We start from the raw sequence: 72,089 nt of genomic DNA, 5'->3' as shown, positions 1-72,089 counted from the left end.
ACTGAACTTCTGTAAAAATATTAGATAGACTTTTCAGCAACAATATAAAAGGAATGCTAGAAATAATATGTTCGGAGGAATGGTCAACAATGACTATGTGTGGTTTGGTAATGATTTCAAAATATTCCAGAATTTACCACAGAGAAATAACTGTTCTAGAACAGCAGATATCTTAAAAATTATATGATCAGTTCTTACAGTCATTCAGTGCTGAAAATTTTCACTTCATTCTTCCTGGTATAAAGTAAGTAATGAAATATTGTACTACTTGCTTTTGGTTCAGGAAACCCCTGATGTACTGAATATTGGGCAGGTATTCAAAGTGTAGCTATATGCTTTCCCTCTTCCTGATCAGATATCTCTGATTTGCTTATTACATCTTGAATGCTATTTGCCGTTTTATTTCCTGAATATAGTGTAACTGAGAAGGTTCAGACAGGGGCAAGAAGGATGAACAAGTATGGAATATGTGCTTTACATTAAGCAAGGAGTCTTCACTCCAGGATAAAAATCTGGGGGAAGGGAGTGGTATAGAGGGACATTTTAGAAGTCTATAATATCATGACATTCTTACAGCAGATAAATTGGGATCCATTCCTCAGTGGGTGTGGCTACATTAGTGTTTTTGATTGAAATAGGAGGGTGCTTGTTTGAAGTTAAGATTGTGTTCCCTTAAAGCTTTGTTTTCAACCACAGCACATGCGAACTGCATTTCTGTCAGGTGAAAGTAAACTGAAGGATGTGCTACAGGAGCCTATCTATGTGCTTCAGTTTCTAACGAATGTTCATTCTGTGGAACCAGACTAGAGGTGGCCTGAATTAAAACCTCAGGTTACATATATAATTTGAATGTCGTATTCAGCACCCACTATATTTATTGCTCCAGAGTCCCAATACTTGCTAATGAGAAATAGTCATTGACCCTTTCTATGGAGTGGGAACCAGGTTTAACAAGTATAGCTAAATCCCCTGGGAATATATAGATAAGCTTTGAAATTCGTCACCATAGGATGTTACAGATACTAAAGTTTACAGTGAGTCCAAAGGAAGGCTGGGTAAATTAATGAAAGAGCAAGCCATTGACTGCTCTAAATATAAACCACATTCAGTTTATGAAATCTTGGGCTCCCTCAGAGCTGGAGCACCTGTGCTTGCACTAATACACGCTTCCCTTGACAACTGCTGTTGTCACTAGCCTTGGTGGACTTTCAACAGTCATTCTAATCTGTAATAGGTATTTTTCCTTGACAAATGTTAACTTTAAAAAATAAATAAATAATTAAGTAGCACTGACAGCTGGAGGCGTGCTGTCAGAACCCTGACGGCAGCAGCAGTTTTAAATTACTCTGGCCAGCCTCACCTGGGACATGCACCCACAACCTCTAATCATGGCCCAGGAACCCCATCTCAACTCAGACTCATGTACCCAGTCTTGCTCTGAGCTGTTGCAGGTAGCTTGTGTTCAGCATTGCTCCTTGTTTGCCCTGTCCTCTTTTCTGGCTTTTCTGGATTGTCCTTGTGCCTGATGTGAAGCCTTCCATTTGTCTGATGATCAAGACAGTTGACGAAGTCTGTTGCTGCTATGGGACCTGCTCTGCCCACCCTACTCAGGTGCTGTGGGACTGCACCTGGGTAAGGAGGAATTGCCCTGTCTGTGCTAGGGTCATCCGGGGCTCCCAGGTTGTCTTTGCTCATGGAGCAGCCCTGCTGTTGCTGCTCTCTGGGACACATACCCTTTCTAGCTCTGACTGGCAATTGCTAGTTTTAGAAACCCTCTTCTCCCTGCTGTTCAAAGGGTGTGAGGGTTTTGATTTATTTTATTTTTAGGATCTTTAGATATCTATTGAATCTTCACAGCAAGGGAAGCATTGGAAATAAGTACAACTTACAATTTTTTCAGGCACAACCAGCCAGAGATGAAAATTGAGAAAAATAACTTATCTTTTATTTCCATTCTTTCTTCTCTTGCCCTTTTCTAAATTAATCATTGGGTTTTGAGAAGATTACCATTGTGGTGAATAACCCACAGGTGGCAACCAGAATGAAACGGGAATGATTTTGCTTTTGATGCTGATGCTGAAAAGTAAGTAATATGTAAAACCTAAATAGTTTGTTGTTGACACTAGAGAGGGCATGGACTTTTCTTACTCTGGGAAACTATGGTAGATGTTATGTCAAAAAATGAGTTCATTTTGTGTTCATTTTAATTTTATTTAAGGAAAAAAAAAAAAAATGTGAAAATAGACCATAGCATCATTGGATTTAGGCCTGTATGGAGCAAAGAGTTTGTATATGAAAACCTGTGGAAATTAATAGTCTACACATTAATGTTACTGACAGTGAGGGTCCAGCTGGGGATCATTTGCAGAACCAAGTAGTATAAGGTACTGAGCTCAAGTGAAGTATTAAGTCCTACTTTAAGATGACAATGTAGATATTTTCCCAGGACAGGGTAAATGCATAAGAGGAGCCTAGTAACTGTGATACTAGAGCAGAAGCATCAGCAAGTGCAGAGAAAGGTGACAAATATTATCACCTCCTTATTGATCTCTTTGTAGATATATACTAATTCAGCTGACATCCCAGTACAGTCTTTCCAAGTTATTTCAGTCCCAATCAGCCTGCCTGTCATACAGTGTAATGGCTGATCTTTGGGAAAAGATATTGAGGAACGCAGTAAAATATTCAATGGCCTGTGAAGAGATAATTCTGCCTTCTACGACTGGAAGAACTAGCTCTGCATTACAAATATCAAACTGGAACTAAATAAAACTCAGTTATTATAAGCAAATTTTGGGCATGTTATTCTATGTTCAAGGAGCCCTACAGAATGCCATATCTAAAATTAAGATAAAATCTATCTTAACATTTGCACTGATAACAGAATTATATTCATAACTGCAAGTTAAAATGACAGAGGTGATTAATAATTTTGTAGATAAATTCTATTAATTCTTTTCTTGTTATATTAAAAAAATCTATCAAGAGTGTTTATTTTTGGTCATTTTATAGCTTGGATTTGACTGAAGACTGGTCTTTTATACTTTATTCATTTATTTATGTTACAGCTAAGATTTCTGTGTTTTATTTTGGTTCCACTGGGAACTAACTACTTTATTATTATTTTTAGGTACCTTATTTAGAGACATCTACTGTACTCTTCTAAATATTTTGAAAAAGTACTGTGTTTTTTTAATGGGTTATTCCTTTATATGGATTTAATTCACTTTGTTGCTTCTAAGTCTCTGTCACTGTGTGATTCATTTCTACCCTCCTGTTAACTCTGACATTGTGCAATCTGCTGTTCTTTTGTTTTCAATGTGTCATAATTGGAAATGTGGTGAATAAGAGGTGCATAATTCTCTATGGGAGCTCTTACGCAAAGTAGGAATCTGAGGAACATCTAAAAAGAGGAAAAGTTGACTTGAAAATTTTTAAGAGTGTGTTTCCAGTAACTAATGGTATTGATTTTTGGTTTTATGTTGTATTTGTGCATATTTCAATCATAGCTGCCTCAGATTTTGCTTCTTCAATAATTTAGGTCCTCTTCTGGTGACTGGAAAAAGGACAAAGAACTAACGTCTTCTAATTGCGAGAAGTAACCCAAAATCAAATTTTCAGGAGCTAATTGAATGACAATATAAAACTTAGAACACCAGAACAAACTTTTGTGTCTTTCAGCTCATTTTTAACTAAACAAACAATAGTAACATCAAGTAATATATGTCTTTGTGTCTGAAAATTTTAGGTTGATTGTGATTATAGAATTTGTGTTGAGGACCATTTCTTTATGGGAAAATTCTTTTGCACCAATTCATTCCAATATGTGCTATGAAAAGAATGTTTATAGATCTATTTGGCACTTATATGATGAATAAATGTACTCAGAGCTGTCATGGTAAAATTTCACTGTGAGGGACTGTGGTGGGTTGACCCTGGTTGGATGCCAGGTGCCCACCAAAGCCGCTCTATCACTCCCCCTCCTCAGCTGGGGGGGAAGAAAATATAACAGAAGGCTCGTGGGTCAAGATAAGGACAGTTTAATACAGTGATAGCAAAGGTCGCGCGTGCGAAAGCAAAGAAAAAAAAACAGATGATGTTATTCTCTACTTCCCATCAGCAGGCGATGTCTAGCCACTTCTCGGGAAGCAGGGCTTCAGTACGGGTAGTGGTTGCTCCGGAAGACAAAATGCCCCCCCTCTGTCTCCCTTTACTTAGCTTTTATATCTGAGCTGACGTCATATGGTATGGAATATCTGTTTGGTTAGTTTAGGTCAGCTGTCCTGATTGTGTCCCCTCCCAAGATCTTGCCCTGCCCCAGCCTGCCATTGAGGGGAGGGCAAAAATGTTGGGGAGACAGCCTTGATGCTGTGCCAGCACTGCTCAGCAGTAGCCAAAACACTGGTGTGCTATCAACACCTTTCTAGCTACTGATGCAGGGCACAGTGCTATGAGGGCTGCTGTGGGGAGTATTAACTCCATCTCAGCCAGACCCAATACAATCTCCACCCCTTATTCCATACCATTTGCGTCCTGCTCAGGTCCCACATAATTTAATACAGATATCTTCTAACCATATTATTGTATTTAATTCTCATTACTGAAATCCTTTCTTACCAACACTTACAGCTGAAACTACGTACTGAAACCACTTTTATACCCAATGTACAGATTTATACATTCTTATTAATTACTATCCCTTGTCCTTTAAAAGATAGATATTCCATGGGCTTCTTCCACTCCTCCAGATGTTCACACTCAGGTTATGACTTAGGCCCCATCCATCAAGATGAGTGGTCAGGACAGGAAAAGCAGTATGTTCGAATGCTGGGCACCAACACCCGCTTGGTTTGGGTCACCGATGCACTTGTCTGGTTCCTTGCGAAGTTCACTCCTCTGCAGTTCAGGTCATTCCTGCTACATTACTTCCTACAACATACAACTCACATCACAGATTATTTTTCCCCCAAGGTTAAATGTCCTTGAGGCACACACTGGGTCTCCCCATCCTTCCGCATTACCCACCAAGTACACCCAGGTCCCTGAGCAAAGACAATCCCACGAATGGGTTTGCCTTTTCCCGTGGGAGGTGCAATCCACACTGCCTTCCCCAGCCACTTCCCCATGTGCACTACGGGGACCTTATCTCCTCCCACAGTATGTAGGGGTTTTGTTTGGGCAGGACCAGGACGGTTAGCAGATCCTCTGGTGTTAACTAGCCAAGTGGCTTCTGCTAAATTTGTATCCCAATGTTTCCATGTCCCATTGCCTAGCGCTCTCAACATAGTCTTCAACAGTCCATTATATCTCTCAATTTTTCCAGATGCTTGCGGGTGATAGGGTATGTGGTACACCCACTCAATGCCATGTTTCTTTGCCCAGGAGCTTATGAGGTTATTTCGGAAATGAGTCCCATTGTCTGATTCAATCCTTTCTGGGGTACCGTGTCGCCATAAAATTTGCCTTTCGAGGCCTAAGATGGTGTTTCGGGCAGTGGCATGGTTTACAGGATATGTTTCTAGCCAACCAGTAGTTGCTTCCACCATGGTGAGTATGTAGCGCTTGCCTTGGCATGTTCGTGGCAGTGGTCCGATGTAGTCAATTTGCCAGGCCTCGCCATATCGAAAGCCCAGCCACCGCCCTCTGTTCCAGGGAGACTTTACTCTGGTCGCTCGTTTGATTGCAGCACATGTTTCACATTCATGAGTGACCTGTGTGATGGCCTCCATGGTCAGGTCCACCCCTCGATCACGAGCCCACCTATATGTTGCATCTCTCCCTAGATGTCCTGATGTCTCATGGGCCCATCGAGCTACAAATAGCTCACCCTTACGCTCCCAGTCCAGGTCCACCTGAGCTATTTCTATTTTGGCAGCCTTGTCTACCTGTTCATTATTTCGATGTTCTTCAGTGGCACGGCTTTTGGGCACGTGAGCATCTACATGACGTACCTTTAGAGTCACGTGTTCTACACGGGCAGCAATGTCCTGCCACAATGCTGCTGCCCAGATGGGTTTACCCCTGCGTTGCCAGTTGGTCTTCTTCCACTGCTGTAGCCACCCCCATAGGGCATTAGCCACCATCCAGGAGTCAGTATAGAGGTAGAGTACCGGCCACTTTTCTCGTTCAGCAATGTCTAGGGCTAGTTGGATGGCTTTCACTTCTGCAAACTGACTTGACTCGCCTTCTCCTTCAGTGGCCTCAACGACTTGTCGTGTGGGACTCCACACAGCAGCTTTCCACTTCCGATGGTTCCCTACCACACGACAGGATCCATCAGTAAACAAAGCGTAACACCTTTCGTCTTCTGATAGCTCATTATATGGTGGTGCCTCTTGGGCACGAGCCACCTCCTCAGGTGATGCTCCAAAATCTCTGCCTTCTGGCCAGTCCATGATCTCTTCCAGAATTCCTGGGCGGTTAGATTTCCCCAGTTGAGCTCGTTGTGTGATCAATGCTATCCACTTACTCCATGTAGCGCTGGTTGCATGATGTGTAGAGGGGATGTTTCCTTTGAACATCCAGTGTAGCACGGGCAATCGTGGTGCCAAGAGGAGATATGCTTCTGTACCAACAACTTCTGAAGCGGCTCGAACCCCCTCATATGCTGCTAGTATTTCTTTTTCAGTCGGGGTGTAGTGGGCTTCTGATCCTTGGTACCCCCGACTCCAAAACCCTAATGGTCGACCTCGGGTTTCTCCTGGTGTTTTCTGCCACAGGCTCCAGGTGAGACCATGCTCCCCAGCTGCAGTGTAGAGTACATTTTGTACATCTGGTCCTGTCCGGACAGGCCCAAGAGCTACTGCACGAGCTATTTCCTGTCTGATATGCTCAAAAGCTTGTTGTTGTTCAGGGCCCCATTCAAAATAGTTCTTTTTCCGCGTTACTCGATAGAGAGGGCTCACAAGCTGACTATAACCTGGAATATGCATTCTCCAGAACCCCACAAGGCCTAGGAAAGCTTGTGTTTCTTTCTTGTTGGCTGGTGGAGACATAGATGCTATCTTGTTAACCACATCCATTGGGACATGACGGCGTCCATCCTGCCATTTTATTCCCAAGAATTGAATCTCCTGTGCAGGTCCCTTGACCTTACTTTTCTTTATGGCGAAACCAGCTTTCAGAAGAATCTGAATTATTTTTTTTCCCTTCTCAAACACTTCTTCTGCCTCGTTGCCCCACACGATGATGTCATCTATGTATTGTAAATGTTCAGGGGCATCGCCTTGTTCCAGTGCCATTTGGATTAATCCGTGACAAATGGTAGGGCTGTGCTTCCACCCCTGGGGCAGTCGATTCCAGGTGTATTGGACACCTCTCCATGTGAAAGCAAACTGTGGCCTGCATTCTGCTGCCAAAGGAATGGAGAAAAATGCATTGGCAATATCAATTGTAGCATACCATGTGGCTGCCTTTGATGCCAGTTCATATTGGAGCTCTAACATGTCCGGTACAGCAGCACTCAGTGGCGGTGTCACTTCATTCAGGCCGCGAAAATCTACTGTTAACCTCCATCCTCCATCAGACTTTTGCACTGGCCATATAGGACTATTAAAAGGTGAATGAGTCTTACTGATGACTCCTTGGCTCTCTAGGTGATGAATCAGCTCATGGATGGGAGCCAGGGAGTCTCGGTTTGTCCGATATTGCCGACGGTGCACTGTCCTGGTAGCGATTGGCACCTGCTGTTCTTCAACTTGCAGCAATCCCACAGTGAAGGGATCTTCTGAGAGGCCAGGCAGGGTAGATAGCTGTTTGATCTTCTCTGCATTTACAGTGGCTACACCAAAAACCCATCGGTACCCCTTTGGGTCCTTGAAGTACCCTCTCTTGAGGTAGTCTATGCCAAGGATACAAGGGGCCTCTGGGCCGGTCACAATGGGGTGCTTTTCCCACTTGTCCCCTGTCAAGCTCACTTCAGCCTCCAGTATAGTCAATTCTTGGCATCCCCCTGTCACTCCCGAGATCCAGATGGGTTCTGTGCCCCTGTATCCTGATGGCATCAGTGTACACTGTGCACCAGTGTCTACCAAAGCTTTATACTTCTGTGGGTCTGATGTGCCAGGCCATCGAATCCACACAGTCCAGTATATCCGGTCATCCCTTTCCTCCTCCTGGCCGAAGGCAGGGACCCTCTATTGCTGTTCCTCATCAGAATATTCACTGTCCGATCCTTGTGGTACCAGACCAGAAGTCCCCTCACCAGAATCAAGGGAGGTGGTTTCAGTTCTTCTGCGCTTGGAGGATCGCTGAGTGCTTTCTTGGGCCTCTACAGCAACTACGCTGACAGCCTTCTTCTTGGGTGACCCCTTCTTAACAGCTGTCTTCCCTCTCAGTTCACATACGCGGGCTTCCAGCTTAAAGGTAGGTTCACCATCCCACTTCCTCATGTCCTCCCCTTGGTCACACAGGAAGAACCAGAGTGTACCACGTGGCATACGCCTTGGGCTCCCTTTCCCTCTGACTTGGGCAGGAGAGGACTGATTTCTTGGAGCATCTCTAACAGCCAAGGCACTGTCCTGTAGGGATGAGGAGGCACAGAGACTTTCCTCAAAGTTTTGGAGCCAAGACGACACTTTCTCCACAGTTGGTGTTTCCATATCTGGACAATACATTGCTGCCAAGCTGTTAGAATACGATGCTGGGGCACCTTGAATCACCTTTCGCCACATGGCCCGTGTGCACAGGACATCCTCTGGATCTTTGGATACTTCCTCATCATCTAGATCACTGTAGATGACTTCCACCACTGCTAACTCTCTCAGATACTGGATGCCTTCATCTGCAGTAGTCCACTTTTCTGAGGAATTCACAAGATCTTCCTTGAATGGGTATCTTGCCCTCACACTTGAGAGGAGCCGGCTCCAGAGACTGCAAACTGCTGCCTCTTTTCCAATTCCTCTTTCAATTCCCCGGTTTCTAGAGAGGGATCCCAGTTGTTGGGCTTCCTTGCCTTCCAGTTGCTGACTATCAGCCCCGTTATCCCAGCATCGGAGCAGCCAGGCAGCAATCCGCTCACCTGGCTGGCGGCTGTAATCTTTCCGCAAGTCCCGAAGTTCTGAGGACGTCAGGGACCGGGTAGTTTCCGCTTCTTGTTTAAGCTCCCTCACTCCTTCCTCCAATTTCTTTGTTGAAGGACCAGCTTCTAGATCAAACCCTTCCTCTTCTTCTTCTTCCCTCACTAATCGATGGTATGGACCCGTTGATCTCCTTGTCCACTGCTTCCTTTTCACTACTGGGGCAATTACTGTAGTTGTTGTTGTTTGGGTCCCTATCTCGAGCATGGTGTCCTCAGATACAGTCTGGGTCCCTGCCTCAACCATGGTCCTCTGACAGTGTTGAACTATGGCTCGGTAGGCATAGGCCAGGCCCCAGTACAGTGCAAGAAGCTGCTGGTTTTCATTGGGATAAGCAAGGCACCCTTCTATCAGGTGGCGTGTCAGTTTGCCAGGGTTACTTGCCTGTTCAGATGTAAAGTCCCAGGTTATGGGAGGTGATAACCGTCCTAGGAATCTGCCCAAATCCTTCCATATACCCTGCCACCCAGGGACCGGTCGCTTGAGGGCACATTTCAGTATTGCCTCACCTAAAACTTGCCTTCTCTTATACCAGGATGAGACCAGATTCCACAATACCCATAATATGCCACCAGTATTAATTATTAGTATTAAACAGCTCACATAAGGGTGAACAAGGACCTCGGGAGCCTGCATAATAAAACCATTCACATCAATGCCTGGTAGGGAGAGGGAGATGTGTTCTCTCATCTCCTCCACAAGATAGCTCCCACAACACAGCAAAGCCATCAGCGCCAGGACAAAACACATAGACATTATTTGTATTAGCACGTTCCCGCGTTCCTTCGTTCTCCCCACAAGATAGCTCCCACAGCACAACAGAGCCATCAGTGCCAGGACAAAGCACGCAGCCATTATTTGCATTAACATGTTCCCAAACTCAGCAAGCTAGAGATAAGCAAGCAGCTAACAAGCTCGGTGACCTGCACAGGAGCTTGCCACTTAATAACTAGCTATAGAACGCTTAATGCAAAACTGCCGTTGTCGAGCCCCATGTTGGGCGCCAAAAAGGACTGTGGTGGGTTGACCCTGGTTGGATGCCAGGTGCCCACCAAAGCCGCTCTATCACTCCCCCTCCTCAGCTGGGGGGGAAGAAAATATAACAGAAGGCTCGTGGGTCAAGATAAGGACAGTTTAATACAGTGATAGCAAAGGTCGCGCGTGCGAAAGCAAAGAAAAAAAAACAGATGATGTTATTCTCTACTTCCCATCAGCAGGCGATGTCTAGCCACTTCTCGGGAAGCAGGGCTTCAGTACGCGTAGTGGTTGCTCCGGAAGACAAAATGCCCCCCCTCTGTCTCCCTTTACTTAGCTTTTATATCTGAGCTGACGTCATATGGTATGGAATATCTGTTTGGTTAGTTTAGGTCAGCTGTCCTGATTGTGTCCCCTCCCAAGATCTTGCCCTGCCCCAGCCTGCCATTGAGGGGAGGGCAAAAATGTTGGGGAGACAGCCTTGATGCTGTGCCAGCACTGCTCAGCAGTAGCCAAAACACTGGTGTGCTATCAACACCTTTCTAGCTACTGATGCAGGGCACAGTGCTATGAGGGCTGCTGTGGGGAGTATTAACTCCATCTCAGCCAGACCCAATACAGAAACCTATGGATGCATACTGTAGCAGTGATTCTGCTTGTATACCTTTGACTTTACTGGGACAAAATACCCAACTATTTTAAAGTATCTTTATGAAATAAAACAGTTGAGTTCACAGTCCACATATCAACACAAACTGTAGCAAAACTCTTATTTTATATGATTCCTGGTGTTCTGTTTGTTCATTTACATATTCAAGTCTTCTTCCAATCTAATCCCCTTGACCTGAAAAATCATCTTTTCCAATTTTATTATTTTATTGAGAGCAATTTTTTTCCTTTTTCCTTGTATATTAAACAGTATATTCTTCTCTGGTTTCTTTTTTTTTTATACTTACTTTTTCTTACCATTTTCCAAAAATCATCATAAATTTGATATGAACTGATTTTTCCTTGAAGTAACAGTTTCTCATTGTTCTTTTTTTTTTCCTAAACTTCACCTCAAACTAGACTGTTTCATATCATTTTTCTTTCACAGACCTGGTCTTTCAGGGGTTTTTTTTAGAAGATAAAAGTTTCAGTCTTAAATCTAATTCCATCAATGCAGTGGACTATCCTACAGGTTTTTTTATTATCTATAATGACAAGTGCTTGTACACTGAAATAATTTTAATTCCCTTTTTAAAAAAATTTTGCAGAAATAATTGTATTGGACATGTTTCAAAGGTTATAGATTAAATGCAAAGTAAACAGAATAATTAATAATTTTTAATCAATTCAATTAAGAATCACACTATTATATTATGAAAGGTCCTTGCTAATAAATTATGGATACACAAAAAAATCCTAAACAAAACATGGAACAAAAAACAATTATGTGTCCTTTCCAGTCAGTCTCAGGCTGTCATGGCACAAGAATGGTACCAATCCATTCCTTCATGAAAACAACAACAGAAACATTTATCCTATTTGGGTAGGGGAGGAAGGTGTTTGTTTCCTTCTACCCAGAGCTCATCAAGTCTTAAATGTTGACATGCACCCAGAAATCTGTTTTTTCTATACCTACATGCAAGATGAAATAAGCCTCGGACATCCTGTCTTGTCTAAACACAAAAAACGGGGGGGTGGGTGAGAGAAAGAACTCAAACGCCTTGTTCCACTGTTTAAATAAGTATAAAAAGATGTAAGGTTTATATGAGTAGTAAGCATTTACTTTATTTAGTAAATGTTTCTTCCTTAACATAATCTTGCTTCTTTAAGAAGTTGTGCAGCTATAGAATTTTATCAAAGTCTTCTATACCACAGTACATTGACTTAAAGAGTGTGAATATAGCCTAGAGAGATTAAGGTATTAGGTTATGCCAAAGTGTCAACAAAAGGACAAAGAAAACCTTTCCTTTATCCCTTTGTGTCTGTACATGTACAGGAGTTCATGTGCATAATTAAGATTTTTTATTATTATTATTTTTTAGCTGTAAGTACTTTATGCAGCTTTCATTTAAAGTGGCCTTTGACATTTATAGTTTGAGGCTTTAATTTCATATCAAGACCTTCCAGGGTGTCCTTAGTATTGCCAACTATTTTCATAAAGGTGTTGTGCTTGTAATCAGGTTTGCTGGTGTGGTTGAAGTTGTAACTGCACTGAACCATAAACTCATCTTGTTCTTACGTCTGATGAGGACTGAGAGCATAATGAAAAGGCTCCAGTTAGATTAGCTATGCTCAACAGAAACCTAAAGGTTGAGTGATATCTGCTAGGGCAATGTACTCAGCCTGAAAACCTCTTGCAGCTTTCTTCCTTTTCCAAGGCCTTTGAGGAATAAATGGCAGGTCAGATAAACTGTTCTGATGTTTACAATATTCTCACATCCGCTGCCTGCCTTCAGGGCCTGGTAACCCTCCCTGGTCACCCCATGGTAATAACCTTAGTAACATCACTGAACATCCCATATGCAGTAACTCTTCTGCTTCTTTCAGGTGTCTGAGATAATGCTTATAGTTAATATAATTGACATTTGCATGCAAAGTAATTCTAGTGCTTCAAAACTGTGGGAAAACATACATGAGCATAGGACATGAGACTTGGGTCCCAAATTCTTTTTATGTCATTGACAGAAAGTTGAAAACATTTGTGTTCTTAATTTAGCCTATGAATAAAAGGATCCTTTGAATAAGCTGCTGTATCCTACCCTCCCCTCCATCAGAAGAGTTGTCTTCTGAAGGCCATATTTCTGGATGTTGATTACTCCTTTAGTTTAAGGAACAATGTACAATACTTATTGTTGACACTATTTTAAAAACTGTAATATTTCATACCTTTAAACTTAGCTAGTACCATTAAATTTCCATTTTAAAAGTACACTGCTTTTTTAATACAACTACTATATGATAATTTCTACTCTTCTATAAAGCTCCTAAAATGTACTCAGTGGAAAAATTCTCTGGAACCAAAGTTAATAGTTGCACAGTTAAATCTAGAGGGGAAAAAGAAAAAAATACAATGCATCTAGGTACCTAAATCCCATAGGTCTTTGTGAAACAGTAGCTACTTTAGCCTCATAAACATTTTTCTAACTCTAGGGAGGTACCTCTACTTTTCTTCAGATATATAAAATGTTATCTTAAATCTATCACTGATTGACTTAGGGTATGTTTAACACTGTTTTAAAACTTAAGAAAAAATATGAAATGGAAAATTTAGCGTATTATGACATTTGGGACCTCTCCCCACCAACAGTAAAAGGCTATAAAAATACTGTTTGAATTACAGAAGACATATCATACCTTCCATTGAATTATTTACAGATTCATAACATTCCTACAAATCAAGTGCATGATTTCTTACAAATACATCATTAAAATGTTTCCCATTGCTTACAGGTAAGTGTTCTGGAAGCAAAAACATACATGCATATAGTATTAAATAGAAGACTGGTCATTCATGTGGGGCAATTATCAAAGCTCTAACTTCTTATTGAAACAGTGAGACATGGAATAAATATCCTGAGTCTGAGAGAACACCTGTTGGAACTATTGAGCTAGTAAAAGTTCCCTGAAAACCATCAGGAAGAGAAATAAAGGGTTTCAAATGCAACTGAGTTGAAATGATTAAAGTATGTATTCCGTTGAGAAAATCATAAAAATAGGAAAAATAGATTGCTTTTCAAAAGAAAGATCAGCTATTAAGAAAGAAAATATACTTTCCAGAAAATTTCTCTACTTTAGTGTAAGATGAGTTACATACAAACTGGGAAAACCTGTTGTAGTAAAAAAATAAAATATTGCAGAAAGCTTATAATGAGAGGAAAGATTGTGTGTTTTGTTGTGGTTTTTTGTCTTAAAAAAATACAAACAAGTCAAGAAGATGAAAGAATGTGATTTTTATTAGATACTGTTACAGTAGTGTTTTCTGCAACATCAGAAGCTGCCTTTAATCGTTTGATATCTTGGAGGCCATGTATCTTTCTTAGTTTCACCATTTAAAAGTTATTTTAATTCAGATTTGTATAGCTTGTTTTCATACAAATATTTACAATTATATTGTTATTTTTCATCAACTAACAAGGAGTTTCAGTCTTCTGCCTATATATTTACTCCTAATGTTTTGATTCTTTTGCATTTTGGTAGCGCTCTCAGCTGCTGTGTAAGTGAACTTGAGAATATACTTATGTCTGACTGTGGTTAAAATGCCTCAGTTTACCTCAAACTTTATCCCTGTAACGATCAAACTAACATTTGCTTTCACATGGTTACTTTGGGCCAAAATATGAACAGGACTTCTCTGCTATGTTCTGGTTCCCTAAGATTTAAAATAATCCACTGAAGGCTTCTCTCTTGCACAGACTCTTTGATTTTGCATCATGCTCAGCAAAGACATGGTTCTGTGGCAATAGGTTGCATGGGTTCCATAAATCCATATTTCCATGAGAAAGCAGTGAAAAGCATAATGTCACAATGCCTTTGTTTATCCTTAAGAACATTTTTTTTTTTTATTTCCTCCTTGTGCAAAATATCTTGTATGAGTCAAATCTGCTACCCTGCTAAGCATGCAAAGGAAAGTCTTTATGAGGACTGTTCCAAAGACCTCTGAAACCAATGAGAAGGTGGAATTCTGTATACTGGCTTTATATCATCTCCTGCAGGTGCTATAGGTCTGAAGTTTTTGAACTCCTCTGTGGAGAGTTACACCTATACTCTGTATAAATACATCATTAATGATGCATGTCTAAATTTTATTGATTTGTTATTGTTATTGTTGTTATTATTATTCATATACATTTAATATGATTACCAGACCAACTGTTTAAGCACTTTGTTTAATTTTAACTTTTACAATTTTAATAAAAATTACATTGTTATGCCTTTTTTAAAGATGAGCACTGAGTATAACTGAAATTTGCACATTCTTCTCCCTGGCAGATGTCAGAATACTATTCCAGTCTTTTTTCAAGTTGTATGTAAGTCCTGATGTGCATCTTCTTCACCCTCAAAAATTAAGTATTGAATATCTTGTCTTCAGTTTACCAAATTTATACAGATAACATCTATTCCTTTAATGAACAATTGCATGCTTCTTTGTAAGGAAGTACATGATACTGTGTGCCATAACTTTTCATCATATATTTGAATATGTTTGTCGTGGTTTCAGCCCAGCCGGTAACAAAGAACCACGCGGCCGCTCGCTCACTCCTCCCGCCCCCCTCCGGTGGGATGGGGGGAAGACGGAGGAGAGAAAAGAAAAAAAAACCTGGAACCTCGAGGGTTGAGATAAAGGCAGTTCACTGGGACAACACAAAGGAATTACAACAACAACAACGGTACTAATGAACGAGTATACAAAAAGAGTGATGCACAGTGCAACTGCTCACCACCCGGGACCCGACGCTCCGCCACTTCCCCCACCGAAAGAAGGATCCCCCCCCCGGCCCGCTCCCTATATATATACTGAGCATGATGTCACATGGTATGGAATAGCTCCTTGGCTAGTTCAGGTCAGCTGCCCCGGCTATGCCCCTCACCTCCCAGGTTCCTGTAAAAATTAACTCTATCCCAGCTGAACCCAGGACAATGTTGTACATGCTGTACTCCATGAATACAAAAATCTCTTCCAAGCAAATCCCATGTATTTCCCCTACTACTCATCAGACTGCTTGTAACATTCTTAGGAAGAAGCAAGATTGCAAACACAGGCAATCAGAAGATAAGATTTACTATCTTTCTTCACTTCTTGTGTAGACTTTTGACCTTAAAATCAGTTAGAGCATCTGTTTGTCCTACCTTACTCATGAGGTAGTCAGGATGATCCTGTAGCAGAAAAAAAGTACTTCAACATGTATTCACAAAGATAATTTTTTCAATGAGCCTTCAAAAGACTTTGCCTGCCCTTCCCTTTCATAAAGGAAATTTTCAAGCTGAGGAGTTAGCTTAGGTGTGAGGAAGCTCCCTTAGCAAATCTGTTAGTACTTGTCCTAATGAAAAAATCAGGCCTTTCGAAGTAAGAAGGCTTTAAAAGTTCATGTGAATTGGTGTCTGTTTGGACCAGTGTTGTAAAAAAGGTGGAATTGGCATGGGAGAGGAGGGCATTAAAGAGTTTAACTTACCATCATTGGCTGGCACCTCATTTCTTTCCAGCTTCAGTATTATCAGCTCTTCATCCTCATGTTCCTTAAGTAGCTCTACCTGTATTTTCATTTTTCCTCATTGTCCTGTCACACGTGACAGTGCCTGAAAAACAGCACTTACTGCAACTCAGCTGCCAAGGTTATCACTCATTTTATGAATCTATCAGAACAAGCCAAAAAATTATTTTGCCTATTCTTCCAATTCGCTGAATACTCAGATATCAATTTTTTACCAAAAAGTAACTGTTGCTCATTCTATTGAATAGATGTGACTTAGAGGAGATCAAAAAAGAGAAAAGCAGGCTGTAATCAATTTATAGGAAATCAGAGTTCAATACAGAGAGGCAAAATTGTTTAGGTGAGTTTGAGTAATGGAGAACAGGTTTTAATGTTTCATTAATTCATAAAAATTAATGAAATCCCACTGTAACATTTCATTAATTCATAAAAATTATTTTTATACATGTATAAATGCACACATGTTCAGTTATTTGCATCATTCCTGATTAACCATTGAATTGATCACTCTTCTTCCTGCTTACCCCTCAAGTACCCATCTAACTGGTATATATCACAGTATATCTTTGATAAAATAAATTTGAGGTAGTAATGTACAATTTTTTTCTGATGATCATTAAGCAACAAAAGTGTTTCTTAAATCAGCAGAAGCCCTTGAAACATAGTTACAGCATCCTCACACAAATGAAGCTATCAAGTTAGAAAACTACAAGTGATCTTAAAAATCAAAGATAATAGTATGTCTGACTTATACTGGTCTGGATATTTCTTTAATCATTTACATCCTTAAAATCATCGAGGTCTTTTTGAGTTTTAAAACAGACTGCTATTCGCAATGAACGAGAGGGAAATAATGATGACATGTACAGGAATCTGACATACACTCGTAAGAATTATTATTAATATGAGTAAGAAGTAAAATAAATTACCCTCCCCTCCAAGTAACTTACAATTCTTCCTTTGATTTTGGATAATTTTCAAGTTAGTGTATTGCTACTGAAGACTACAGAAATTGGATGAGGCTCTCTGGTCCTCAAGAAAGGTACAGAGTATAAGTTACAGTGAATCTCTCTGTTCAGACCAATGCCCAAAGTGTTGCAAGTAGCTTTCCCTGCTCTTTTAAACAAAAAAACCCCATGGCATAATGTATGGAATTTATGTTATAAATGTGAAGTTCAGGTTTGTCTTATATTTATAATTGTGGCGTAGTTGGGTACACAAGATGTGTCTGTGCCTGTGTTCATGACCATTCCACTTAAGTCATCCACCCCCTGAGAGGTCAAGGCACTCCCCAGCTAGTCTCTCAGATGAGACAATGGGCTGATTTGAGACAATAGATAAACTTCAAGTAAGGTGATTCACAGGGCTGGCACCTGACTAGTTCTGACAGGAGTTCTCCAGGCAAAAATTTGGGACATTCCAGGAGATTCCCGCCCCCCCCCCCCCCCCCCCCCCCCCCCCCCCCCCCGTTGACTACTGCTGTGCCTAGAGCACCTGGTAGGCACTATCTGTACCTGTTGATTGAATAATTGATGGTTGATTAACTTTCTGGGTGAAGAATCTAGCCACGCAGGGGACTCACTGAGGTACGTACTGCGGTAGATTAAGAAACTGGTCAAACATAAGTAATTTTAAATAGTCTGTGGAAACTGTTCCCACAAATGCAGAAATGGTTGTGGAGGATAGTCTTTTGCACATAGATAGCTGAAAGGGGTTTTGTGCATAATCAATAGCAATGACCATTCATGTGCTGAAGTGATCCTGTGGGACCATACAGAAGCTGGACTATAAAAATATAGCAGAACAGTTTGGGTATTCTCACCTCATGTGGCCATTTGTATGCAGTTACAAAGACTATTTCAACAGAGACTCATGTCAGCATCTGGACAGCAGCTGACCATCCTGTTTGAGAGATTCAATTCCCCATGTGAGTATGACCTTTTGCAAAAGATACCACAATTTCTTTTTTAAGTGCTATAACCACAAACATCTATGCGACACCCCCTATGTTAAAACCACCAACGTAAAGACAATAATAATACTTGTTCCTGTGAAATCCTGGTGACTGTTCAGAGTCATGTTACTTTCTTGCCTCTGCTGTTCAGAGCCCCAGTTTTTACTGGTGATTTATTAATACTACAAAAGATCTTTCATCTTGTTAAAAGTCAGAGCATGCTACGTAGAACAGAGATTTAATTCAAATCACCTTGGAGACAGCATCTTTTCCTATGTTCTCTTACAAAAATTTCCCTGGGATATATTTGCTAACTCCTTAAATCTTAAGACTGGGTTACAGAAGACTCAAAAGACAATTAATTTTTCTTTTGCTGTTGTTCTGAAAGGTGAATCAAAATTTTGTCTTTTTGGAAGCTTGAATCTACAGATTCCCCTTTTTCAATTCTTTTTTTTTTTTTCCTAAGATCTCTTCATCACCTAATTGATTAGTCATTCATTTATAAGGCTTAGATAGCACTGGGTGCCCGGATGTTATAGGGAACACAGGAACACAGTCTGTCCAATGAGACACATAAGATGCTTGTGAAGTTACCAAACAATGACTTCCACATAGAATGAACCTCTTTATCTGCATGATATGATTTTTTTTGTGACATATTTTACAGATTTGTCAAAATATTTTTTTAAACTTTCAGAGGATTACACTAACAAAGCAAATATTGTCATATTTGGATTTGATAATACATAAGAAATATGGTTTATAGTACTACAACTAGACTAGTTGCAACTAGTACTTGTTTTTAAATAGCTTTTTGGTTTATCCCTTAGCAAGCAATTTCCTCAGAGAATGAAAAGACAGTGGCACAGAAACTCTGCCGAACAACAGTGTATGTAGGTGTTCCCCTGTATTGATATCTAGTTATTTGAAAGAATTGATTGAAAACACCTGTTACTATATTTTGCTCAATTTTTTTTGTAAAGAGTAATAATAGAAGCCAAATACAGTGAGTAGAGCTGATACTTTGTTTTAGTAACAGTATTCACAGTCATCTTAGTCTCTGCCATGTCTCATTTCTTAAACTAACCTGAGTTTGGGGGGAAAAAAAAAAAAAAAAAGAAAGAAGAAGAAACAAATAGAAGTATAGGGTGAAAAAGTTTTGGACAATCCTGAACAGCACTGAAATTTTATACAAATTCATTTTCTAATATGGAAAGTTTTATGAATATTAGCAAGTTTGGTATCTTAGCTGACACAACAGATGCGTAGTATTTAAGTCAATAATGCAATTCATTACCAGCATATGCATTATATTAAAAAATTATGTGACCTTTGACTTGGCAGGATTATAAAAAATTTCTTTTGTGATCTCAGATTTTGGTAGCCCCCCCAGAAAGAGTGAGACAGATATACCAATGTAACCAATTGCTTGCAGTCCTGGGTTTTGTTTGGTGGTGTTTTAAGTTACTGTCTATTTTCATTCTGAAGTCATCTGCAAAAAAAAAAAAAAAAAAAGAGAAGTTAAGTCTTACTTCTGAGACACTTACTCTGACCTGTATATTTATCCTATTTTTTAACAAAAAGCTAAGTCAGGGAAAATATTCATCACTCTTGCCTCAATTAGACTTCCGTGAGAAAGAATATAATCTTCTCAAGCAGAATCTGTCAATAATGGGAACTAAAAAGCAGAGTATATGCAAAAGGGTGACATTCACAGATGTAGAAATTCAAATTTATACCTGTCTATATTTGTACAACAGATCCACTCATTGTAGCTCAAAAGGCTACTGGCATTTGTAACATCTTTTCCCATGAAAACTGAATTTTACAGAAAACCAAGATAACTTTTTCCTGCTGTATGAGTAAAACTGATGCAGTTACAGCACTCTGTATGTGTAAGTGTGTGTTCAGCATTCTATTATTTCTCTTGTAAGCCATTGTTCTGTTAAGAATTTTGTATAACTACAGTACTAATACAAACATGTTCAAAATAGTTTTGATTTCTATAGTACTTGACTAAAAATGGTTGTTGAAATCTCCTGATGGAGAGAACTGGTCAAATAGATTTGGGCTCAGGCCAGAAGACATTTAACAGTTGTCAGCATTCCAGTTCCCAAAACAGTGAATGAAAACATTCTTCAGTATTCAGTATCCCAAGCACAGTTAGTTGTGTCAGCATTTCTGATAAGAACATGGCTCTGTAGAAGGTTTCTTTCTTTTTTCTTTTTTTTTTTTTTGGGGGGGGGGGCAGGGAGGGGAAGCAGGGAATAATTCCTAACAAAGTCTTACTGACTCAGGAGAAAATAATTTTATAGAACTAAAGATAAAAATCAGTCTTGTTTTATTTAACTTACATGAAATATTTTCTTTTTTGTGTGTAATTTGAGAATATTCTACATCTAAAATAAACATTAAAAAGCAGTTAAGGCTTTTAGATGTAAAAGCAGATGCCACATATAAGTATGGATACTTTCCAGGAGAAAGTTTTCCTGAGCATGAACACAGAGGTAATTCAAAGAATGTTTTGATTCTTAATGAGAGGCAGCCAAAGAAAACTTTTGTTTGCTTTTACATTTTATATAAATTGATTATAGTCTTTAGTGGAATTTCAGATTAAGGTTTTCAGAAAAGAACTGAGGATAAAATCTTCTGCTGGGAAAAAAGAAGTCAGACTCCTCTGAGAAAATAGTGACTCCTATGGTCCCCTATCCATTGCCACTTCTGATGCCTAGAGAATTTAGGACAGACTTGTGCTCTCCCAGGTAAAGACAAGTAGAATTTATTCTAATTTGTTGCTATTTCATGCTGTGAATTCCTAGTGAGCTCAGCTGCTCACATGCTAGGCCAGTAGTTGCTTCTGCTGCTCTGTGAATTTTGCAATTAGCCTTCTGTCTTCAGGTACATTAGGGGCTTTCTCAGCTCATACCTCCTAACGTGCCACACAGCAGCAAGCCAAATTCAAAGACAAAGAGCAGCATTGAATTCCCCTGCTAGCACCAACCCTCATAACAAAATGCCACCACTTTTTGCTACTGCCTTTACCGCTCTTCAACATCACCTCTTAACAGATCTGAAGATGTAAATTCCACATATTTTCCAGCTAGATCTGTCTATCAGTGAGATATTCATATGTGCCTAAAGGCTTTAGCAAAGTTATATATTAAATCCTGGGTTTTTCTGAATATTCTATATAGGTCAATTGCATCTTTTGTGTTTTATAAAATCATGAATTGTAATAGAGTTTATAGCATCAGATAAGGTACAACATAGTTACAGTAAAACATACAAATGACTTATAAACAAGCCCTATTTTACACAGGGCAAGATGATAATGTTTTGCTACTTTAAATGTCCATGAAACTAAAACTAAACAAAAGAGCACCTCATGTAGCTTTGACTCCAGAATAAATTCAGCTTGGTAACACAACTAATTTAAACCATGTAACAGTTGATAGTGTGCCTTTTTGGATTTAACTTTTCATGAAACACATTTTGATAATTTTTCTTTGAAAACTCCATCCCTGAACAATTTTCAGTACTTAGTTTTGCTGTTAATAATCTCACTAAGGATGTCCCTTTAACTAGGTTTTTGGAAGATCTTAACAACACATACACATGGCAAAGTCACTTTTTGGCTGTACTAACATTTTTATATGAAAAAACCCATATTCATTTGGAATGAGATTTAACCTGAATAATTGGTATTTGACAGGGCTGGTGATGTTTTTGAATACAAACAAAGTTCCCTAATAATAAATAGTTCTGGTGCATATTCAGATTCTTGGATTTTCTGAATTTGTTAATTGCCCTTTAGGGGGAAAATTTTTCTGGAAAGCCAAGTATTAACATCTATATTTATGAGATAGTCTGCTTGGACATCTTCAACCCATTTTGTTAGTATATGAATTACATCTGTAACAGCACATTTATAATTGTATGTTCTATTATCAGGAAAATACAAGTCCACCTGCCTAGTATATGCTAAGCTCAAAGCTTTTTTTAGACGCACATGATAAGTAAGTCATAGAAGCATCTTGTAGCAAACAACGACACAATTGCAAAGTAACCATCCAACAGTGTTCAGCTATAACATACAGATTACTGCTATTTTGCAGAACTAAAAAAAATAAGATTTAAAGGATTTGCATGCACACAGACAGATGCACAATGCATACACGCAGGGTTTGCAGGTTCTGCATCAATCCTGTACTATGTCAGCTGTCTGCTACAGAACTGACTTCCCCACAGAAAATTGAAAAACTTGATTTTTTTTGTTTATTTTTTGTTAATGACACATACATGGTCTACTTTTAATACTGCAGTAGCATATGGAGTAAAGAAACATTGCAGTACATTCTTGCAGAAGGTCTTAGATAAGCTAATAACTGAACCATGAGGAAAAAGGTCAGTGGGTTAGTAGAAATCTGTCATGAATGGAAATATAAGGAATGTATGTTTTATATAACATAGCTTGCTATTCAGGATACAAAAAAAAAGCTTATATTGTCTTTTATAGGACAGTACCATGCCATTTCATCCATTTTTCAGGTTAGGCTTTTAGTACATACCTATGAAATCTGACACGATACAAATACAAGTAATTATGATATTAGAATTATTATTTTATGCCCTTTGAAAATTCACAGAGAACAACTAGCTGTAATAGACTATTAGTTATGTACCATCTTATTTTACCAAAGTTACTTGTTACTATTAGTTACTATTATTGTTACTGTAGAATTTACAGATATCAATCAGGGTAGGCTTTGCTGAATAGGTGTTGATGAAATAAAAATAAATTATGTGGGAAGAAATATATATATGATGAGAATTTCTTGGCTGGGCAAAGGCATATGAGCAATCCAGCAGGTATTTGGGAGCGAAGCATAAGTTTACAAAGTGCTGAAGCGGACAAGGACGCTGTGTCCTTGTACGCTGCGAAAAAGGAAGATAAGAAGAGCCTGACTAACAACACCTGGATGCTGAAGCATGAGATCAGTAACTGCTGGACACCTCGTGAAGAAGTTTGCACAGCCAATAGAGGATAAGATATCGTCGCGTGAAATGTGGTATTATACCAATTAGAGTAATGCTCAAGGCGCGTGGACATAGAAGCTTAGCCAATAATAACACTGTAGTTAGCGCGTGTTATCACCTTTTTCTATATAAACCCTGTAAAAACCTGTAATAAGGGAGAACGACTATACTCATATTGAGATTTCATCGTTACTCCGGTACCGACCCCCACTCCGACATCTGGTAGCAGAGGATGGTTGCACCTGAGTCAATTCTCCGAGACTGCGGTAAGCAGCGAGAGGAGGGGACTGGGGGACTAATCGGCTGGGAGAAGTGCTGCTTGGGTGCATAGTCAGAGCAGACAACGGCGCGAGTTGGCCCCTCGCCTCCCAGAGGGTAAAGCACAGTAAGGGAAATAGAAGCTGTAGCAGGATAAACCGCAGCAATGGAAGTGGAAGCTGCGGCAATGTTGCTCGCAAGTATCCTCTCTAAGAGAGGGATCGAGACAACGGTAAAACAAGTCATCAAGTTGATGAAATTAGGACAGCGATGGGGTTGCTTTAAAGACACCCACATGTTGTTCTCCGCCACAGAGTGGCGTGAACTGGGAGATAAGTTATGGGACGAGACGATTGAGGGGAGTCGTACCGCAAAAGCTTTCGGACAGACTCGGTGAGAAGTAATGAATCACCTTCTACAAATGATAGCAGAAAAAAAAATGGCCAAGGCTGTCTCCTCAATGTTGGGCACTGAGACTACTACTCCTGAGTCCACACGTATTTTCGACTCGGAAACCACGAAAACCGTTAGAGGGGTTGTTGCCCCTATGAAAGCGTCAGCTACTGAGCTTTTAAATAATTCACCTGGCCACCCAGAAACAGGACGGTGCGGTCCTAAAAAAGGGGGTGCCGATTGCCGCCCGAGGGAATCTCAGCCCCGCTCAGTATCGGCAATAGACACTGAGCCTTCCTCCTCTGAGGACGAGGGAAGCCTGGGAAACGATCAAGAACCGCCGGTTCCCCCCCCCCGCACCGCCCCCCCCCGCCGCCTCGCAGCGGCCCTTGTCCGCCGGCCACGGAGCGGCCGCCGCCAGGCGCGGTCGCGACCGGCCCCCGGGCAGAACCATCCGCGCCCGTTCATCCATCCCGCCTCTCGGAAACGGAGATGGTGAAACTGACTGCGCCCGCGATAGGCGCGGAGCTGCCTGCAGTAGCCGCTGCGGAAGACAGGCAGAGACATTGGAGGGGAATAGTAAGAGATGCCATCATAGAAGGGACTATGCTCCAAGCATTCCCAGTTATTGCATCAAATGGACAGAAAAAATGGGAAGCGTTTGACTGGAAGGTCGTTGAGAAATTAAAGAATGCTGTGAGTCAGTACGGAATCAAACCTGCGTTAGCTCACCAAATACTGCGATTCATTTTTTCTGCTGATACCTCAAGATATTAAACAGATAGCACGGTTAGTTTTAGAGCCCTCCGAAATGCTACTGTTCTTCCGACAGTGGGAGACGCTCTGTGATCAGGAGCAAGCAACGCCACGATGACAAACAGATCCCTTATGGGGAGTAACCACACAGATGCTGACAGGTACTAGACCCTTCGCATCAGAGAACGCTCAGTTACACTGTATCACGGAGGCTCACCACCTATCACAGATCTTGGCGTATCAAGCTTTTCTTTCCATACCAGACAATATTCGAAACCATACTTTTACTCAGGTGAAACAGGAGCATAATGAACCTTTTGCACAGTTTATTAAGAGACTGCATAAGACAATCTATGACCACCCTGACATGAACGAGGGCATGAAAGAAAACATGCAGCTCCACAAGGAGCTACAAAGAAGCACAAGGCCAGTAAGACACCCTTGGTCAAGTGTTTTAACTGTGGCAAACGTGGACACATGAAAAGCAAATGTACAGCTTCTGCTGGGAAAGATGACAATACCACCAAGACTACAGAAAGAAGGGAAACTTTACACCGAGCATGAAGGCCCCTCGCACGACGACAGAAACGCAAGGAGCTTGGGCTGCCAGCCCTCAGGCAGCCTCACGACCACCAGATCCGCCACTGCAGGGAGCTTCGGAGTGGACGTGGAAACCGCAGCAGACATTACGTTGGTGGATGCAGGAGTCCGCTTGGTGGATGCTAATATAAAGGGACCACTGGGGCTCGGGCTTAGTGCATTTCTAATGGGACGACCTTCTACAGCTCTAAAAGGACTTTTGGTACTCCCAGGGCTTATTGATGCAGATTTTTGTGGGACTGTGAACATTATGATTCTTGTTTTAATCCCTCCTGTTTCTGTTCCTAAAGGTACCAGAATAGCACAATTAGTTCCATTCAGGTCGTGTGTTCCAAACCCAGGTGAAGTACAACATGGGGATGGTGGACTCGGCTCCACAGGGAAACCACAGGTATACCTTGCCATGGACATAACAAAAGGTAAACCAGACAAGGTAATGCAATTGGAAGGGCCTGACGGAGTTATCGTCAAGACACTGATGACAATCGATACAGGAGCTGATGTTACGATTATTTCACGATATATTTGGCCTCCATCATGGCCATTGATCAATCCAAATTTTGGCATTGCAGGGATAGGGGGCACACAAGCCACCTTAGTAGTCAGCTACCGATTACATTTGTGTTCCCCGACGGTGAACATGTTACGACACGTCCGTATGTCATGACTACCCCAACTGAATTGTTTGGCCTCATAGGCCGTGATTTATTGAGCCAAATGAAGGCAATGTTAGTGACCCATCCTTTTTAGGAGCAGTCACTGACGGGCAGCCAATCCTGAAAATTAGCTGGAAAACGGATGAGCCTGTTTGATCAGTAGCCGCTAAATTCTGAAAAGCTGCTACAAATACAGGAGTTAGTTGAGGACCAATTGAGAGCGGGACATGTTGTTCCTTCTACTAGTCCATGGAATACACCAATATTTATAACTCATAAAAAAAACCCAACCAAAAAAAACAAAAAAACAAAAAAACCAAAAAAAAAAACCTGGGAAATGGAGACTGTTACATGATCTCAGAGCTGTGAATGCAGTGATGCACAGTATGGGAGCCCTGCAGCCAGGTTTGCCATTTCCAGTTATGCTTCCAGAAGAATGGGATTTGTTAATTATAGATCTAAAGGATTGTCTTTTCACCATTCCCTTGCACCCAGGTGATGCTGAACGGTTTGCCATTTCGATACCATCGATTAACAAAGCAGAGCTCTCTAAGAGATACCATTGGGTCGTGTTACCGCAATGAATTCGCAGTTGCCCCACGATGTGTCAGGTGTATGTGGCCTGGGCATTAGAGCCTGTAAGAAAGCAGTTTCCTCAGTTAATCATTTATCATTATATGGATGACATTTTGATAGCGAGAAGGAACTTGCCACAGGATGAAATTTTAACTCAATTACAGGACACCTTAAGCCATCACGGATTAATAATCGCCCCTGAAAAGGTGCAAATGCCAGCACCTTGGAAGTATTTGGGGTGGCACGTAGATACTAGCAATGTTAAACCTCAGAAGGTTCAAATAACATCAGAAATTTTAACAGTGCATGATGTCCAGAAGCTTGTGGGAGATATCCAGTGGGTGCAGAATCTTTACAGTATCACTAATGACGATATGGCCCCTCTGGTAGAACTCTTGGGTTCGAGCGCACGTGCAGATGAGAAACAGGAAATGACAGGAGAACAACAAAAAGCCTTAGAATATATATCAAAGAAAATTGCATCTAGCTTTGCATCCAGATGCAATGAGGATTTACCGATCATGTTGATGATCATTAATACAGGGGACTCTCAGAGGCAACACCCTTATGCGGTAATTTGTCAGTGGGACACAAAGCGCTCAGATCCCTTGAAAATTCTGGAATGGGTCTTCTTGGCCATACGGCCAGACCAATCTATTGTAACCCGATTGGAATTATTTGCACAACTGATCATTAGAGGAAGAACGAGGATTGTAGAGATTGCAGGAACAGAACCAGAAATGTTGCTGATACCTCTGGTAAAATGGTATTTGGAATGGGGAATTCGGCATTCTGTAGTGTTACAAGTGGCATTAGCGGGGTTTGGAAGTACAGTAAGTAATCAATATCCAAAGCATAAGTTGTGGTCACTATTGGAACAGCAAACCTTTGAGCAAAAACCATGGAGGTCGGAAACACCTGTACATGGGGTAACAGTGTTTACTGATGCTAGGAAAAAGACAGGTACGGCCGCCTGTACGTAGAAAGATACTAACGATCAGTGGTGTGAGCATGTTAAAAAAGGAGAACCTGGAGATTCCTTACAGATGCTAGAATTAAAAGCCTTGATTTGGGCACTACAGCACTGGGCTAAGGAGCCGCTGAATATCGTATCCGATTCTCTTTATGTAGTTGGGGTGGTACAAAAGATGGAAAGAGCAATGGTAAAGGAGGTCACAAACAAAAGATTGGGCATGTTGTTTTTGTCATTACTACGCTGCTTGAACTCTCGGAGTGTAGAGTATTTTATAACACATATAAGAAGTCACCAAAAGCTACCAGGTTTGTCAGAGGGAAATGACAGAGCTGACCAATTGGTTGCAGTGGCATGGGAGCCTCCTCCAAGGAATTGTTTTCAACAAGCACGGCAATCACATGCGTTCTTGCACCAACCCGCTAAGATGTTAGCAAAGCAATTTGACTTACCACTCACTGATGCTGGACCCGGAATTGTCCCAGCAGCAACTGGCACGGCACCGGCGGGTGCTGGAGCCATTGATCCAACAGATTCTGACTAATAGAGTATTACACTTTAGAGGACTAGCAGACATCGAGTCCTTCAGAGAGGTTTTTAGAACAGCGTGCCTTACTGTATGTAGAACTTGCTTTAGGTAAAAAGTGTGTTAAGCATAATTTGGTGATTACAGGAAGACAGTGTGGGGTAAACGTAAAAGTTAGTTAAAGCCAAAATTAGAGGTAAGGTCTATTTCCATTAATAACCTGGGAACGAGGTTGATTGTGTTTCCACAGATACAGGCCCACGACGGACTCCTGTTCGATTTGTACGACCATCATCATCTGGAGCATCATAGATGGTGCGGCAATATGAATACTACCTCAGTCAAAAACTAATGTATAGGTCACCTTGGCTAACATAACAGGTCGAGATTCTCTGTGCATTGCAACCGCATCACAAAGCCCACGAACAAATAGACAAAATGGCTATGACTTGTGCAGCGTGCCTGGCCAGCAAGCGCATGAGTCATAGATTGCAACCGAGGCGGACTTTTGTCACCCGCTGGCCACGTGTGCCAAAACCCGTTCCTCTGCAAATGTACAAATACTGGGATTTTCCGAAGAGCATCGGGCTGGTGTACGGTGAGGCCATCGTCGCATCCGTGGGGACGCCCACATAAAGCTGGCACCTACCGATTGCTGAGCTGAGTTCGCGGAGCAAGATGACACAAGAATGTATGGATAGTTCATCTTCCTCATAGTCCTCATGGTTCGAGTCATTGGGGGTAACAAGTTAACTTAAAGATTTATGGGCATTGTTGTGGTTATTGTGATTTTAGCTATTGTAATAATTTTACCTTGTTCAGCTTGTTGAGAAAAAAATGGCATCCCAAGTTATAAGCAAGCCTGCATTGCTCAAAAACAAAAAGGGGGAATTGTTGAGGATTTCTTGGCTGGGCAAAGGCATATGAGCAATCCAGCAGTTATTTGGGAGCGAAGCATAAGTTTACAAAGTGCTGAAACAGACAAGGATGCTGTGTCCTTGTACGCTGCAAAAAAGGAAGATAAGAAAAGCCTGACTAACAACACCTGGATGCTGAAGGATGAGATCAGTAACTGCTGGACACCTCATGAAGAAGTTTGCACAGCCAATAGAGGATAAGATATCGTCGCGTGAAATGTGGTATTATACCAATTAGAGTAATGCTCAAGGCGCGTGGGCATAGAAGCTTAGCCAATAATAACACTGTAGTTAGCGCGTGTTATCACCTTTTTCTATATAAACCCTGTAAAAACCTGTAATAAGGGAGAACGACTATACTCATATTGAGATTTCATTGTTACTCCGGTACCGACCCCCACTCCGACATATATATATATATTTAAAGATGGCATAGTTGAGTATTGGAAAATCTTGTAGAGGATCTGCAAACCAGACCTATGAGCATCAGTTTATGTGTTATAAATTTTCAATGGAGATCTTATTTGGCGGGAAGGAGATTTTATAGGTTTTACCCATTGTGCCCTGAGTGCTGTGGGCTCATTGACTATTCGTAGATGATTGTATCAATAATGTTATTAGTTTCCCTGAATCATTTGATGTATTTTCTGGGGAATCATTGTATACAACAGGTAAATAATTCTCATTCCTAATCCTCTTTTTCAGATTTTATCCCTGAGGAAGTAGAATTGACTTTTATTTGTTTGGAGAACGTGGTAAAGTAAACGCCTTGCCTATCACAGTATGGCAAAGCCCCTTAAATGCTATAGAAGAATTTCCGATAAGGAACATGCTTGCATCCATTTGTATCCTATTCTCAGAGGCTGGAAAACAGAGGAGGGAGGTGAAGGAAAGTGAAGGAAGCTGAAGTTCTTCTACCAGCTTTCACGACTATTTCCACTTTATCCTCTCATCTCACCCTATATTTTCCCATTGCTCCTTCCATTCTTTGATTATGCTTGGACATATATAAATATGCATAATCGGTTTGAGAGAGGTTTTCCCCTAGAATATTTTTGCCATTCATTAGTATTGTAATTTATGAAGACAGACACTAGTTAACTATGTTATTAACTCTGATAATTTTATAAGTATTATGCCCTGTTAATATTATATTTTATTATAGCTCTGTTATTATGTCCTTTTAGAAAGGGCTGAACTTTATTCAGCAGAGATGGTTTTGCTGAACGCCAAAGGGTCTGAAACCCCCCAAAATGGTGCTGATGAAGACCTATTAAGTTTCCATCCCAAAGAGAATGCCTGTTAGAGATTCAAGTGTGGTGCCATAAGAGAAAACATGACACGACTGAGCTACCAAGCACTCTACCAGAAGTAACTAGGCACCTTTCTTCCTAAGCAGACTGAATATTGACCAGGAGCTGCTGACTGTTTCATTCATTCCATTTAGTATCTGATTGCTTTGGTGACAGATATTGCTCTGTGAACATTTTGTTCATATTCTAACTACCCAGGAAACCAGCAGGTTTCCTTTTCCCCACCAAAACATCTATATTCTCTCTTCTTCCCAAGGAACTCTGCCAAATTAGACTATGTACAGATATTTCAACTTAGCAAACACATACCTCAAACTTTTTATATCACATTGTGACAAAGGCATACTGGAGATTTTTGGTACTGTTTTCTCATTCTAATATATACTTCTAACATAAATGAGAGAAAGCTGGACTGTTTTGTGTGGTCCTAGGATTTACTGTGACCATTTACAAAATCTAAATAAAAAATGTTTTCTTCCCCAACTGGGGTACCATAGAAAACTGCTTGTGATTGTGTAAGACATGCTTATACCTTGTACAGATATGGAAGAAAAATAGCTGTATTTTATTTAAAGCTGAGTCTGCTAAATGTAAATGTTAAAGATGAAGTATGTGTATGTATGTGTATATATGTATGTATGTATATATATGAATATATATTCAGTCAAGACTTTGTTAGTGTAATACGGCAATAGTCTAATCAAATAAGAAGTTTTATATCCAGTTACGATAATAGCAACACTTAAATTCCAGATCTATACAGACAGATGTCAATGATAATATCCTCAAATTTTTTATACAATAAAACTTATGAATGTCTGTCCTCTTTTTTTCTGGTGCTACACTCACCCTTCTGAAGCCTCTCTGGGTCCAATGGCGCACAGTTTCAGCCCTCCCCAAACAAAGAGGCTGGGGATGTTGCAGTGAGCCACCAACATCCCCAGATCCCTCTGTGAGGAGCATGATGCTGGTGTTGGGGTATTTTCCTCCTCAGTCCTGGGGTTCCCTTGGCTTTCCTTTCATACATTTTTCTCATTCCTGCCTGCTCCCTTCCCCCTGCTCCTTAGGAAAGGGTGAAAGATGTACTGTGGACCCCAGGGGCTCTTTGCCCAGAAGGGACTGCCTGGGGCTGTCAGTGTCTTCCCCCCAGCAGCACTCATAGACCTGAAACTCAGATAGGTTCATAAATAGGCACTTGGCCATGGGGCGCCTAATACACTGCATTATCACTCCTACATGTATTTTTAAAGCTTATCAGTTACTTGTCATTATGATTAAAAAAAAAAAAGTTACTTTTTCGTAACTGGAAAATATTGATATCAGTTTTTTTCAAGGTGTCCTGGTGTCAGCTGGGATAGAGTTAATTTTCTTTCTAGTAGCTGGTATAGTGTTATGTCTTGGATTCAGTATGAGAAGAATGTTGATAACACACTGATGTTTTCAGTTGTTGCCAAGTAGTGTTTATACCAAGTCAAGGATTTTTCTGCTTCTCATGCCCAGCCAGCAAGAAGGGAATAAGAAGTTGAGAGGAGACACAGCCAGGGCAGCTGACCCAAAGTGGCCAAAGGGCTATTCCATACCATGTAGCGTCATGTCTAGTATATAAACTGGGGGGAGTTGGCCAGGGGGGCTTGCTGCTTGGGAACTAACTGGGCATGGGTCAGCAAGTGGTGAGCAATTGCATTGTGCATCACTTGTTTTGTAGATTCCAATCCTTTTATTAGTATTGTCATTTTATTATTGTTATTATTATTACATTATTAGTTTCTTCCTTTCTTTCTTATTAAACTGTTCTTGTCTCAACCCACAAGTTGTACTTTTTTTTATTTTTTCCTGATTCTCTTCCCCATCCCACTGGGTAGGGGAGGAGCGAGTGAGCGGCTGCATGCTGCTTAGTTACATCTGGGGTTAAACCACAACAAACGAAAACAACATTCCCAGGAAATCTCTGTGTGGTCTGATATTAGCTCTCATGTCACTGAGAAAAGAAACTGAGGGGGGGTGCAGAGAGAGGGAGAAAGGGAGAGAGAATGCAAAAAATGAGATGAAAATTTGATCTTTCAGACCAATTGTTTTACAGAGTCTTGTAAAGGCTTTCACTCTTGATGCCATTGTTGAATAAAAATACATTTCTATTATGTCAGAGCTGTCATGACCACTCAGGTACCTATACAAGATACATAAATAATTTCAATTGCATACACTTCTTTACTCTATAGTTCTTGTTATCATACACTGTTTTTTTTTCATATCAGGTTTTCCTATCATGAACCTCAATAAAAACTGTAGTTTCCACCAAAAGGGGCTAAATGAACTGTTACTTTGGTTTCTTAGAAGAAACTCTCTGTCTTGTGTTATATCCTGTGCCTGTTTAACGTAAGTCATAAGGTTGGAGAGACTAGTTGGGTTATCAAGTACTGTCTGTACAACACAAAACCTGGATGCTTACTTTAAGTCTGCAGTTTATATATTAGCTTCAAATATGAAACTCTATCAAATACTGTTAGAAAAATCTATGTACAATACATGCTATATAATACATTGTTTAGTGACTACAGCAAAAATACCCTCAAAGAACTCCAATAGTTTAATGAGGCATAGTGTTCTCACCTGAAATCAAAATAACTATTGTTTCATCAACAAGACTTCTCATTTCAAGAATATGCCTCTCCTCTTTAAAATTATTCTGAAGATGTTTTTTGCAACGTGACATGTCCTTGTGATTGTACATAAACGTTGACTGTCTATTGCTCAAAATAGACATTTGGTTCCTAACCTATTATTGCATCCATTCAGACGACTCCTTCCCCAAAAGAAATCCTTGTGCTTTTAAAACCAATTCCTATAGAAACCATGACCTGCTTACATAAAAACAAGCGATGCTTGAATTTTTTAGAGAGACATCCATTTTTCTTCACAGCTTTGTCACTGACCAATCCACACAGCTTTAGGCTTTCTCTTTTTTCTGATTTGCTCAAGGTAGAGGAGCACCAATGAAGAACTATAAGAGGAAAAATTTTTGAATACATTATACAGGAGCTGGATGTTTATAAATTACCAATATAAGATTAGAAAGATGAAATTTCAACTGAAACGTTAGAAACTGGTTGATAATCACTAATATTCCAAGTTGGACTGTCACCTGCCAAGTTTCTAAAAAAAATGTTAATTGTAATTCAACCTTAAGAACCAAAATAGAACAGTAGGTATAGTCTTAGCTATGCAATGCCTAGTTAACTCTGCTTTTGGCACACTAATTTACTTGTCAGTTTTATTAAGATTTTAAATATATAAATACATATACAAAACTTTGAGCTCCATTAAGAATTTTTAGAAGAAATGCAAATATAAAACTTGAAATATACCTCTGTAAGAGGTGATAACTGCCAATGCCTAGTTATCTTGTAACCTTAAATAGTGATTATCGCCCTTTTTTTCTAAACATTGTTGCCTAAGTACTACATAAATGTGCATGTCTTGAAAGACAAAGTTTGTAAAGAGATTTAAATTTAATTAGTGGGACAGTTAGTGTGTTGGAAAAAGTAAAATGGTTAATCTAATTAATTACCTCTACCCGCGAACCGTATCCTTAAGTGTACCACCTGCGATAACAATGCCACTGTGATAAAACTAATGTGGACAACAAACAAATATTGTACTGAATGTTGAGTTAATTAAAAACTAAACAAGCAAACTTACACAAGCAAATCCGTAAGCTTTTCTGTTCACAGGCTAGTAAAATGAATGATGTCAAAGAAGGTAGTTCCCACTTCTGTAACTATGACAGCAAGTGAATATATAACTTTAACAATAAAGCATATAAAAGAACCAGGGGACTTTTATTTTAAAATATCTATCATGTTAAGTATCACCATAGCTAACGATGACTTGGTTTACTCTAGCTTTCTGCGTACACATTTTGAAGCAAGATTCTTCAGCTCAAGTGGCTGCCATTGTTTGGTTTTTACATCAGTTCTCAGTAGCTTCCCCTTTGGCCTACTTTGAGTGATTCTTTATTACCTGACTGTTAGCCAATTTCCCTTTGTTTGTCGTGTCATCCCCCCCCCCCCCCGCTTTAGATCCTTTTGTTTTAATTATGGTTTCAAAATTTTGTAGCATTTCAAACGTTGTATATGAAAACATTTCCTTCAGTAATTTAAGACAGACTTTGTTTCTCCTGTAAACAATGACTAGTACTAAGCTACTCTATAACATTCTGTCTGGTCTTTCTCATGGATAAGGCATTGCTAAGAAAGGACTATGTGGCCCTAGGTTATTTTAATTACTAAGTACAAGGTAACCTGTTAACTTATATACTACGAATATTTCTCCGTCCCACAGCTATTTTTTAATTCTTCCAAAAGTCCATGCAGAATCTAGTTTTATTGAATTGTCAGGTTTCTACAAGCCTCTAATCTTTTAACAATCATTTTCAAAGTTACCTTCTGTCTTCCTGATTCATCATTTTTGTCTCTTGGCATTTGATTCCTGAATTGTATAGATATCATTCTTTTCATCTGAATAAATATCTAACAGGACAGCTTAATATTATTGCTATTTCCCTATCTCCTGTCTGTAAATTCTGGTAGATTTCCTAGGAGGGATGCTCTTTCTCTTCCCTTTGACATTAGTCTATTCTATTCACACTTACATGCTTTTTCTTTTAAACTTCATATTTTTTGATGATTTTCATTTTCACTTTAATCTCAAGAGGACAGCCATGTGTTGAAGCACATGCTGTAGCTATAGTACTTCTTAAAGCTTTAATGTAGCATTTCTCAAACTGAGGTTCATAAAAGCAAGTAAAAGGGGGAATAAAATTAGATGGCAGAAGTCAGCCACCATTCAGTGCTATCTGAGTCAGCAACCACCTTAGAGTGGGAAACTAAGAGCAGAACTTTTGACAGCAAATGGATATATGAGCAGACTACCATTAATTGTTGGCAACAATGCAGTTTCACCGGTAAAGTGGAGTGAGCTTAAACATCTGCATTTAATAATTACAGTGTATTATCACTTCAGGGGCTTAGAAAGAAATCCATAGCTTTCCTCCAGAAAATGTAAGCTGCTGCCAGCTAAGTGTCACATGGTAGATGAAGATGATTGTGTCAACGTTTTAAAAAACTATGATTTACAGGTATCTTTGCAATTAATCTTGAGCTTATCAGATTACTACAATGTTGGAAGAAATGTTCTAGAAATCTCTTAGATTTAACCAGCATCCAAAGACAGATGCTTATTTACCTCATACATCATGCAGGAAATGTGTTTTCTGCAGGTGAAGCTGGCATTTGTACAGAATTCAGACAAAGACTGACAGTGATCTTGCCCAAGGACATCATGATCTGCCTCAAGATGGCAATAAGATATTTTATCGCCCCTAGTCTTTGCAAGTCAAGAGGTTTGGCTGGAACTGGGTTTGGAAGAAAAGGTCAGGACCCACTGATGCTATTCACAATGCATATATATGTCAACTAGACTTCATTTAAAGTTTAGATCAAGACTACGGAGACCTCACTCTTCATCAGAGCAGACCTTCAGGTAGGCAGTCTTCTGTATTCTTGACCTGCAGGCCCAGCTGAACCACCAAAGGGGTGTGATAACTGCTGCTGCTAAAATAATTTCACCTGAGTCAGTCTTGGAGTTGATGCTTACTTCAGCCTTCCGAAACTTAATCTGGCCATTTTTTCCTATTCTTTCCCAAACATTTCTTCCTTTTATGAAATAATGAATATGCTGCTGAGGAAAATATAGGAATTAGGGATGAGATGGAAACTTACATATAGTCAATGAGCTAACGTGACTTCCTATTGTTGCTGGAGTGGATTTCCAATAGAACTGTTTAATCAAACTGTAACAAAATAATGCATGAGAAGATACTTTATTTTAAGGAATATTGAATTCCCAGAATATGGAAAAAAGATACTGTCAGGATAGCAAAGAATGGGACACTTAAGAGAGAAAAAGGAATTATAAAGATTGCCATCTATAATTTTTTCTTTCTTTCCAATTCAAACAAAGAAGCAGTAAGTGGTTCTCTTAGCACACTGTCTTTTTTAGACAGACTACAGGGATAGACAGATGAAGCTGTTCCATGCTCTCAGAGGAAGAAGAATGCAGGTCAGCTACAGCAGAAGGAAAACAATTCATTTCAGTTGTGGTCAATGAAAGCAAATACACAAGTTTAATACAAACCCAATCTTTTAATGTACACTCACAGATGCCAATAAGACTTTAAAAAAGGATGCACTGAAATTTCTCCCTTTATAAATATTCCATTATTCTGTTTCCCTGGCTTATATTCTAATTAATCCATAAGGATGATAACATTCTAATTAAGCAGCCTATATGTAGGCCTTGTTTATTCCTTTATTGACATACAAATTTCCTAAGCAAATTTTCTATCCTTAGCTTTGTCATCACTATTATTTCTCAGCCCACCAAAAAATTAAAAACAGAAACCAGATATTATAAACCAAAATGGTCCAAGCAGCCTTTATGCGTTCAGTTTATTGAAAGATGTGTCTTTTCTTCATCTTTCCTATCATTATTATAATGTGTGCCCATGGACATAGAATCATGGAGTAATTCAGGTTGTAAAAGACCTGTAAGATCACTGAGTCTAATTATTAACCTAGCACTGCCAAGTCCACCACTAAACCATGTCCCTAAGTGCCACATCTACACGTCTTTTAAATACCTGCAGGGATGGTGATTCAACCACTTCTCTGGGCAGCCTGTTCCAGAGCTTGACAACACTTTCAGGGAAGAAGGTTTTTCTAATATCCAATCTAAACCTCCCCTAGCACAACTTGAGGCCATTTCCTTCTGTCTTGTCACTTGTTACTTTATAGAAGAGACCAGCAACCACCTCTCTACAACCTCCTTTCAGGTAGTTGTAGAGAGCAATAAGGTCTCCCCTCAGCCTTCTTTTCTCCAGGCTAAACATCCCCAGTTCCCGCAGCCGCTCGTCATAAAACTTGCTCTCTAGACCCTTCACCAGATTTGTTGCTCTTCTTTGGACACGCCCCAGCACCTCAATGTCTGTGTTGTAGTGCAGGGCCCAAAACCGCACACAGTATTTGAGGTGTGACCTCACCAGTGCCAAACACAGTGGGACAATTACTTCCCTAGTCCTGCTGGCCACACACTTTCTGATACAAGCCAGGATGCTGTTAGCCTTCTTGGCCACCTGGGCACACTGCCAGATCATATTTAACTGGCTGTCGACCAACAACTCCACGTCCTTTTCTGTCCGGCAGATTTCAAGCCACTCTTCCCCAAGCCTGTAGCATTGCATGAAGCTGTTGTGACCCAAATGTGGGACCCAGCACTTGGCCTTGTTAAACCTCATACAATTGGCCTCAGCCTATTGATCCAGCCTGTCCAGATCCCTCAAGCAGATCAACACTCCCGCCCAATTTGGTGTCATCTGCAAATTTACTGAGGGTGCACTTGATCCCCTTGTCCAGATCATTGATAAAGATACTAAAGAGAACTGGGCCCAAAACTGAGCCCTGGGGAACACCACTTGTGACCAGCTGCCAACTGGATCTAACTCCATTCACCACAACTCTTTGAGGTTGGCAATCCAGCCAGTGTTTTCCCTAGCGAAGACTACACCCATCCAAGCCATGAGCCGCCAGTTTCTACAGGAGAATGCTGTGGGAAACAGTGTCAAAGGCTTTACTAAAGTCTAGGTAGAAAACACCCACAGCCTTTCCCTCATCTACTAAGTGGGTCATCTTGTCATAGAAGGAAATCAGGCTAGTCAAGCAGGACCTGTCTTTCATAAACCCGTGCTGACTGGGTCTGACCACCTGATCACCCTGTACGTGCCACATGATGGCACTAAAGACAATCTGCTCCATAACATTCCCTGGCACCAAGATCAGACTGACAGTCCTGTAGTTCCCTGTATCCTCCTTCTGGCCCTTCTCGTAGATGGGTGTCACATTTGCTAATCTCCAGTCAACCAAGACCTCCCCAGTTAGCCAGAACTGCTGAAAAATGTTGGAAAATGGCTTGGTGAGCACTTCAGCCAGCTCCCTCAGTAGTACCCTTGGGTGGATCCCATCCGGCTCCATAGACTTGTATGTGTCCAAGTAGTGTAGCAGTTCGCTAACCATTTCACTTTGGATTATGGGGGCTTCATTCTGCTCCCTGTCCCTGTCTTTCAGCACAGGGGGCTGCGTACAATGAGAACAACTGCTGTCACAGTTAAAGACTGAGGCAAAGAAGGCATTAAGTACCTCAGCCTTTTCCTCAGCCTCTGTCACTAGGCTTCCCTCCCATCCAATAAAGGATGGAGAGTCTCCTTAGCCCTCCTTTTGTTGCTAATGTATTTATAGAATCATTTTTTATTGTCACGACATCCTTGTAGTCCTCCTGAGTTTCCTGCCCCTTCTTCCAAAGGTCATAAACTCTCTTTTTTTTCCTGCGTTCCAGCCAAAACTCTCTGTTCAGCCAGGAGGGTCTTCTTGCCTGCTGGCTCGTCTTTTGGCACATGGGGACAGCCTGTTCCTGCACATTGAAGATTTCCTTCTTGAAGAATGCCCAGCCTTCCTGGACTCCTTTGCCCTTCAAAATGGCCTCCCAAGGGACTCTGTCAACCAGGCCCCTAAACAGACCAAAGTCTGCCCTCCACAAGTCCAAGGTAACAGTTCTGCTGAGCCCCCTCCTTACTTCTCCGAGAATCAAAACCTCATCATTTCATGATCACTGTGCCCAAGATGGCCTCCAACCATCACATCACCCACAAGTCCTTCTCTATTCACAAACAACAGATCCAGTGGGGCGCCTTGCCTAGTTGGCTCCCTCACCAGCTGTGTCAGGAAGTTATATTCCACACACTCCAGGAGCCTCCTAGACTGTTTCCTCTCCACTGTATTGTATTTCCAGAAGACATCTGGTAAGTTGAAGTCCCCCATGAGTACAAGGGCTAGCGATTGTGAGACTTCTCCCAGGTGCTTATAAAATATTTCACTTGCCTCTTCGTCCTGGTTGGGTGGTCTATAACAGACTCCCACCACAATATCTGCCTTGTTGGCATTCCCCCTGATTCTTACCCATAAACTTTCAACCCTATTGTCACCATCATCAAGCTCTAGACAGTCAAAACTCTCCCTAACATACAGGGTTACCCTACTGCCTCCCCTTCCTTGCCTATCCCTTCTGAAGAGTTTGTAGCCATCCATTGCAGCACTCCAGTTGTGCGAGTCATCCCACCGTGTTTCCATGATGGCTACTATATCATACTTTTCCCGCTGCACAATGGCCTCCAGCTCCTCCTGTCTGTTGCCCATGCTGCATGCATTGGTGTAGATGCACTTCTGTTGGGCTATTGATCCCACCACCTTTCTGCAGGGAGGAGCCCTAATTCCTATGTGACCATTCTCAGGCACTTCCATGGTTTCCAGCACATCAATAACCCTCATGTCTTTGTGCTGTGTGGATCTCCACACCCTGCCTTCACTGAGATGGCAGACTGAGGGACCTCACTAGCACACCGTCCCTCAAACATTGTTATCGCCCCCAGGCTCATCTCTAGCAAGCCTAGTTTTACCTTTTCGCCCCCTTCAAATCTAGTTTAAAGTTCTTTCAGTGAGCCCTGCTAACTCCTCTGCAAAGATCCTTTTCCCCCTTTGAGACAGCTGTGTCTTGTCTGTCGCTAGCAGGCCTGGTGTCGTGCAGACCGACCCATCATCAAAAAAATTCTGCTGGTGACACCAGGCTCTGAGCCAGGTATTCATCTGCTGGCTCTTCCTTTTTCTTCCCTCATCATTCCCTGCAACTGGAAGGATGGAGGAGAACACTACATGTGCTCCTGATCTCTTAACCCGTCATCCCAAAGCCCTGAAGTCTCTCTTGATTGTCCTTGGGATTCTTGTTGCAAATTCATTGCTCTCTACCTGAAGAAACAATAATGGTTAATAATCTGAGGGCTGTACCAGGGTAGGAAGCTTTCTCTTCACATCTTTAACCCAGGCCCCAGGGCTTTTTTCCCATAGAATTTTTTGTCCAGAGTCAGTAACTGAATTTTTCATTGTTTTGCTGTTGCTTTTACTCTATTTTTTTAAGTCATGTGATAGCAGTACAAAACTACTAAATAACATTCCTTTGTTTTTCTCTCCTTTGTAGTTACTAGTAGCAAGTAACACCAGTAAAATCTGAGCCATGACATATTTATGTCAAAATAAACCCCCAAAGTGAGTAGAATTTAGATGGCTAAACACATCTCATCAGAGACCACTGGAAAATTTCAGCAGTTATCAAGGAAGTTCTACACACCATGGAAATTCATCAACAATACTTCAACTGAAAACACTACTCAGGATGTAGAATTGCAATGCATATTAGGATTCCTTGTTCTGAACCACTGCTTATCTATGACTACAGCACAGGGAACCACTGACTCTGGAAGCAGAAATCCAAATTACTTTATGGTTTACATTTTTGACCCAAATCTTCTCTGATAATAGTACATGACAAAGCACAACTTTTTCAGATTCCTGGAGAAGGATCATATTGCTCAAACAGTGCAGCGACAACAGGCGGGATAGGCATATAACATCAACTTAATCAAATTGCCTTGCCTCTGTTGAATTAAGTCAGATTCTTAACATTAATTAAAGTAATTTATAGTAGTTTAATAGCTGGAAGTCAATCTATTCAAGGCACATTTTCTGATTTCTTATGAAAGAAACCAGTTGGATTAATTCTGGTCATTTCATTTTACATTATAGTTCAACCGTGGCTAACTTTAATTAAAAATGTCATACATAAAATATACAAGACCAGATACATTTTAATTCTCAGAATTAAAAATGTGAACTGGATCTACCTTTTGTTACTTTTACTAGAGTGGAAAATTGGAAAGGTTTATCGTAAAAATACAGTTTCCTCTCACTGTGTTTCCCTTAGCTTTGCTGAAGACTAGCAAGACATCACTATAGTTGTAATACAAACACCAAACACTTCTAAAACAAAGGAGGGATGAATTCTGCTTTAAGTTGCATGATATTTCAGTAGGGTTACAAATGATGGAAGTCTAAGAGAAATTGGTTGTATTTCACATACTTAAAATGAGAGGGTTCAAGGTGGAAAATTGGCCTTATCTGCTTTTGTGTGTCTAGTTATTTCAGTTCTTACACCAAGTTCATGTTTTTAAACTGACTAAGATCACTGAAGAGTCTAGGAGTTTTGCCTGCATGAATACATAAAGGTCAGGCCTGTGTGGTGTACTGTATGAGATTTTGCACTGCTGGGACAACTCTTCTAAAGAGCTATGAAAATATAAATCAATAATTTAAAGCCACCTAGGACTTTACTCCCTAAAAAATAGAATAAATTAAAACAAAGTCCCATATTTACTACTTCAGATTCATTAGGTTAATCCATGTGGAACTTCTTTAAACTCACTTTATTTACTCCTCTGAAGCTTTTACAGTTTTATAAATCAATATTAAGGTATGCTTTGACCCACCAGACAGTAAGAGCTCCTTTGAACATATTACAATCTATTCCACCAAAGAGTATCAAGATGCTCTTAAAGCTCTTGGTTATATGTCTTCTGAGAATACACACAATGGCAAAGAGTTTGGAATTTTTATGAAATATTTACTGAAAAACAGTGCAGCTTTATTCGTAATACTTTCCTAAATGCAATAAGTTAACTTTATGAGTCTTTCCTTCTCACAAATGTATATAAGCTTTCACCCACACTGCAAACCACAGAACCTGCAGTTCAACTCCATCCAGCTATGCCAACAGTTTCCAGTAGAAAACTTGTGTTAGAAGAACGGGATCAGGTGGCAGCACAGAGCTCATGCAATACAGTGCTCTATTTTCCAGCTATTTCTCTGTGGAATAAAACTCTCTCAGCATTATAGTTTTTATTTTCTAACTTGCTGGATCCTTCCTTGTCTAAGTTCAAGATTTAACACACAACCCAGAAAAAAGAAACAGAAGTAAAAGATAATCTTCACTCTGTCTTACTGCAATTTGCTACAGCTGTTCTGGTATATTTGCATAATATCCTTTTTATCATAGAAATTTGCAAAAATACCTATTTGTTGTTTACTGTAGAAATGTACAAGTGTACAGAAGTATACTGTGTGTTTGGAATAACTGGATCTGACCCCTGTTAACTACTCCTTACAGAAAATGAATTTCATTATGACTGTTAGGGTTAATGTATTTTTGGCATCCTTAACATAAAATAATTTTATCTAGTCCTCCACAAGGAGAAAAATATATTGTGGATTATAGTTCTATTTTTATTTGTAAGTTTAAACTTTAATACCTATTTTCCTAGTTTATATTCCTAAGAAGATACCACTGAATCTTCTAGATATAAAATTAATGTTGAAGAAGAATCATTTTCACTATTTACCTGTTGCTATTATCCTGCTATGACCCCATTTTTGTTCATCCAGTTTGATGTACAATATCAGAATTAAAAAGTGTCTCTACATACATCTTAAGAGATCCATTTCTGAAATCAGAAAACTTATTCCAAACCTGCTTTCCCCTATGAGACTGTCTCTGCTTCTGATTTATAATATTTGAAGATGAAAAGAGAGGGTAGCTAATACAATACATCAAAATTATTTTCAAAATTGCATAATAACCAAACACAAAGGAAAATGGTCAATTGTATTTCATGTAAAGACTATTCAGAATCCTTACATTTTAAGGTATCATCTGATTGTGCTTGTTAAGTTATCTAAAAATATTTTAATTTCCTATATTTTGGTTCACAAGCCCTGGAAATTTTTGGTATTTTTACTTCAACAAAATAAGACAAATAGCACATAAGCCCACTATTTCTGCAACAAAGTCTAAGTTTTTATACCAGCTATCATGTTTTTAACTCTAGATATGGAAACATATTTTACACAGTAGGTGTGTGATAAGAGTAAAATATTTCAACTTGTATGGCCAATAAAGAGCTTCAAATACAACAATTTCCCTATAAAAGTAACTGAATCAGTGAAACATTGGATTGGGATTCAGCAGACAAAACAGTACTGTCTGTTCTGTTACTAGATAGTTAACAAATCAATTCTTCCTTTCTTTCTACTTATTTCTCATTGTTCATTCTTCCTCTTCCTCTCATTCTTGTAATTCATATCTATGGATGGAAAATGCCATTTAAACTTTAGGGATTATTATTCTGAATGGTACTACTATAACCTGCCATAAAATGTGCTGTTCTTTTTCATTTCACAAACTTTTTCATATAAAACAGTAAAGTTTCCCAAAAACAGATAGAAGTTATGTGTACTCCTCAGAAAACCCTACGATAAGGATATAAATGCCTTGATTCATATATCCTATGTGAAAACCTTAAAAAAAAAAAAATTCTTTCATGAAAACCTGTACTTTGACATATTATTGTCTTTAACAGCCTCCTTTCCTTAAAATTTCTTAGTAAAAAAAAATTGACCAGCAGTGATTGTTATGTAATGTAGTAAATACCTTTTCTGCCCCTTCATTACTGGCCAGTAAATGTTAAAGAACAACTACCCAATTTTGACTGTGAATAGCCACTGGTTGTCTGTCGTGTTTTAACCCCAGCCAGCAACTAAGCACCATGCAGCTGCTCACTCACTCCCCCCCCCCATCCAGTGGGATGGGGGAGAAAATCGGGAAAAGAAGTAAAACTCGTGGGTTGAGATAAGAACGGTTTAATAGAACAGAAAAGAAGAAACTAGTAATGATAATGATAACACTAATAAAATGACAACAGTAGTAATAAAAGGATTGGAATGTACAAATGATGCGCAGGGCAATTGCTCACCACTCGCTGACCGACACCCAGCCAGTCCCCGAGTGGCGAAAACCCTGCCCCCCCCTTCCCAGTTCCTAAACTAGATGGGACGTCCTATGGTATGGAATACACTGCTGGCCAGTTTGGGTCAGGTGCCCTGGCTGGGCATGAGAAACTGAAAAATCCTTGACTATAGTCTAAACACTACTGAGCAACAACTGAAAACATCAGTGTTATCAACATTCTTCACATACTGAACTCAAAACATAGCACCGTACCAGCTACTAGGAAGACAGTTAACTCTATCCCAGCTGAAACCAGGACATTGTCATAATACCTTTCTCCTCCAGATTAAAAATACTTTCCCATTCTCAGTTTATTTTACATCAAAGTTCTTAAGCCTGTAATCAAGTCAATAGTCAATATTCTTTTTGATGAATACACTGAATGTATTTAACATAGTCAATATATTTAAAGCTGTTGCTTTAAAACACCTTTATAAGACAATTATATGCATTATCTCCAATTTTTAGAATTTCCTCTTTTCAATAGGAAAACAAGAATTGCATTCAGTGACTAGTTTTCATCTTACCACCTTCGCATATAGAGGTAAACTCATCTCCTTAGCTTGTTTATTCTGTTAAAAGTAGTAAAAGAATCAAAAACGTAATGTGTGCTAAAATGAAGTAGCTACATAAGGAGATAAATGATAGCTATATATTAAATTATAATTCTTCAGGGATAACTTACAGTGATTTGATTAAGCTAATGCAGCCTATGAGAAACGAACAAGAGAACCTCAATTCACAGAATGAATATTTTACCGGTGTTAGGAACACAGTAAACTTTCTGATTGCCATCTTTAATCTGTGGCAGTTCTACTGTATCTATTGGACTTGAATCGCTTCAGAGAATGAACTGTCTTATTCAAGGTCTAAATAAAGCTATTTGTATAACTATAGTACTGTGTGAAGACTTAAAATCACACAAGTGCAGGTTCTCTTTAATGACAGTCTGTTAAAATTAGATTTCATATTAAGAATATCAGAATTAAATGACTGAATTTCATACATATGTGATTCTGAAGAGGGAAGATGACATTTTCAATCATGATTTTAATGGCACTATTAATAAAGTGGTTCATTATAAAGGACTAGAGGTTTTAAAATGTGGATGGAACTTACTAGGAAATGTGTCATAAACACTAAGTGAGGAGGGAAGAGCAACTGAGTTTATGAATATGGGCATAAACTACATAATTTAGTCAAGGTGTTTATATAGAATGCCCAGGATTTCTAAAACATTGCAGGTGCTTTTCTCTGATGCCTCTGTGTTACACCTCATATCTTTGATTACAGATTTAACATTCTGAGTTTTGCTTGTGAGCCAGGAAATATAAAGAAACTCCATCTGAAAGAGTGTTTACTATGTAGAATTGAATGCATATTGGATATTTTGTGAACAGATTACGTTATCTAACTGGAATAACAATGTTATGGGTTTTTTTCTCAAGATTATGGTTTCCTTTCCACTAATATTATGTCTGAATGCAAACCATTAATGTGGTATTGAACACGGGCGTGAAAGCAGATTTAAAAGTACAGTAAGAAGACCTTACTTTCTCCATGCACCCTTATACCAAAATAAAGAAAAGCTTTGGTTTATTTTCATTCCTCTTTTTTTTTTTTCTGAAGTTTATTTTTTTGTATTGGCTTTGTGTGGCAAGGTTTTGGTAGTGGGGGAGGGGGGTTACAGGGGTGGCTTCTGTAAGAAGCTGCTGGAAGCTTCCTCTGTGTTCGAGAGAGAGCCCATACCAGCCGGCTCTAAGACGGACCCGCTGCCGGCCAAGGCCGAGCCAATCAATAATAGTGGTAACACCTCTGTGACAACATTTCTAAGAAGGAAAAAAAGTTGGGACAGATGGAAACGGCAGCCAGAGAGAGGAGTGAGAACATGTAAGAGAAACAACCCTGTGGACACCCAGGTCAGTGAAGAAGGAGGGGGAGGAGATACTCCAGGCGCCGGAGCGGAGATTCCCCTGCAGCCCGTGGTGAAGACCCTGGTGAGGCAGGCTGTCCTCCTGCAGTCCATGGAGGTCCACGGTGGAACAGATCTCCACCTGCAGCCCGTGGAGGACCCCACGCCGGAACAGGTGGGTTCCTGAAGGAGGCTGTAACCCCGTGGGAAGCCCGCACTGGAGCAGGTTCCTGGCAGGACCTGTGGATCTGTGGAGAGAGGAGCCCGTGGAGCAGGTTTTCTGGCAGGACTTGTGACCCCGTGGGGGACCCGCGCTGGAGCAGTGTGCTCCTGAAGGACTGCACACCATGGAAAGGACCCATGCTGGAGCAGTTCGTGAAGAACTGCAGCCCGTGGGAAGGACCTATGTTGGAGAAGTTTGTGGAGGACTGTGTCCCGTGGGTGGGACCCCATGCTGGAGCAGGGGAAGAGTGTGATGAGTCGTCCCCCTGAGGAGGATGAAGCAGCAGAAAATAACGTGTGATGAAATGACCGTAATCCCCATCCCCATTCCCCTGTACCGCTGGGGGGGGCTTGGTAGAGAATCCGGGAGTGAAGTGGTGCCCGGGAAGAAGGGAGGGGTGGAGGGAAGGTGTTGCGGAAGATCTACAGGGGTCATCACGCACAGGCCAATGTGACAAGTGAAATCCATTTACTACAACGTTTGATACAGTTATATACCTTATGCGCTTGTGCACGCGCCTTATACAATACTCTAATTGGTACAATACCCCGTTTCACGCGACACTATCTTGTTCTCTATTGGCTGCGCAAGCTTCTTCACGAGGTGTCCAGCAGTCACTTATCTCATTCTTCAGCATCCAGCTGTTGTTTGTCAGGCTCTTCTTTTCTTCTTTTTTTCCCAGCGTACAAGGACACAGCGTCCTTGTCTGCTCCAGTATTTTGTAAACTTATGCTTCGTTCCCACATAACAGCTGGATTGCTCACATGCCTTTGTCCAGCCAAGAAATCCTCAAAAATTCCCCCTTTTTGTTTTTGAGCAATCCAAGCTTGCTTAATAACTTGGGATGCCATTTTTCCTTAACAAGCTGAACAAGGTAAAATTATTACAATAGCTAAAATCACAATAACTACAATAATGCCCATAATTCTTTGAGCCAACCCGTTACCCCTAATGACCCAGACCATGAGGACTATGAGGAAGATGAACCATCCACACATTCTTGTGCCATCTTGCTCCGCGAACTCAGCCCGGTAATCGGTAGGTGCCAGCTTTCCGTGGGCGTCCCCACAGAGGCAACGATGGCCTCACCGTACACCAGCCCGATGCTCTTCGGAAAATCCCGGTATCTATACATTTGCAGAGGAACGGGTTTCAGCACACGTGGCCAGCGGGTGACAAAAGTCCGCCTCGCTTGCAATCTATGACGCATGCGCTCGCTGGCCAGGCGCGCTGCACGAGTCATAGTCATCTTGTCTATTGGTTCATAGGCTTTACGATGCAGTAGCAATGCACAGAGAATCTTGACCTATTATGTTAACCAAGGTGACCTATACATTAGTTTTCGGCTGAGGTGGTATTCATGTTGCCACATCATCTATGATGCTCCAGATGATGATGGTCATGCAAATCGAACAGGAGTCCGTCGTGGGCCTGTATCTGTGGAAACACAATCAACCTCGTTCCCAGGTTATTAATCGAAATAGACCTTACCCCTAATTTTGGCTTTAACTAACTTTTGCGTTTACCCCACACTGTCTTCCTGTAATCACACTATGTTTAACCAAATTATGCTTAACACACTTTTTACCTAAAGCAGGTTCTATATACAATAAGGCACTCTGTTCTAAAAACCTCTCTGAAGGACTCAATGTCCGCTAGTCCTCTAAAGTGTAATACTCTATTAGTCCGAATCTGTTGGATCAGTGGCTCCAGCACCTGCCGGTGCTGCGCCAGTTGCCGCTGGGACGATTCCGGGTCCTTATACATTACCATGATTCCTGTACTTTGTTGTGTCCTTTCTGCCTGTGAAAGAGCATGATGCACTACCATTCGTGGGTCTTTGTGATCACCTGTCAATCTAAGATAATCTAGCACAAATAAGGCTTTGGCCAATCGTTCCTCTGGGAGTAAGCCCTGGTTTCCCCCCTTTTGTTTCTGCAGCATGCTCTTTAGGATCTGGCCGGCCCATTCGACAATAGCCTGCCCTGTGGGAAGATGTGGAATACCCGTACCATGGTGAATTCCCCACAAATTACAAAATTGAGCAAATCATATAGAACCATAGGCCGGGCTGTTGTCCGTCTTAATTTCTTTAGGCACACCCAGCACTGCAAAAGAAGCGTGAAGATGTCATTCAATATGTAAGGCCTTTTCTCCAGTTTGTACCGTGGCCCACATGGCAGCAGGATAGGTATCAATCTGCACGTGCACTCGTACCCAAGAGTTCTACCAGAGGGGCCATATCGTTATTAGTGATACCGCAAAGATTCCGCACCCACTGGATATCTCCCACAAGCTTCTGGACATCATGTACTGTTGAAATTTCTAACATCGCTAGCATCTATGTGCCACCCCAAATACTTCCAAGGTGCTGCCTTTTGCACCTCTTCAGGAGTAATTATTACTCCGCGATGGCTTGAGATGTCCTGCAATTGAGTTAAAATTCCATCCTGTGGCAAGTTCCTTCCCGCTATCAAAATTTAACTGAGGAAACTGCTTTCTTACAGGCTTTAATGCCCAGGCCACATATACCTGACACATAGTGGGGGAATTGCACATTCCTTGCAGTAACACGACCCAATGGTATCTCTTATAGGGCTCTGCCTTGTTAATCGATGGTACCGAAAAGGCAAACCGTTCAGCGTCATCTGGGTGCAAATGAAAGGTGAAAAACCAATCCTTTAGATCTATAATTAACAAATCCCATTCTTCTGGAAGCATAACTGGAAACGCCAAACCTGGCTGCAGGGCTCCCATACTGTGCATCACTGCATTCACAGCTCTGAGATCATGTAACAGTCTCCATTTCCCACTTTTCTTGGGAAGGGTAAATATTGGTGTATTCCACGGACTAGTAGAAGGAGCAACATGTCCCGCTCTCAATTGGTCCTCAACTAACTCCTGTATTTGTAGCAGCTTTTCAGAATTCAGCGGCCACTGATCAATCCAAACAGGCTCATCCGTTTTCCAGCTAATTTTCAGGATTGGCTGCCCATCAGTGACTGCTCCTAAAAAGGATGGGTCACTAACATTGCCTTCATTTGGCTCAATAAATCACAGCCTATGAGGCCAAACAATTCAGTTGGGGTAGTCATGACATACGGACGCATCGTAACGTTTTCACCATAGGGGAACACAAATGTAATCGGTAGCTGACTTACTAAGGTGGCTTGTGTGCCCCCTATCCCTGCAATGCCAAAATTTGGATTGATCAATGGCCATGATGGAGGCCAAATATATCGTGAAATAATCGTAACATCAGCTCCTGTATCGATTGTCATCAGTGTCTTGACGATAACTCCGTCAGGCCCTTCCAATTGCATTACCTTGTCTGGTTTACCTTTTGTTATGTCCATGGCAAGGTATACCTGTGGTTTCCCTGTGGAGCCGAATCCACCATCTCCACGTTGTACTTCACCTGGGTTTGGAACACACGACCTGAATGGAACTAATTGTACTATTCTGGTACCTTTAGGAACAGAAACAGGAGGGATTAAAACAAGAATCATAACGTTCACAGTCCCACAAAAATCTGCATCAATAAGCCCTGGGACTACCAAAAGTCCCATTAGAGCTGTAGAAGATCGTCCCATTAGAAATGCACTAAGCCCGAACCCCAGTGGTCCCTTTATGTTGCTATCCACCAAGTGTACCCCTGCGTCCATCAACGTAATGTCTACTGTGGTTTCCACATCCACTCCGGAGCTCCCTGCAGTGGCGGATCTGGTGGTTGCGAGGCTGCCTGAGGGCTGGCAGCCCAAGCTCCTTGCATTTGTGTTGTCGCGCGAGGGGCCTTCGCGGTCGGTGTAAAGTTTCCCTTCTTCCGATATTCTTGGTGGTTTTGACATCTTTCTTAGCAGAAGCTGTACATTTGCTCCTAATGTGTCCATGTTTGCCACAGTTAAAACACTTGACCAAGGGTGTCTTACTGGCCTTGTGCTTCCTTGTAGCTCCTCGTGGAGCTGCAACAACATAGGCCGATTTCTGTGAGTCCACAGCTCGATCCATGTATTCTAGCATATCAACGACAGCTGCAGTTCTCGGCAAATTACACAATGCCTTGCGTGTCTTTTCATTAGCATTTTCGAAAGCGAGCATTTTGAACATGTTTTCTTTCATTCGCTCGGCCATGTCAGGGTGGTCATAGATAGCCCTATGCAGTCTATTAATAAACTGTGCAAAAGGTTCATTATGCTCTTGTTTCACCTGAGTAAAAGTATGGTTTCGAATATTGTCTGGTATGGAAAGAAAAGCTTGATACGCCAAGATCTGTGATAGGTGATGAACCGCAGTGATACATTGTAACTGGGCGTTCCCTGATGTGAAGGGTCCAGTACCCATCAGCATCTGTGTGGTTACTCCCCTTAAGGGATCTGTTTGTCGTCGTGGCATTTCTTGTTCCCGATCACAGAACGTCTCCCACTGCCGGAAAAACACCAACATTTGGGCAGGCTCCAAAACCAAATGTGCTAGCTGTGTAACATCTTGAGGTATCAGCGTATCAGAAGAAAAAATGAATTGCAGCAATTGTTGAGCTAACGCAGATTTAATTCCATACTGACTCACAGCATTCCTTAATCTCTCAATGACCTTCCAGTCAAACGCCTCCCATTTATTCCGTCCATTTGATGCAATAACTGGGAATGCTTGGAGCATAGTCCCTTCTATGATGGCATCTCTTACTATTCCCCTCCAATGTCTCTGCCTTTCTTCTGCAGAGGCTACTGCAGGCGACCCCGCGCCTATCGCGGGCGCAGTCGGTTTCACCGTCTCGGATTCCGAAAAGTGGGATGGATGAACGGGCGGTGGCGGGGGCGTGGATAGGCCTGCCTGGGGACTGGCCGCGGCCCCGGCTGGCGTCGGCCAGTGCATGGCCGGCTGACACGGGCTGCTGTCAATGGGCGGAGGGGGGGGCGGAAAGGGAGGGGAGGAGGGAGGGGGCGGGGGGAGGGGGGCAGGAGGGGGCGAGGGGAGGGGGTCAGGGGCCGAGGGAGGTGCCGGAGGGGGTGGTGAGGAGGGGGCGGGAGGGGGAAGCGGGGCCGGTACATGGCGAGAATCTTCGCTCTCTTGCCCTCTCGGTTCATCCTTTCGGGAGGATGACCGTTTCTCCCTCACTTCTGGTTCTTCTGACCGTACTGTCAGTTTTTGTAGTTGGTTCACCACCTCCCTCAGCTCTTCCATCGCACCACCCAATGGAGATGGTTCCCTGTCCCCCGCAATCTGTTTATCCGCATTAGTCACCCCCGAGTCTTTCGGCTTCGGATCTGTCGGGTGACAATCGGCCCCCCCTAATTCCCCTGTTTCTTGCGGAGTAACAGACGGGGGAATTTTTTTGGCACCAACGGCCTGGCTGGGTATAGGCAAAGGCTGTGCCTGTGCAGGCGCCTCAGCGTTAACGGAGATGAATGTTAGGGGGGGTGGAGATAGTTGTGTAGAGAATATCCCCCCAACTCCAGTGGGGTAGGCTGACGCGGCAGCTGTGGAGGCAGCAGAGGGGGTCACCGCAGCGCAGAGAGCGGCGGCTGCCTGCCGGTCCGCCCTCATTGTCTCCAGCATGTCTCGAATTACTTTCCAGTGCTCAGCATATTTTTTCATCTCCTTTACCTTACCCCCCCTACAGCTAGTAGCGTCCCACAGCGCCTTGCCTATATTATCCCAGGTCGCTTCTTCAAACGCGACATTTACACTTGAGATAAGTTCTTTCTTCCAGGCCCATAAAAGTAACCCCTTTAACACAGAACTATCGAATTTCAGTCCTCTCTCAGAGAGAAAATTACGAAGGAGCTTTAGGACTGCTTCCTGCTCTTTGTCCAACCCCATCTCCTTCTCCGACCGCTCACCTGATCAGGGCGAGATTCAAGCTTTCACGTGTCTCCTCGTTTTCCCAGCTCAGGGCAAGATTCAAACTTATGCACGTCCCAGCTCAGCTGAAGCTCATGCCGTGCTTCCCAGCTTAGCTGAAGCTCGTGCCGTCCTGCCGGGGCAGCAGGAACACTCTCGGCCGGCTCCTCCGCTCCCTCGTCGGTTCAGCTGCACCAGAGATTCTTGTAGAGACGATAAGTGCTGATCTGAGGGTCCCTGTTCGGGAGCCAAATGTTGCGGAGGATCTATAGGGGTCATCACGCACAGGCCAATGTAATCAAGTGAAGTCCATTTACTACAACGTTTGATACAGTTATATACCTTAGGCGCTTGTGCACGCGCCTTATACAATACTCTAATTGGTACAATACCCCGTTTCATGCAACACTATCTTATTCTCTATTGGCTGCACAAGCTTCTTCATGAGGTGTCCAGCAGTCACTTATCTCATTCTTCAGCATCCAGGTGTTGTTTGTCAGGCTCTTCTTATCTTCTTTTTTCCCAGCGTACAAGGACACAGCGTCCTTGTCTGCTCCAGTGTTTTGTAAACTTATGCTTCGTTCCCACCTAACGGCTGGATTGCTCACATGTCTTTGTCCAGCTGAGAAATCCTCAACAGGAAGGTGTTCTGAGATTTGGTTTTATTTCTCATTACTCTACTCTGGTTGATTTGTCGTAAATTGAGTTAATTTTCCCCAAGCTGGGTCTGTTTTGGTTGTGACGGTAATTGGTGAGTGATCTCTCCTGTCCTTATCTCGACCCACAAACTCTTTGTTATATTTTCTCTCCCCTGTCCAGCTGAGGAGGGGGAGTGATAGAATGGCTTTGGTGGGCACCTGGCGTCCAGCCAGGGTCAACCCATCACATTTTTGCATGCACAACATAAGATAACATGTCTTAGTTTTATATTTTCATTCCAATGTTATTATTAGAGGTCTAGGAGAGGACATAAAAATAGTAGGGCTGGCTTTATATAGGGTATAATAATACAAAATATACATTTTAAAAAATGTGTCCTTTAGAATTAAAAAGTACTCAGCAACTAAACAATGGCAATTATAATGAAGGAAATGTAACTGTCACTCATGCAGTGTTGTATTTGTCTATTACATCATCACATACTTCTTTTCCTCACAAACGTTTCTTATCAAACTCACTGCAGTAGACAGGGATTGCTGTAGTAAAACTGTATCGTAGTGCACAAAGGCTGGGAAATATTGCATCTGTGAAAAAGGCAGAAGTGATGCCAGAGTTTATAGGTGTTAGTTCTTTATATATACAAAAGCATACCTTTTTTCAAGGAACTACTGAGTCTTTGCATAGAATATTGGTTTGAGTTTAGTCCACCTATTTTCAAGATAGATAAATGTGTGACAGAAGAGGCACAGAGAATGATTAGGGGAATATGGAATCTTTTTATGAAAAGTGATTGAATATGCTTGACTTGTTTAGGCTAGCACTGCAATCTTGTGAAGGATATGATTTTACTCTATAAACATATGGCAAAGAGTTGAATGTAGAACATAGGAAAATTGTTCTGGGTTTGACGGGTGTTTTAAGTACAAAAGCAAATCAGTGTAAAATTGTGCTCAATACAGGATTCAAAAGTTTTACATTTCATGGTTTTCTCTTATATGGACAGTTCTTGATAAATTATGTGGTGTCTCCAACCCTATGGCTTTTAGGGTTTTACTAAAAAATAAAAAGTATAGGAATAAATTTTCCTTAGTTTTTGACCTTTATTAGCCTAATTCATGGCACTATTTTCTCTTCTAAACAACCTTTTGCCCCAGTACTTACTCATGTTGAGCTATATCCCCTTCCCATTTGATTTTTGTTCCTTCTCTACTTTGCATGTATCAAATGTCCCATTTAGGTTCTGGTCCCTCTCTGCATCCATCCACCCAGCAATTCTTCCTATAGATTCCCCAGTATCCTTCTCCCCTCTCCTCCTAACCATTTCCTATTTCCTGCTCCTGTCCTGTTTCCTTGCACTACCTGGCTTGTGTCATAGGTCTCTTCACACTCCCACTGTTCAATTTGCAGCTTTCTGTATTGCAAAGTTTGTGTTTAGTCCTTTTTATTCCCTAATTCCCTTGCAACTAGTCACCAGATGTGGGAGAAGGGTCACTGCTGAGAACACAAGAGAGAATGTCTTTCTGCTTTTCCATGTGTCAAGTGCCACAACCAGCATGAAGAGCAAATCTCATCCACGTCCTTCAGCGCTGAAAAGCCTAGTTCAGAAGAATTCTTTAGATGATTTAGCTGCAAAACTTCAAAAGATGATGAACAGGTATGAAGTTGTCTTTGTTTCTTTCCAGATTTTTTTGACACTTACAGTTTGGGCGGCACTAACACAGAGTTTCAATGGTATGAACAAAATTACATCCTCGATCCCAGGGCTGAACACTTTTCCAAATTCCCATCATTGCTTAAATACAAGTCAGCATTCCTACAGAGAGCAATACAGCTTCCTCCCCACCCCCCAACCTTTTTTAAAATCTTCTAAAGGATTTTTTTCCCCTCATCTTGTTCCAGAAATAGCCAAATCATTTTGAAGAAACTTTTTTTAAATTACCCTTGGGCCAGACATCCAAACTGGAAGACATGCCTGAGAAGGTGCAATCTGGTAAATGTGTTGGTGTTTTTAGTGTAGAACACAAGCTTGTGAAGAAACAGGAAGTTTCAGGCAATCTGAAGTATAAGCACTCTTACCAGCAACTTAAATAGCAACAACAGCAATTATAACAGTAATATCACATATAGCCTGCTTAAAGTGATGAATACATTTTAAATGGCTCTCAAAACTATAAAGCTATATGAAGTGGCAGCAGTGCTCATATGGGTTTTGTTTTGTATTTCGTTTTTTTTTTCTAGTGGATGTCACTAACATAATTTAACAGTTTCGACTGAGAGGTTTCCTTTCAGAACCTGTAGGAGGGGAAAATGTGTTGAAGTATATCAAGCATTACCAAAAGTCAGTGTCTTGAATGAACACAGTGTAGATAAACACAAAAGATACACACTGTATGGCACTAAAATGTGAGTCATAGTACATAATGGTACTTCCACTTATCAATTTTTATAGTCAAGGAAAATCTTAATTTACACAACATTTTAGTGGAAGAAAAGAAGATAAATCAATAATCAATTTCTCTTTGAGGGAATGCTAATGTTAATTAGATATAAATTCACTCCAATAATTGGGCAAAGTCACATATACCTTACTTTCACCATTACAGTATAAAAGCTATAAGAAAATATCAGCAGTTCTTTAAGTGAAAGATACTTTAATCATTCTAACAGACACAAAACTATGCCTTAAAATGGAAAGTCTAGTCTTGACCTCAGCAGGAATATACAACTCACATTGGTTATGTGGAAACCTATAGGAAGCAACAGTAATTACACTGATTACCATACCTAAATTAACATAATTGTTTTTAAATACTAGCGGTTTAAAATCCCAAGCCAGTTTTGGACTGTAATTGTAATGAGTGTGGGTTACAGGAAAAAGCAACAGTTCAGCTTCCCCAGTGATCCATCTTATTAAGGATATAATTTTAATTTTGCACTTAATTACTGTTTAAAGGATATGCCACACAAGTGTCATTGTAAGTCTCTAGTTCTCTGAAGAGTAAGGAGATTTTATATCATTGGAAAGACTATCTAAATCTTTGCTTACCAGCTTCCTGAAACACAACAGTTTATGTTTATAAGAAGTACACACTGTATTTGAATGTATCCTTTGAGTGGTCCAGAGATTTTGACAAGAAGTGTTGCAATCTGCGTGATGGTATTGGTTGGAGTCACCTCACCTAACTTCAAACATCTGCATCTGATCTAACTCCCCTCAGCTTCCTTGGTAGTTACTACAGGTAGATAGAGAGGGCTGGAGATTTCATATTATTTGGCAGAAAATGTGTGCCAAATACTTCAGGTGTACCTGTCTTTCTCCATTAAGGGACCCTCAAGGGATTTGTTCAGATGAAGAAATCATCTGAACAAACCCCTTGGATGAATCCTAACCCATATTCACAAATGCTCTCCATCATATTTGAATACTATGTATTTTGTGCTTCCTCACTCAGCAAATCTTGTCTAGAGTCTGAAGCTGAGTAAATGTAGAGAAAATACTTAAAAAATACTTACAAAACAGATGTGTGTATACATGCATATTAGCAGACAGTAGGGATGCAGATGGTACTTGAGTACTATGAATGATAAATGCCACTGCTTCTACACACTGCTGGAGAGATTCAGTCTAGATACTGTAGGCTGGCTACAGTCATTAGTGTCTGATGTTAGTGGTCTGCTCATGGGTGTCGATGTCTGCATTTTATTGTGGATGTTTGTTCTTAGCCAAGAAAAGATGTGAAATTATTTGAGGTTCCTACATCTTTTTAACTGAAGAAATAAATAATTTTAGTTCTATAAAACAATATACATATCTTTGACATTATTTAGGGGAATTTTTTAAGACTTTTTTATTAAAGTGTTGAATATGACAGTTGGTCCAATGAAAACTCTCCCAAATCACTGTCAAAAAGACTTTTTAAGTTCTTACCTATTATGACAGTATGATGTCAGTCGTTGCATTACAATAGTAGTATAAAATGTTAGGAGAGTACTTACAAAAATATCCTCATTGTGGTACCAGTTTGCACAAACTAGAAGCATTATATTTTGATGGAAACATTTCAGAGACTATCTGATATCTAAAATCATGATTAAGTAGACTAAGTGTATCAGCATACTGCAGATGAAAAACCCTCTGGATTTTGGTCTCTAAACCTGTTTGCTCAGTCCCTCATTAAATTTGCACAAAACAGATTAATTTTTTCTTCATCCACCCTCATCTATATTCATCAATGCAGATATCTTTTCTATTATTAAAAATTCTGTGACCTATTAAAAAGTACTTACAGTATAATGAATATTTACGGCTATCTACAAACTGCTTTATGCCTTCATTCTTATTTTCTCATTAAGTACAGATGTATAAGCTTTTACATATCCACAGAGGAATTCACTGCAGTTTGCCACCTCTCCATGCATATTGTGCTCAGCATTGCAGTATTTTTCTGCCTTCTCTAAGCTTGTAAAACATCTTACAGTGAAAATTAATTATATTAAAATATTTTAAGAAAATAAGATATCTGCTCTCATAGTTGGAAAAAGATGAATTATTTCCTTTTCTGTTAAGAGTCTGGGGGAAATATATATTTAAAGGAGTCTATACAACTACTAAGAAAATGGGGCATGATCTGCTGTCCCAGGAAATCATAGAATGTTTTGAGTTGGAAGTGACCTTAAAGATCACCTAGTTCCAAAGACCCTGCCATGGGCAGGAACACCTTCCACTAGACCAGGTTGTTCAAAGCCCCATCCAACCTTGCCTTGAACACTTCCAGGGATGGGGCATCCACAGCCTCTCTGGGCAACTTGTTCCACATTCCGTTCTGCCTCACCACCTTCACAGTGAAGAATGTATGGGATGAACTATTTAGTAGAAATCATTAATGAGGTTTTAGTTTGGTTTTGTTTTACTTAAATTCACTACTATCTTATGTTAATTCAAAACACTTTTTATATGCACATAACGTTCTTAAAAAGCCCTGAATGCTGAATCCCTTACCTGCTTTTGGTGAAGCCCAAATACCTCAGAGAGCACAATATTACAGTATAGTGTAATGGGAGTCAGTGTTTATTGGTTAGTAAGTCTTGCTGCCAGCAAGGGCTTATTGAAGGAAGCAAAAGGCAAAATCTTCATATGTGAATGGCTTAAATAGTATTAATAGTGAAACAGTAACCAAATATTATACCCCAAACCATCACAAGCTTCAAAAGTTCTTTCATTTACAGTGTTTGTTTATTTTTAGGTTTTGAAGCAATGCATGGCACAATAAAGATCTGAGAGGAAGCTCAAATGAGAAAATATTTAAAAATATAGTTTACCCATATTAACACTCATAGATCCTTATACAAGGCTATATTCAAGGTAGAAATTGTATTGACAGAATGAGGCCAAGGACTACAACTCTTCTCCATTGTGTTTTACTGGACATGTCTGATGGAAGAGGATCCACTGAGATAAGTCTTATTTCTGACTGCTTACATAAGATTCTGTTCATGAGGAGTCAGACAGATTCATCTGAGGCCCATCCACTTCCCAGTCATATGAACTATAAAGACAGCCAACAAGAGCTTCTTGGCCAGTGCATCTCCACCGAACATGACAGCAACATCTGTATTCAGTTAAGTACAGGTACACTCAAGTTTTAGTGTCTCAGTAGTCTGCAAGGCTGTTTACCACTCTTCCAAAAAGAAGGCATTGCCACATGAAATATGTCTTTATAAGGTTTCATCTTTGTTTGAATAGTGAGCATGAAAGTAATTTACATCCAGAGGCTTTAACAGAATTTTTTCTTGATGTGCTCTAACAGAATTATGCTGATCTGTCTTTAGAGTGAAGAAGTATTTGTGTGACAAAGTGACTTCCTAGAAAAAGATTAAGTGCCACATATCTCAGTCTTCCTTCCATCTCCTTGCTTTAGTTAGTTCATGATAGTGTTTGACCATTACTGACTACAGTATTTCTAAATAGTTGTTAGCTGTCACCATTAGTTTGTTTCTTCTGTAGGAACCTTTCATGTTGAAGTATGTATTCATATTGCATATATTAATTGCAAATGCCATGCATAGAAAATTTAAGATAATAGTTTGATTCTCAATGATTAGATGGATTTAACTGTAATAAGACAGTCACTTTATACTACAGAAGATGGCTTTGGCAAGCTTGAAAACCATTTTGCAGTTTAGTATCAGAAGTCCTTCACAAAGAAAATTAGAGCTCAATTCTGTACTTGATGCAGTAGACAGGAATATTGCCATAGGCTTTAGTAGTATAGAAAATGTCTCCAGTTCTTAGTTTTTAAATCATATTCAAATTATTATAGAAATGTTAAATATTTCTGGAACTTGTTTATAAATAATTTTAAAATATTTCATTGCCAAATGCATGTTATTTTAATAGCATGTGTTTCAGAAAAAAAAGTTTCCCTTTCCTCTTCATAAAATTTTCTAGGTTGACTTCATCTTTTGAAGATTCAGCTGACAAACCTGTTGATGATTTTGTAAATGAGAGAAAATCAAGATAAAGTATTAAAAAGTTCTTTAAAGATAAAAGCACAGATTGCAAATAACTTGCTCCTTTGATGAAGACATCACATGAAGATAAAACATATGGGCAGTCCAAAGACAGGAAACTTTTCAGCCATAAAATGTTTAGAGTATTCCAAAGGAAAAGTTTGTTGAATCTGCAGAGAATATCTTAGCGAAGTGGAACACCCATAATATCTCACAAATAGCTTCTCTTCCTGAACCGGCTTCCAGACTTCTAAAATTACCTTGAAACAGAGAAATTATGTGTGAGGAGGATATTTCTGGAACTAAAAGTTGAACTTGAGACCTGGAAAAGTTCTTTATTTATAAGAACTGTTTGCTCCTTTCCAGACATTTTTTCCTGCTTTGTCTAATCCATTTTAGGTCAAACTACAGCCTTCATGTTTTGAAAAGTTGCTTGATTTCTTAGTTATGATTAAAAATATTTCCATAATCTTCCTGGTAATAGGAACCATTGAAAAACTGCAAAATACTTCAAACATACAATAGTAAAGAAAAAGCTTATTCCTGGTTTTACTTAACTATTTTTTCAAGGTCCTGTGACAAATGCATTTAATGCTTCAGTGAAATTTCCTGAAAAAAATTTAATTTAAAGGATGAGCAAAAGGAGTAAGTTGCTATGTGCTTTCCCTGACCTCCACGATATTTATGAAAGAAGGAAAAAATCAATTCACTACATCTAACTAATAAATCTCTAAGAGAACAATTTTATATTTTTTTTAAACAAATTCTGTTACACTTAAATTTCTGCAACATAATAAGGTAGTAGATAAATTACAAGACTGTAATATACTTTCTACAGTTCTAAATCCCATTTTAGGCCAAGTAAACATCTTAGAATTCCATAATTTGCATATTTCAAACATTGACTTAATTTGAAAGATGTTACAATTGAACAGAACAATGAACTACTAATTATGGCTTATTGTCTTTTTTCCCTTTTGTCTTTTGTTCAATCATCTACCTTCTTTCTATGGACTGCAGTACATTGTATCAAATTGCATCCTGCTAGTAACAACAGACTAATCATTTTAATTCCTCTCTGGCTAATAACCCCTTGATTCATAGACATCTGCTATATTTTATTCTCTATTTCTTTTTTCTCAAAAATATTTTTCTTATTTTCTTCTATAGCTGGAGAACTTTCTCTATCCAATTTGTTTTGAGTTTGAATTTCACGTCATGTCTGTCTCAGAGTGAATGTCCCCTGTGTTGCTGATGACAACTGGGCAAATCTTTATGGAATCTTTTATTCTATCTTTTTTTTTATTCTATTCCTTGCTGTCTCACCAATTTTTTGCTTTAAAAAAATAATTTTGTAGATTTTCAGTCAACATCCAACTGTAGCAGTGCAAAGGAAAGGATTTTCATTGCTGACACTGGTGCTTATCACTTATGTAACAAAAGAAAATAAGAATGATTCAGACCAGTATTATACCCTGAATGCATAGGAATTTCACGAAGAAATGAGGAAATGCACAGCTAATGCTTTCACATACTAATATCTTAATGGAAGAATAGTTGCAAAGTCCAGTGGAAAATATTCTCACTTAAACAGATTAGGATAATTTTCTATAATAATGAACCAATGTAATAGAATGAACTGTAACATCTAGGAAAAATGTGTACAAAGTCTATTTTATTACATAGCATCAATGGGAAGCCAGTAGAGTTAATTTCACCAGATGTTTTCTTTATAAATCCTGATTACAATAATCAGATAAATTACAGAAGCATTCACAACCTGTTCCTTGAAAAATGGGGTTTTGAAAAGAAGAATCCTTTAGCTGTATTTTGAAAAAGTATATGTGATGCTAGGAATTTTGTTTTCAAGCATTTAAAGATTTATATTTTACTAATTAGGTTAAAAGGAAAATGACTCTTGGTTCAGGCAGTTTTACATTGCCAGCATCTTTTTCTAATTTTGGCAGGTGAAAACAAGTAAATCGCAGATTTTTGCTGGGGCAGGCTGTGTGAGGAAGAAAAAAGTAAATGTGTGATTGAAACTTACTGGCAATATTCTCTAGTATTTGCATCAAGGAGAGGGCAAAACAGAAAATAAGTTCAAGGCTTCTTTAGATTGTTATGGTAGTCCAGAATGTTCTCCTAAATCTTTAACTTAGAAGAATGGATATGATTATTTGTTCAGTTGTGAAAGAACCATCATCAAAACATAAAGAGATGCTGTATTGATGCTCTCGGTGGGAATCCCTCTCCTCCTAATGTTTCACTTAATCTGAAAAAGGGATTCCAAAGTCCAAGAGTAAAAGCAGGTACCACTCATTTGCACTAAGAAAAATGACTCTCCCTACCAGTAGACAGTAATAGAAGGCCTGCAAGGCAAAGCAGTCTCAAGGTTACTTTCTCTCCAGAGTCTTAATTTACAAGGCAGACATGCACTGCTTCTCCAGACCACACGGTAGGGAAAACAGATTGATTTTTTAATGGAAGTGCAACATTTCTGTACAGTGGGTCTTTTACTGTCAATGTCACTGTCAGCAAGATAAATGTTCAAGGAAGTATTGCTAATGTGACAAAAATGTAAAGTCCATCAACATACAGTCCACACTAGCATTACCTATGGCAGTTTTCCCACTGGAACTCCAAAGTGATATAAATTTTATTTTTAGCATAGTTTTCATAAGCCAGAAAGTGTTCAGTGATGGAAATCATATCCATTCATTTGAATTCAGAGCCCTATACTACAGATGGCCAACTCTCAGGTTTATCTGTAATATATCCTCTCCTTTTGCTTATAAATCTTAGCAGGCTCTGACCAAGGGAAAAGAATTCCAAGTAAATTGGAAGGTTTTCTCTACTTTTGGGCCAGATGCTGAAGTATTTTCAGTGGAGCATCGTTGATTTACATCTGAGTAGCAGAGCCATTGTGAGGGAGGTATATCGATTACCTGTTTGACTTCCTTATCTATTATGAATAATTTATGGAGGGGTGTGGTTTCTATTATTTCCTTTTTATTTTGCTTTTATTTTCTCTTTTCTCTTTTCTTTTCTTTTCTTTTCTTTTCTTTTCTTTTCTTTTCTTTTCTTTTCTTTTCTTTTCTTTTTCTTTAATTTTCTTTTTTTTCTCTCATTTTCTTTCATTTACAAGCATATATCTTTGTTATGTGTTCTATTTGAAGTGTTCTAATAATATCATAAGATTAGATATAATAAAACACTAATTTCATTATGGGGAGCTATACAAGCCACAAAATGTCATAACTGGTACAGTGTTTATATTCAGTGACATCTAAAAGAGGTCTTAAATCTAGTAGATATTAAAAAGTGTCATAAAAAGCAGAACAAAATAAACATGAACTAAACAAGGCAATACATGTTTAAGTAATGTTAATATCTTCTTACCAGACTGCTGGTATAGACTGTTTATAGGCACAAACAGTTATAATAATGTAACAGGTAGGCCTTTGTATTTTTATGCTGTTCTTCACAAAAATCTAACAATCTTTTCCTTATTGCTATAAGCAGTTTAAGTTCTGAGTTTGGTCATGAAGGAAATATGACCAACTATCAAAACCAACAGACTACTTTTACAGGATGTGGCACAAAATGTTGTTATTGATCTTGTGATATTTCCTCCCTCCCAATTACAATAGTCTCAGGAGAAAGTAATTACATACGATGCTAACTACTTTCTGCTTGCTTGGACAAAATTAACCATTTAAAAATATATATCTGATTATTATTTCTGGTTGACAGAAAAATAATCAAATAATAATGTTGTTAACACATAAAATCTGGACTGAAATTTCGAACACCATATATTCTTTGAGATTCATGAGTAGCCTAGGAGTTTGGAACAGAGAAATATCAGCATAATAAGAATTATTTCAAAATATTTTTTAAAAATATTATAGCTATTATTTAGGGCCAGTTTTAGTTAGGGCAGTTAAAATGTCAATAACAATACAGAAAATTGGAAGCAATCAAATAAATATATATGTTCCTTTTAATGGAGAGAAGTTTGACTATTTTATTTCTTTTTTCTATTGCTTTTTTCCCTGATTGACCTAAGAAGTTAAGATTGAGATTTTGCACCTACTTACTCAGTACAATTCTGTCATTACACAGAATATTTCTCTAAATGCAATAGAAACAAATTGTAGCAGGCTGTAGTCTGCTCTGAAATTTCATGTGATTTCCAGTAACTTCCCTTACATTTTCCAAAATCCTTGTCTTTCTCTCATACAGACAGACAGCTGCAGAAGAATGACAGAACTGTCATTGTGCTTGCATTCAGTTGGAAAGAAAACCTTTCTTTCAGGAAATTTATTTCATTAACAGCTTTAACATTACGACTCTCCTCCTGAGCTATGGCTGTTAACTGTTTCTAACTATTGCAAAATATAATGCAGCTAAACACTCCTCTCTAATTAGACTCACACAAAGGCCTGTTTAATGACAGCTTTTAGTGTTTTATTGTGAAAACAAATTAATTTGTACCTATCTCTAAGCATATTAAACATTAACTTAACGATCAAATTTAAGAAATCCCCACATCTTGACCTGAAACGATTTTTAAAACTGTCCTGGAAGGACTCCGTGACACAGATTGAATCTCTAGATGTGTTTAAAAACCATTGGAAAGACTCCAACAGTCCAGAAGTTAAACCTCATATTTCAAAACAAATGTGAGATGACTTAGGCAACATTTAAGCTAGTTAGCATGACACAAATCCTGGACAAAGTTGATAAGGGACATAATTGGTAAAGTATTAAAAGATTGTAACTTAATTAATGATAATGAAAATAGCTTTATGGAAATTAGATCCTTTAAGACAAAACTCATACATTATTTTAGGAGATTATAACTTGGTTACCATGGAAACCTGGTAAACTTAAGACTTCTGAAAGACAATTTACTTCATGCTGCATGATGTGATTAGAAGTTAGACTGTACAAAAACAAAGTACTTTGTGCTCAGAGGTGGTCGGCTAATCACAGAAAGACAACTAAAATAGCAATTCCTTCACTAATAAAATTTATACTGTTTTACTCTATTTCCATATAAAAATATGATTGCCTGCTTTATTATAATGTGTTAGGCAAAATGATTTAAGCAGCCCACCATATTTACTTTGACTAACAGGACATTAAGATTAACTATGATCTCCAGGTTCCCACTCATATTAATTAAAGTTGAAAGCACTTTGTTCTAGCACAGAAATTTCATTGTATGAGATCCAAATGACTAGAATATGGGACAAGATGAGTTCAAAATACACATTTTCAGCTAGATCAGTAATTATCTGTTGTAGCAACTCAGTTGGGGACATCATGCCATTTTAGTCTATTCTAAAAACTTTCAAAGCAGCTATTTCATGTAAGAATTGCTGGTGACCATTATATTGTTTCACCTGCCTAACACAAAATATAAATAATGACCAGTATGGGGTACCATATGTGTAAGACATGATAGAATCATAAAGGCTGTATCTTTTTGGGGTTTTTTCTTCTTAAAAAAAGAAAAAAAGAAACTTCTTAGTTTTCTTGTCTTATTTTCTCTTTCATCTCATCCTGTTGCTTCCTCTTCATTTTTCACACCTTAGAAAGTTAAGAGAAAAAAACCTCTGGCTTTTTACCTCTCTTTCCAATTATGGCCACAAATAAGCAACTTTTCAATGATCTTGTGATCATTAAAAACTTCATCACACTATTCAAAGGAATAGCAATGTTAGCACTCTGGTGTGCTGTTTAGACAACAATTCAAGCAATTGCATTTTGCCTACTTAAATCTCCCCCAGTGTTTCATTTGGAATAGCACGTTCTTCATTCCCTATGCTAAACAGGATCCTGATTATGAAAACACTGGTTCATGTCAGCAATGCAACTGATCTCAGAGGAACCGCCTGTATGTTTGCAGCAGTGGGTTACTGACTTACTCTCTGTCTCTTTCCCAGGTTCAGTGGTACTTTGGGTTGAGATGTGGGGATGATATCAGTAGCTACACATGAGAGATCATAGCACTGCTGTTGCTGTGGAGGATGTCTGGAATATCAGGTCATTTGGAAAAATTAGAGGATTGCTCTTGCAATGAGCCACAGTAAGGAAGAAGCTCTACCACAGGACTGAAGTTGTTAAATGTCCAAGAATGGCATCATCAAAGGTGGCAACTGTAGCAGTGGACTTCTGAGCATAGGGCCTGCCTAAAATTGCCCTAGTCATTAAAAGATGCAGAACCTGTAAGATGATTTCTATTCAACCCTCATTTTCTTGACAGCTACCTCGAGGCTCTATATTCTTAAATTCTTGGCTCCATCTATTAGAAAAACACAGTAAAAGTACAGGCTAGTATTAGAAAATAGTTTTAAAGAACTGCATTTATCAAGCATTTATTTATTTGTACACATTTATTTATTTGTATTTATTTTCTCTTACAAAAGAATTAAGTAGAAAGTGAACCATTTGTTTCTTGGCTTTGTAATAGAAAGCTAAGAATCTCAGTATTTAGGGAATCAGACATTCACAGAGACAAGAAATGTAGGTCATTTGTTGAAAATGATGTAAAAGTCAGCTATATATAGTATTTTAAAAAGCATTTCCTTTCCTTTATATGTTTTCCCTACATTGGGTACAGAATAAGTATTTTGAATTAAACAAGAGATACTGAGAAAGCATTACAGTTTAGAAAAAGAACATTTCATCTAGATTTTTTATAGTGAATTTGCTAACTACCTTGTTTGTCTATTATATTGAGTCTGTTCTTCCGTTGTTAAAATTGGACTTGCCATAATGACAGATTTGAACTTTCATTAGACACTAGACCTGTAGGAATGGATCCCAGCTAAAAAGAGTAAGATTCTTGAGGACAGTTCTGTGAGACCACCACCCTCCAAATGCTTCTGAGTTTCACAGTTCTCTTTAACATTTTCACTGTTAAAGACAAGTTACAGTATCATTTGTTGGTATTTGAGTCTTAGAAGACAATAGCAAGAACTTTAAAAATTAAAACATCAACAGCTACAGAGATAAGGGCCTACAAGCTCAATCTAGAAAAAAAAATCACATAACTTGTCCATTAATTATAAACTCTTCTGCATCCAGACCTTAGAGAGATATTTAAAGCACATGTGCCCATGTTTATTACTATAATCTAAAAAAATTCTTCCCAGTTGTTATTGGGAGACACTTTACTTTTCAAATAAACAATTTTATTCATAAAGTTTTCCCTCTAGAAACACATCAGAACAACTGAGTCTTGTTAAGATTGAGCATGCAAAGTAGTTGCTGCCTAAATCTGACTATCAAAGATGCAGAACTGAGCTAAAAAGAGAAGTTACAACTGCTGATTTCTTTTTAAAAGAAACAGAGGAGGCGATTCTGCTGCTTTCCACCTCTCTCTTACTCACCCCAACATGCAACATCTTGGCAGGTGTCTTTCTAAGGATTAAAAGCACTTGGGTTTAATCCTCCCTCTGCCCATGGAAGACTATTACTCCCCTTTCAGAAGAGAGCTCTCACCATCTATCTCATGGTTTTGAGAGAGTACGGATAACAGGATTCGGTGTCATATGGCCACAGACAGAAAGCATACATGGCAGATCACAACATTCAGTTATAACTTGAAGTACGTTGGTTCAGATTATGATTTCTTCTTGTTGCATCAAGCAGAGCCTGGAGCTCGGAACATCCTCTGCTGCATAAGGGGGACATGGCCCATCATCTCCCTTCCACAGGGGCTCTTGGCTTTGAGGCTGTGTTATGTATTGGGTTTAACACTTCAAGGTGCTGGCAGGGTGGGCTGCAGGGCGGCCTCTGTGAGGAGAAGCTGGGGCTGCCCCGAGTCAGACACAGCTGGTTCCAGCCAGCTCTGACAGACCCACCGTATGGCACAGCTGAGCCCTGCAGCCACAATGATGGCACCTCAGGGAAAGCCTGAGTAAGAAAGGGCAAAACACTACCCGGCAGTGAGGGGTGAGAAAAAAGTGTCAGAAACAGCCCTGCAAGCACTGAGGGGTGTGGTGGTGCATTCCTTCCCCCTTTCTGGGCTGATCTATAAACTTGGGAAGTCTCACTAGGCCTTAGCATAAGTGTAATGAGTTGGGCAGTTAAGCATCCCTTGACCGTATGAGGAACTCTTACGTGGCTAAGACAGAGAGTCTTGCTGACCATTCCAAGGACTCCTGCTGCCTGACAGAGTTCTCTCCTGACAACCTTGAGACATATCTCAGTCCTTTCCTAACTGCCTTGGAGCATCCTGTATCTGAATATTAAGTCATTCTCTAACAGCCCTGGAGCCTTCCTTATCTGAATCATAACTCATGTAACAGTACCAGTGCAGCTGGAATTCCAATAATTTGCTGATGACTAAAGCCAATCATCTCCCAAACCTATAAACAGCGGTACTAAGTGAGACCCTTTGAGCTCTCCTGGACCACAGCAGGCTGCGACCAGCATCTCCTTCGAAGGGGAACAATTCTCAGGGCTCACAAACTTTTCAGTTTGCAAAGATCGGAATTCTGTCACCGAAAGCCTACAAGACAGGCTGATACTCCCCACTCCTTGAGGATCGATCCTTCACCCTTTGAGAAAGATGCTGAAGCATTTGACATATTTTCACTGAACTTGAGGGGAATTTTTAACAGATATACCTCTTTTACTTGCTTATGTATATCTCTTAGTGCCTTTACTCATGTGTGTGTACTAACCTGAATATTCTACAGCAAGTATATTACAAATATTACTTTTCAAATCTATACTTAAATTACTGCCATGAATTTTACTTGACTGTGAATGAATCTCAGGCTGATAGTATAATCTCTTTAGATATAAACTGTTGACCAAGTTTGAGACTAGGAGTTGATCCAGCCACACCTAGACTCCGATAGCAGTTTAGAAAGCAAGGGGGTCTCCTCTGAACCTCATGACTCAACGGGAGGGTAACTTTACAATATTATGTCTCAGTTCTTCTTTTGCTGCACTACATGTTTGCTCAGCATGCCAAAATTCAGTTGTGTGAGTTTTGTTTCCAGTTCAAATGTGTTAACTCTGGGCATTCATTTAGTATCTGTACCAAGGCTTGTTATCTTTAATCCTTTCCAACCTCACAAGTGGAAGGTCTGTAGCATTTTTTTTTATGTTATTTTTGTTTGAAAATAAATAAATCTGCACTTTTTTGTTTACAATATTTTTGCATTACATGACACAGTTTTGTATTTTTGTTTTCTGTTTTTTTTGTTGTGTTTGGGGTTTTTTTCATTTCTACAAAAGATTTTTAAACTAACCAGGGGCCTGGAATAGGAAAAACAATCACTACCATTTCTGATTTTTTTTATTAAGGAATGCAGCAATATAAAATGACTATCGTTTCCCAAGTAATAAGAATGAATACTTAAACACATTTTCTTTCCAAGGTAGCTTTCTATACTGCATATGCTAAGTGATGTTTTGCAAAGCTGGACATCTAGCAGACTGTTCATAAGAAGTCATTTTGCTGGTGGTTCATCTGAAGATATTTACCTAATATAGGATCACCAAATGTTATTTAAAAACTAAACTGTGTTTTAAGAAGCTGTTTGGTGTTAATACATGCAATGAGCAAATCTGTCATGCTGAAAGAGGGCATAGCTACAGAATGCATTTGCCACCTGAATTCAAATTCCAACTGCAGATTAGCAGGAGTGACTAAACTAGTTATATATAAATCTAAATTTATGAATGGCTTAATTATGAATTAAGCTCACTTCTGCAGTGAGTAGCACAAAGTCTATCTGCCGATTAAGTCCTATTCAGTAGCTTAACTACAGTTTGCTAAAAAAAGACATCTTTGAAGGTCTTGTTGGGGTTGTTTGTTTCTTTCTTTGTGGCAGATGTTCCTGTGATTTCAATCATGCCAGAACTAATTCTTTTTATCACTTGCACAATTGCACTGAAGTCATGCACACAATGATTGTAACTTGCCTGTCAATTACTGTTCATGTTCAACTTGTCTGTTTTCCATAGCTTATAATTTATCCCTTTTCTTTAATTTTGGTAAATGTTGTGACCTATTGTTCAACGTCTTTGGCCCTTGCCAATAAAACTGTTTTGTCCTTATAACCACAAGCTCAATTAACACAAAGTGGGTGGGAGCCCAGCACAGACTGAAGGCTGATGTGATGACTAAATCCCAGCAATTTTTTCTTTATGTTTAAATGTATTTTTTCTTCTAATGTTTGACAACATTGCTAATACAGGTGCTTGTTGAGGATTTCTCGGCTGGACAAAGGCATGTGAGCAATCCAGCCGTTAGGTGGGAACGAAGCATAAGTTTACAAAACACTGGAGCAGACAAGGACGCTGTGTCCTTGTACGCTGGGAAAAAAGAAGATAAGAAGAGCCTGACAAACAACAGCTGGATGCTGAAGAATGAGATAAGTGACTGCTGGACACCTCGTGAAGAAGCTTGCTCAGCCAATAGAGAATAAGATAGGGTCGTGTGAAATGGGGTATTGTACCAATTAGAGTATTGTATAAGGCGCGTGCACAAGCGCCTAAGGTATATAACTGTATCAAACGTTGTAGTAAATGGACTTCACTTGATCACATTGGTCTGTGTGTGATGTCCCTCCACAACAGGTGCTATTAACTCAGACTAAAAGTTGACATGCAACTGGTTTATGCCTGCAGTATCCTCTGCTTTACCTGCCATGTAAAGTTGTTTCAAAATATATTGAAAGTCAAACATGAAGATAAACATCAAACAGAACAGAGAACAATTCTGCTAAATATGGTAACATTTGATGTGCTGAGTTAGACAAGATTTGGGGTTGTCTCAGAGATTATAAAGTTGCTTTTCTCCACTTAAACAACCTATAATCACTGAAAAAACAGTATTTAGATGGATGGAATTACACAGAACAAAATTAGAAATTATATCTGTATTTTTTTCAATTCTGTGGTATAGATGTGAGCTTATCAATTGCCCACTAAATGGATGTCCTTTTTTTGAAGTGCTGCTTTGGAAGAATCTCCCAGATGTATGACTCAAATACAATGGAATCTGTCTCCATCTGTGAAAGAATGTTGGGAATGTCAGTAGTAACTGGGATCATCAGCATCCTGAAGCATTCAGGGTGTGTGTGGTGGAAATATGCATGAATACGGACATGGAGGAAAGATCTTCAGTTTTTTCTGTGTGTTTTTTTGCCAAACAGGTTAAAAATGGAAATTCATTACACTATCCATCCAATAAACTATTAACATTGAGTAACTAACATCTGGCTCTCAGGGAGTAGGAAATGCACATCCTTTCAAAATTCATCCCTCATACCTTGGCTTCTTATATCCATCTGACTGCTATTGCACTGGACTACTGTCTATATTGACTTGGGTCTATTAGGTTCTGAATTCTGTTCATGGTTTGAAGAAACATATGGTTGAACTGAACTTAATAATTATTGAAAGAAAAAAAACCCACACTGTTCTGCTGAGTTAGTAAGTTTATGGAAAATATAATGTGAAATATCTGACTAATTCTTATAATTTACTTTGGGTCAAAATGAAGACATTTTTGTACCATTTGAAATTTTTTGGTTACATAAAATATAATGTAACTGTGATACTAATTATGGGCCTTGTTTCAGGAAATCCTAAAGCAGGAAAGTCCCTGTTAAGTACATTCCCAGTCAGGAAAGTAGTTAGATCAATGCCCTTCAGATCTAAAGGCCTCGCTGCCTCTATGAGAAGTTCCTTTCTGTTGGTGAGGTTTTTTTGCTTCCCAAATAAAATAAAAAGAAAAATGATGAAGAGGAACATCTGGCTTGAGCATCTCTATTGCTCATTGTTTCCTTCAGTAATGGAGAGCTACACCACCTGTGGAGAGCATGGTCTGGTGCTCCAGAAACACTAGACCGACTGCGATATATTTCAAAAGTCAATTTTCTTTTAGTGATATCAGAATGCAGTGGTCAAATTGAACAGGAATGTTCTGTTGTATTGAGATGTAACAGCCAGATTGAACAGGAATATTAGGCTGTAAACACTGCGACAAACACAACTCATTACAGGTTCAGGATGTCAGTTGGGAACTATCACTACATGAACTGTAACCAAATCTAAGCTTAGAATGGTGCTTCAAAATGCGCACATCACTCACCGAAAAGGCGAGGCTCTCAACCTTAGATGGTGTCCTGATCGAAGGGGAGAGTCTCTGACTGCAGAGGAAGACTGGCGCAAGGGGGCTTCCGGCGGGCTCCATCTATACCCTAGGTTGGATCAGGGCTCGTGGTCATGTATGGTCACTCCTGTACTTCTCTCAACTGTGGTGTTCCATTGGATGAGATGTTTCTGGTGGGCTCCGGTTGCTGGGGTACCTGACTTGGGGCACTCTGTGTAGGGCAGCTCTACCCCAAACTGCAGCTGCTAGTTTAACCCTTTCCTTCCTGGGGTCAGGAAGTTTCAGTCTTTATCGGGGCGGGTGTACCTGCCACATCTGGCCACCAAGAGTGAAAGGAGAGGTGCAGGGGGTGAGAGCAGGGAAGAGTTATAATCAGTCAGTAGAGATTAAAGAGTGAGAACCTGTCCATGAAGGAAACAGGTAATGTAAGCTCTGAAAGACCTACAGGGAGTAATAGTTGGGAAAAATAAAAACAAACAAAAAAAGTAGTAGTTGACTGCAAATCTATTTCTCTTTATCACACTCCAGTTTAACTACAGCAGTGTTAAGCACCTGGTCATGAAACTATATGCTCTTAAATCAGGAGCACGCTTCACTTAAAAGGATTGCCACAAGTGTGTGTAACTTCATCATATCTGATGAAGTGTTGATCTATTTTAACATATGGTATTGATATAAAGTATTTGTTGATATAAAAATGTATGTATTGATGTAAAGTACTTATTGATATAAATTTTATTTATTG

Source organism: Buteo buteo, chromosome 8 (assembly GCF_964188355.1).
Source record: "Buteo buteo chromosome 8, bButBut1.hap1.1, whole genome shotgun sequence".
Taxonomy (NCBI): Eukaryota; Metazoa; Chordata; class Aves; order Accipitriformes; family Accipitridae; genus Buteo; species Buteo buteo.
This window is presented reverse-complemented; position numbering follows the sequence as displayed.